The sequence below is a fragment of the Acanthaster planci genome, linkage group LG06, assembly GCF_054643075.1.
Source record: "Acanthaster planci isolate LZ-2023a linkage group LG06, COTS_SCS, whole genome shotgun sequence".
NCBI classification, from domain to species: domain Eukaryota; kingdom Metazoa; phylum Echinodermata; class Asteroidea; order Valvatida; family Acanthasteridae; genus Acanthaster; species Acanthaster planci.
In genome coordinates, this window is record NC_141782.1 from 14,292,265 (window position 1) to 14,364,353 (window position 72,089).

General features: G+C 39.4%; 2 protein-coding genes across 5 annotated transcripts; one reads left to right on the top strand and one right to left on the bottom strand.

Annotated features, from left to right (window-relative positions):
• Positions 1-23,377: 23,377 nt before the first annotated feature.
• On the bottom strand, positions 23,378-45,004 carry LOC110990831 (ficolin-1-like). The gene is made up of 4 exons (XM_087137543.1): positions 44,896-45,004; positions 38,572-38,723; positions 32,295-32,601; positions 23,378-24,876 (listed from the first exon to the last, which is right to left on the bottom strand). Exons 1-4 carry the CDS (start codon positions 44,909-44,911, stop codon positions 24,596-24,598), a joined length of 756 nt encoding a protein of 251 aa, XP_086993669.1. The 5' UTR covers positions 44,912-45,004; the 3' UTR covers positions 23,378-24,595.
• Positions 40,914-44,175, top strand: LOC147798846 (uncharacterized). Of its 4 annotated transcripts, XM_087137532.1 has the most exons (5): positions 40,914-41,222; positions 41,395-41,487; positions 41,716-41,818; positions 41,951-42,032; positions 42,259-44,175. In XM_087137532.1, exon 5 carries the CDS (start codon positions 42,276-42,278, stop codon positions 43,737-43,739), a length of 1,464 nt encoding a protein of 487 aa, XP_086993658.1. In that variant the 5' UTR covers positions 40,914-41,222; positions 41,395-41,487; positions 41,716-41,818; positions 41,951-42,032; positions 42,259-42,275; the 3' UTR covers positions 43,740-44,175. The 4 variants fall into 4 exon arrangements, with proteins under 4 accessions (XP_086993658.1, XP_086993655.1, XP_086993659.1 ...); XM_087137529.1 differs by having other exon boundaries at positions 40,914-41,487; XM_087137533.1 differs by having other exon boundaries at positions 41,395-41,818.
• Positions 45,005-72,089: the final 27,085 nt, after the last annotated feature.

The following is a 72,089-nucleotide window of genomic DNA, read 5'->3' on the forward strand; positions in this document are numbered from 1 at the left end:
CCTAAATTAAAGATTATTTTGTCCCCGTTCTCATTTTGTTTAAATAGAAACTTCAATATTTATGAGCAAAATTGTCACTAAGTACCGGCGTTCATTTAGCACAGAGCGTTTTGAAATTTTGTTGTGCTTGACCTCCTTCTTTTTCATTTAGTTATTGATTAATGTGTAAGACAACAAGAAGTAACCCTTTGTCAAAAAAATAATAAGCAATCTAAGGTTTCTCGATGTCAAAATCAAACCATTGAAATCTGTACAGTGTTTTCCCAAAATACTATTCCAGCAGCGGGACCTTCAAAATGTCTGGTTTTAGATACCAGAAAGCATTCTTTTCTTTTAAATTTCAACTCACCTGTCGATCTTAGCATTTCGGTTGCTGAATCCGGTGTGTCGGTTCCATTACTCGACTGGTTGCTTGTCGTACTCGGTTGCTCACTTGTCGTTCTAGTTTCATCAGATGATGTAACTAGATGAGAAAGCATATCGATGTAGAAATAAATAAAAGTAAGCTATTCAATTTGAATCCAGGAAAAGGATGAGATTCTGTTAAATACAACATGACAACAACGTTAAGAAACGATCCCTTCTTTTCCTGCAGTGTTATCCGCTCACTGATATTTCCTCGCACGCGCGTTTCATTGAATCACATTTTTAATGTGAACCCCTATCAGGTCTAGATGGATAGCTGCTGCATTTTCAGTTCTTTTAATTCAACTATTCACGGTGCATTTCCACTGTTCTCGGTTGCAGTTGACCCAACGCCATCAAATTAATTTGGTCTTGGCCGTGGTGTTTATGTTTTTACGGGACTTGTAGTTTTAGAGTTAGAGTTCCTAGAGTTTGGAACGCGTTGGCCAATGACAATGCGAAAAATTTGTTGTGGTTGGCCAAGGCGTTGCAAACCCTTCAAGGCGCTCCACCCCCCCCCCTTTTCAATGTTGGGAGACAATCAGCATCATGCTGGCCTGTTTTTACCTTAACATTGAGGGGAGGGAATGGGATTTCTTGTCAACTGGAAGAAACATTAGCAAAAATTGGCAAATAGTTGACGGATTACAGAGATCTGAGGAGTGAAACTTCCTAAAGCATCCATGAACAAACATTGGCTTATGACATGTTTTGCAAATCATGCAGGTTTGCATTTTCCAATCTTGGTGCAGGTGCTTTCTCGAGATCAACTGGAACTATATCTGAGCATTGATCTTTAAAAACAACCCTAAACATGAACTTTCGCGTCATATTTTCAATTCCTTATTACCTAAATTAAAGATTATTTTGTCCCCGTTCTCATTTTGTTTAAATAGAAACTTCAATATTTATGAGCAAAATTGTCACTAAGTACCGGCGTTCATTTAGCACAGAGCGTTTTGAAATTTTGTTGTGCTTGACCTCCTTCTTTTTCATTTAGTTATTGATTAATGTGTAAGACAACAAGAAGTAACCCTTTGTCAAAAAAATAATAAGCAATCTAAGGTTTCTCGATGTCAAAATCAAACCATTGAAATCTGTACAGTGTTTTCCCAGAATACTATTCCAGCAGCGGGACCTTCAAAATGTCTGGTTTTAGATAGCAGAAAACATTCTTTTCTTTTAAATTTCAACTCACCTGTCGATCTTAGCATGTCGGTTGCTGAATCCGGTGTGTCGGTTCCATTACTCGACTGGTTGCTTGTCGTACTCGGTTGCTCACTTGTCGTTCTAGTTTCATCAGATGATGTAACTAGATGAGAAAGCATATCGATGTAGAAATAAATAAAAGTAAGCTATTCAATTTGAATCCAGAAAAAGGATGAGATTCTGTTAAATACAACATGACAACAACGTTAAGAAACGATCCCTTCTTTTCCTGCAGTGTTATCCGCTCACTGATATTTCCTCGCACGCGCGTTTCATTGAATCACATTTTTAATGTGAACCCCTATCAGGTCTAGATGGACAGCTGCTGCATTTTCAGTTCTTTTAATTCAACTATTCAAGGTGCATTTCCACTGTTCTCGGTTGCAGTTGACCCAACGCCATCAAATTAATTTGGTCTTGGCCGTGGTGTTTATGTTTTTACGGGACTTGTAGTTTTAGAGTTAGAGTTCCTAGAGTTTGGAACGCGTTGGCCAATGACAATGCGAAAAATTTGTTGTGGTTGGCCAAGGCGTTGCAAACCCTTCAAGGCGCTCCACCCCCCCCCCCTTTTCAATGTTGGGAGACAATCAGCATCATGCTGGCCTGTTTTTACCTTAACATTGAGGGGAGGGAATGGGATTTCTTGTCAACTGGAAGAAACATTAGCAAAAATTGGCAAATAGTTGACGGATTAAAGAGATCTGAGGAGTGAAACTTCCTAAAGCATCCATGAACAAACATTGGCTTATGACATGTTTTGCAAATCATGCAGGTTTGCATTTTCCAATCTTGGTGCAGGTGCTGTCTCGAGATCAACTGGAACTATATCTGAGCATTGATCTTTAAAAACAACCCTAAAAATGAACTTTCGCGTCATATTTTCAATTCCTTATTACCTAAATTAAAGATTATTTTGTCCCCGTTCTCATTTTGTTTAAATAGAAACTTCAATATTTATGAGCAAAATTGTCACTAAGAACCGGCGTTCATTTAGCACAGAGAGTTTTGAAATTTTGTTGTGCTTGACCTCCTTCTTTTTCATTTAGTTATTGATTAATGTGTAAGACAACAAGAAGTAACCCTTTGTCAAAAAATAATAAGCAATCTAAGGTTTCTCGATGTCAAAATCAAACCATTGAAATCTGTACAGTGTTTTCCCAGAATACTATTCCAGCAGCGGGACCTTCAAAATGTCTGGTTTTAGATAGCAGAAAACATTCTTTTCTTTTAAATTTCAACTCACCTGTCGATCTTAGCATGTCGGTTGCTGAATCCGGTGTGTCGGTTCCATTACTCGACTGGTTGCTTGTCGCACTCGGTTGCTCACTTGTCGTTCTAGTTTCATCAGATGATGTAACTAGATGAGAAAGCATATCGATGTAGAAATAAATAAAAGTAAGCTATTCAATTTGAATCCAGGAAAAGGATGAGATTCTGTTAAATACAACATGACAAAAACGTTAAGAAACGATCCCTTCTTTTCCTGCAGTGTTATCCGCTCACTGATATTTCCTCGCACGCGCGTTTCATTGAATCACATTTTTAATATGAACCCCTATCAGGTCTAGATGGACAGCTGCTGCATTTTCAGTTCTTTTAATTCAACTATTCACGGTGCATTTCCACTGTTCTCGGTTGCAGTTGTCCCAACACCATCAAATTAATTTGGTCTTGGCCGTGGTGTTTATGTTTTTACGGGACTTGTAGTTTTAGAGTTAGAGTTCCTAGAGTTTGGAACGCGTTGGCCAATCACTAGGCGAAAAATTTGTTGTGCTTGGCCAAGGCGTTGCAAATCCTTCGAGGCGCTCCACCCCCCCCCCCCCTTTTCAATGTTGGGAGACAATCAGCATCATGCTGGCCTGTTTTTACCTTAACATTGAGGGGAGGGAATGGGATTTCTTGTCAACTTGGAAGAAACATTAGCAAAAATTGGCAAATAGTTGACGGATTAAAGAGATCTGAGGAGTGAAACTTCCTAAAGCATCCATGAACAAACATTGGCTTATGACATGTCTTGCAAATCATGCAGGTTTGCATTTTCCAATCTTGGTGCAGGTGCTTTCTCGAGATCAACTGGAACTATATCTGAGCATTGATCTTTAAAAACAACCCTAAAAATGAACTTTCGCGTCATATTTTCAATTCCTTATTACCTAAATGAAAGATTATTTTGTCCCCGTTCTCATTTTGTTTAAATAGAAACTTCAATATTTATGAGCAAAATTGTCACTAAGTACCGGCGTTCATTTAGCACAGAGAGTTTTGAAATTTTGTTGTGCTTGACCTCCTTCTTTTTCATTTAGTTATTGATTAATGTGTAAGACAACAAGAAGTAACCCTTTGTCAAAAAAATAATAAGCAATCTAAGGTTTCTCGATGTCAAAATCAAACCATTGAAATCTGTACAGTGTTTTCCCAGAATACTATTCCAGCAGCGGGACCTTCAAAATGTCTGGTTTTAGATAGCAGAAAACATTCTTTTCTTTTAAATTTCAACTCACCTGTCGATCTTAGCATGCCGGTTGCTGAATCCGGTGTGTCGGTTCCATTACTCGACTGGTTGCTTGTCGTACTCGGTTGCTCACTTGTCGTTCTAGTTTCATCAGATGATGTAACTAGATGAGAAAGCATATCGATGTAGAAATAAATAAAAGTAAGCTATTCAATTTGAATCCAGGAAAAGGATCAGATTCTGTTAAATACAACATGACAACAACGTTAAGAAACGATCCCTTCTTTTCCTGCAGTGTTATCCGCTCACTGATATTTCCTCGCACGCGCGTTTCATTGAATCACATTTTTAATGTGAACCCCTATCAGGTCTAGATGGACAGCTGCTGCATTTTCAGTTCTTTTAATTCAACTATTCAAGGTGCATTTCCACTGTTCTCGGTTGCAGTTGACCCAACGCCATCAAATTAATTTGGTCTTGGCCGTGGTGTTTATGTTTTTACGGGACTTGTAGTTTTAGAGTTAGAGTTCCTAGAGTTTGGAACGCGTTGGCCAATGACAATGCGAAAAATTTGTTGTGGTTGGCCAAGGCGTTGCAAATCCTTCGAGGCGCTCCACCCCCCCCCCCTTTTCAATGTTGGGAGACAATCAGCATCATGCTGGCCTGTTTTTACCTTAACATTGAGGGGAGGGAATGGGATTTCTTGTCAACTTGGAAGAAACATTAGCAAAAATTGGCAAATAGTTGACGGATTAAAGAGATCTGAGGAGTGAAACTTCCTAAAGCATCCATGAACAAACATTGGCTTATGACATGTCTTGCAAATCATGCAGGTTTGCATTTTCCAATCTTGGTGCAGGTGCTTTCTCGAGATCAACTGGAACTATATCTGAGCATTGATCTTTAAAAACAACCCTAAAAATGAACTTTCGCGTCATATTTTCAATTCCTTATTACCTAAATGAAAGATTATTTTGTCCCCGTTCTCATTTTGTTTAAATAGAAACTTCAATATTTATGAGCAAAATTGTCACTAAGTACCGGCGTTCATTTAGCACAGAGAGTTTTGAAATTTTGTTGTGCTTGACCTCCTTCTTTTTCATTTAGTTATTGATTAATGTGTAAGACAACAAGAAGTAACCCTTTGTCAAAAAAATAATAAGCAATCTAAGGTTTCTCGATGTCAAAATCAAACCATTGAAATCTGTACAGTGTTTTCCCAGAATACTATTCCAGCAGCGGGACCTTCAAAATGTCTGGTTTTAGATAGCAGAAAACATTCTTTTCTTTTAAATTTCAACTCACCTGTCGATCTTAGCATGCCGGTTGCTGAATCCGGTGTGTCGGTTCCATTACTCGACTGGTTGCTTGTCGTACTCGGTTGCTCACTTGTCGTTCTAGTTTCATCAGATGATGTAACTAGATGAGAAAGCATATCGATGTAGAAATAAATAAAAGTAAGCTATTTAATTTGAATCCAGGAAAAGGATGAGATTCTGTTAAATACAACATGACAACAACGTTAAGAAACGATCCCTTCTTTTCCTGCAGTGTTATCCGCTCACTGATATTTCCTCGCACGCGCGTTTCATTGAATCACATTTTTAATGTGAACCCCTATCAGGTCTAGATGGACAGCTGCTGCATTTTCAGTTCTTTTAATTCAACTATTCACGGTGCATTTCCACTGTTCTCGGTTGCAGTTGACCCAACGCCATCAAATTGATTTGGTCTTGGCCGTGGTGTTTATGTTTTTACGGGACTTGTAGTTTTAGAGTTAGAGTTCCTAGAGTTTGGAACGCGTTGGCCAATGACAATGCGAAAAATTTGTTGTGGTTGGCCAAGGCGTTGCAAATCCTTCGAGGCGCTCCACCCCCCCCCTTTTCAATGTTGGGAGACAATCAGCATCATGCTGGCCTGTTTTTACCTTAACATTGAGGGGAGGGAATGGGATTTCTTGTCAACTGGAAGAAACATTAGCAAAAATTGGCAAATAGTTGACGGATTACAGAGATCTGAGGAGTGAAACTTCCTAAAGCATCCATGAACAAACATTGGCTTATGACATGTCTTGCAAATCATGCAGGTTTGCATTTTCCAATCTTGGTGCAGGTGCTTTCTCGAGATCAACTGGAACTATATCTGAGCATTTTCCTGTAGTGTTATCCGCTCATTGATATTTTCTCGCACGCACGTTTCATTGAATCACATTTTTAATACGAACCCATATCAGGTCTAGATGGACAGCTGCTGCATTTTCACCTTCACTCGGCAAAAAATATGCATGGGCGTCACGAGAATTTTTTTTTGGCTGGACGTAGGTCGAAAACCATCTAGTTAAAACAATAACATTCAGCTGCAGGAAGGGGGTCGATTTCTTTTTTTTTTCAAGCAACTAATTATCTTATATTTCATTTCTAGTTGTTATTCTTTAGCTGTTTTCTTTTTTCTTTTTTCCCAACTTCACGTTGCAGCAAGATCGTATAACTCGCTGCGGCCCTTTTTGCAAGTGGCCCTTATACGCTTCCTTACACCACCTTCAAAAAGGCTTTATTCATTACTATTGGCTGATGACTGCTGGTAAAACAGGGGTTATATGCTCGTGCAATACATTCAATACATTTTCAGAATTTTGGTTTTTCCGAGTGATCATAAATATACTGTACAACTCTGTCACGGGCCCCTTTGGATAAAAATTGTGAAAGCTCTCACAATATGACATGGGACTCCGACTCAGTGTGAATCAGTATTTACTTGATAACAGTGCTTGTATGTTGCCTTTTCAAGGACTATGCTTTCTTCTGCTTTAGAGTATAGGTTTAAAATCTGAGCCAGGAAGGGAAATGTGGTAGATTCAATGATGAATCTGGACATGGGCGTAAATCCAAGGGATGGGTATATATTCCCCCACGGTTTGATGTGGGGGTGGCTATTGAATCATCCCCAACTGAAGATTTTTTAGACTTCCAAGGAAAAAATGCATTCAATGTCATTGATAAAGGAAAAACAATTTTGAAATACACGTTATAGATGAACATCAATATATCATTAACATTGAAATTTATACACGTATAGAGTCGTATGATGTCAATTCCCCTCCTCGTTTTTCAAATTTTCATGGCCGGGCAAGTTATCCCTCTCACCCTTCCTCAACCCCCCTCCCCATTTCTGGATTTACGCCACTTAATATGGAGTTCCTTGGCAGAAGAATATAGGGGTAGATGGAATGATTCAGTACTTACCGTCATCTAAGACCATGCAGTCACTAGTACCATTCAGTGAGTATCGAGGCGTGTCTGCATCGTCATCCATGTACACACTTCCTTGGATTGCGCTAAAGTTTCCCGGATGCTCTCGTCTGTTAGCAAGGTTCAACTCGCACGTCTTGTTGCAGTCATTGAAGTTAATTGATTTGCATCGTTCATCTAAGCTGCAGATCTGTCTGCAAATGACATTAGAACGAACAGGTCTACGTGCATAGGTAAACCCACGCAGAGAGCGATTTTCCGCGACGTAAAGGGTTTTTCGGTGTGGATTACATTGGTACCCAAAGGCTAAAATAACCATCCCCATATACACAGTGTCAGCCTCAAAACTACAAATCCAGTGTCTGGTTTCGCCATTTTGAAATTTCCCGAAACGTTCTGTTCCGTATTCTAAAATGTAAGCTCAGGCAACAGAAGAGAAGGTTGTTTCTAACACAAACAAGGTGTTGACGATTCCAGGCAATTGCTGAACTGTTATGTGGAAGATCATGGTGAAATGGTAATGTGTAGCTCCGCCCATAATGATGTCAGATTCCATCACGACCAGGGATTGGTCACGACTTTTCACAGCTCCTCGTAACAGTTAAAATTCCGGAAAACTAAAGGCATCTACTTCATGACCTTTGACAACTAAACCGTGGTGTGTTAAAAGGACCATTAAAAGATGTCTTCCTGTTAGATTGACAGTGTGTGGCTATTTCAAAAACCAATAAATTTGTAGCATCTTTTAAGTTTCTGTTTCAAATCAGTTATACTTGTATTTTGTTTGCCCTCTCAATACACTTGTATTTCAAATTTTTCGTGAATGTGTTTACATCCTGTTTTGAGATTTATTTCCTTTCTATTGGTTCAAAGCATTTTGTTCACATTGATATTCTAATTTCCTTTAATTTGTCCTGTCTCTGCAGTGCGTGTTAAAAATGAGCAGTTGGGCACACAAGGACTCTGTAGCCTTTTAATGCTATGGTGAGCAGAAGGCGCGGTGGAGGCGGTGAAAAATTGAACACTGCCTGGCAAATAATGGCCGTTGTCGAATTGCCTTCGCAGCCATTAATAATGCATTGCACTGCTTGGCTGTGCTGGCTTTAAAAATTTATCTATTGTGCTTTTATACATTAATACTGCAAGAGGGTTTTAACAAATGAAAAGAGAATTTTGTACTGTAAAAAAAATTACAAAGCCCTTAAAAGGTCCTCCATATTGAGCCCCACCCTGTTGAAGTGAAGGTTTCAGCAGCTCGAGACCACGGCAACACGGAGGATTCCATTCTTCACTTTGGTATGATTCTACCTCTGACATAAACTCTCTGTCCGTTTTTACGAAGAGACGTACACGTAGATTTCGAAGAAATATAGTTCCGGCATTGTCACAACTCTCCCACGATTCAAGTAATAAATTTTGGGAATTAGTTATTCCTCCTGCAACTTCGTGGACACTTCAATAATTTATGTTCAAAGTCTTTCTCAAGCTACCGTGTTTACGTAATATGTAATATGTACAATTTCTTCTTGAATAATCACAGATAGTGTTTAATATTTACAAGATTAGGCCTATATATATTATTTACACAATGACCAACGTTAATTTAGAATAAATTATTTCGAAGTGGTTAAGTTTCACTGGCTGATTTAATTAAGAAACCAAATTGGTCTTTAGACCTGTTATAATCTATTTATTATATTATTATATTCAAATCGGACCGAGTCACTAATATAGTTATTCAATCGTTCAAATCATATCTCAACCCGAAGTAATATTCGTACCCTGGAAACGTATAAAATAATAATATAAAGGTCTCTTATTGGAATGTATAAGAAGCAAAGAAAGCAATCCTAATCTACGAGAAATTTATGAATGAATAAACCATAGTAATTAGTAAATGGATATACGGTAAATAATTCTAATCTAGCCGGCAAAATAAAATACAAATGGGTCCATCGTTGTCGTTGCTAAAGGCAGTTTCCGTTTAGTTTTGAGTGCTTGTGGTGAGGGCCTCCCTCTTGACTGTTCAGATGTCCCTATAACGCTACCTCCAGATAAGTAGGCTGGAATCAGGGCACTGTTTCTCTTCACGGGCCTGTCTGCCTTGCAAAATGGACAGTGCTTCCACAAGGCCTTGAAAGGTATGGACAACTCGGCCCAGCACGGCCTCTATCTAAGCAAAGTTCCCATCTGTAATTTTTGCAGCAAACAATAAGGATATATACACCCTATAAATAGCCACTTCTTCAAGGGGTTTGATCTCCTGCATTCGTTACAAGATGTCATAAATATTACATAGTAATTAATCAAGGCTGATCATAGCTTACCAAAATCAAACAAGTAGTTTTCACTGTCCAAGTATCATTATGATGCTTCATTAAGACGAGTGAGGATCTTCAGATAATAATAAAATTGCCATTCCGTGTTCAAAGTGACACAAACTGTACAAGAAAGTAATAACAGTAAGCTCAAACTTACGGTCTGCTGGCAGAGATATCGGTTATTGCTCCTGGAGCCCGCCACCGGCCCAAAACCTGGTCATCGGCGTTTTTAATCAATATCTGCAAGCTTGCGAAACCACAGTTTGCAAAGCTTCCGATCGCGATCGACGTTAGAGTGGCGTATATTTTTAATTTTAAAATCCGCGGGGTTTGATCACATGACTTCACGGTTCAGAAGACAATCCTTAGAACGATCAAATGATATAAAAGACCAGACCATGGCAATATAAATATTCATCAAGAATCATGTATTATGTATTAGTTTTTACCGTACACATTCTATCTGGGTATACAACGAACACGCACAATACACACACATGCAGCAGTCTACAAACACGGGACCCAAAAGTTACTTATTGAAGCATTGCAGGATTTGTTGCTCGGAAAAACGCTGACAGGCATACAAGAGCTGTTTCCCTTTTACATAAACTTCATAAACTATTACTTTTCAATAAAGTTTATGCAGAAAGGAAACCTTGATATAACTATATACTTGAAACCTCAAATTATAGGGGACGGAGTGGTTGATTAGCAAAAATTATTCCGAAAAATGCGCTTGCCTTGGTTAAACCGATTATCTGTATGGATTCCTATATTTATGCCTTTCTGTTCAATGTGTTCTTCAAAAAGAGAGGGGGTAAATACTCATTTACGTACGCAGATCTGTAAATGTAACACAGATATGCGTATTGTGTGAGATCAAATTTTCAGTCCACCTACATCAAGGCCTTGCTAGTTAGAAATGGTTTAGTGCATGTGATGTCTCACAGAGTCTCTGTGAGTCTCTGCTCAAAAATTAATAATAAAGGGATTATCAAACCAGTGTCAATACAATGCCCATATAAAGACTTAATAAAAATAAAAAACACATATGCAAGGAAGGGTTAATGAGAAAGCAGTGAATGAAATTGACATCGAAAATAAATATCGTTTCTGACATGACGAATTGTCAATGATAAAACGGTTGGGGGAAGGGTGCAACTGAATCTTTCATCAATTTTATTGACTGGTTCAGAACCACAAGTTCCCACAAAAGACGTGCTACGCAGTGTAACCGAAAACCACTTGCCTAGTGTATTCCACGATGCAAATCTTCACAACTTATTTGAAAAATCACTAAGTCTGTAAAAATCTCATCAAGCAGGCGTACAGGGAAACAACGAAAGCCCATTTGCTATCGCTTTTTAATATTTTCAATTGCATTTTTTTCCATTTTCGGAAGCAGTTATTTCTACTTACGGGAACTTGACAAAACAACGTTTTTATCACACGCCTTAGTTTATGGATAACAGCAATGACAGATATGATAGCAATTAATACTGCAAAGAGTTTATCAAAGCCGTTTATAAATGACACAGAGCGGATGCCCTCCAAATGAAAAAAGATGCTCTTGAAAATAAAAAGAAATAACTGCCCTGGAAAAAGGAATAAACTGTTTTGGAAAATAAGAATAGCAGTAACACTGACAGTTACTCAACTATATTGCATGTCACATGGAATTCATGAAACAGGGCTATGGATTTTGCTGCTTAGCCTTTCCACCTAGGTTCTGAAAATTTAATCCAACAATACAGATACCTGAATTCGTAAATTAAAAGTGCATTCTAAACTGAAATAGCGATGTGACTAACTGGTGTTTATATTAAACTGACTAGGCGCTGATGTGCTCATTATAATTTATAGATTACAAAGAAATTGACTGGAATGAGATTTAAAGTTGTTACCAGCGGAACAAGTAAATCATTATGGAAATGGACCTTTTTAAAACTAAATAATTTAGGATTAAAATTTTACTTCGCACAAACAACTTTGAATTACATGTGGCACTGGTTGTGCCGAACCTTGAGAAGTCAGAAATTTAACATTGAGAAAACTTTTGCCAGCTGTAGCAGACAGCGGCTGAAATTACGAGGCTCTGTACTCGATCGGTTACCATGGTGCCAACACAATTAAATAATGGTAGAAAGAGCAAAGTACCATGACTGACGTCTCCTCAAAAAATCAATTAACAATTAGTGAGAGGATGAGAGACACAAGTTAACGGCAGTGTTTCGCGCTTCATATTCGCTGCGTTTCACTGCATCCATTTATAATTCATTTTATGTGTGACACATGACTCGAAAGGGTCATATTCACGACAAGGTTTTAGTTGAAACAATCGGACTGACAATAAAATAGTAGTTCCATCAAGATTGTGACAAACTTGGAGGTATTGTAGTACACCGTCCAGAATACTGAGAGAAATACAACCGTTTGACCTGGTAGTGGCATTAGAAATCTTCTGATATGCCCCTCTAAGGATTTATCAATCGTTTATGCAGGCCCCCTAATTCAGTTGTACTGCCTCTATGCTGTGATGTTTTCTCTGCTAAAATCCCTTAAATTCTAAAACCGTAATTAAAATGATTTCACACAGGGAACTGCGACGTCCGTTGCCTTGAAATTTACACCACGTATTTACTGAAAACATTCAAGGAGCATTTGTTAAAAAATAACCTTTCTTTTTTTTCCCCTTAAAAGTCATGTACATGCACATATACTTTAGAGTGCTTGTTCTTGTTATGAGAAGTGTGAATTAACAACTATATTATTAAAAAGACCAGTGTCAACATGAAAATAAAAATCACCTGACATAAATGTTATACTTTGCAAATTGTTTTCTGTTTAAGCTTGTAAGAAACAAGTAGCACCTAAAATTTTGGGGCAAAATTCATCTCAGAAGATAAAATCTCCTCTCACTCTAATCTACCTTTGTTCTTGGCAAGTGACAATGTATGAGTTGTTACATGTAAGATTGTCAGAACGCTATGTCCATCGCAACTGTATGCACTTGATGCTTACGTACCGCCACTGCCTCACTGACACACAAATGGACTGGCACCTCACGGTTTGTGGCGTTTTCAATTTGTAGGCCTATCTCTACGTAAGGAGGACGTAACACCACTTTGTTGTCTGGTTCACAGATGTGGGCTTGGGTCCGAATCAATTGGCTACTGCCGGGAATTACACCGAGTATTTGGCAGCATGCACGGCCAGTTCCCATAAAATCATGCGCAATATCAAGCCGCAGCCAACTAATTTGGACACGGCCTTCCTGTAAACATACACGAATGAAGTGCCCGACTGAAGTGTATATAAGGAGACCTTTACCATACATATTACTCAACTCCACCCATCAAAAAAACGCTAAAATTACGCGGTTGCAGAACTCCTGCCGATCAAGTAAGTTTGGCGGCTTTTGGAAATCGTTTTATGCAAAATAAAAAAGTCTTTCTTTTGCCGATGCACAGGTCTACGGCGACGGGCGCGGAGACCGGAACCGAAGACTTTTTGGGAGACTAACCTGGGCTCTTCGCACGTCGAGAAAACTTTTGCCAGTTGTAACAGACAGCTGCTGAAATGGCTTATGGTTTACTTAAAAACATGACATCTTGCAGCTAAAAACTGCATTGCATGTCATTTACAACCAAAAGTAATTTACTAAAAAATAAAAAAATACAAAGTAAAAAGGGGATAAAGGGGGAGGCTTAACATTCACACCATTATAAAATAAGAGCAACAAAAATAATGAACAAAAATCCAAGAGAATTAAACACTTCTGAGGACACATATGGAAGAGCGGAATGTTGTTTATTGGGGTGTGAACATGCACTTCATTGGCTATAATTTGTGAAAAGACATTAACCGTTAAGCATGTATCCTTGTATCGTACCCATTTATCACTTTTGATTGAGCAAAGCTGTTAAATAAGGCAAAGGACTACCTTTGAACCGTTGAGTCTTGCATTTAAATTTTCCAAAGATATTTTGCTTACGCAAGGTCATTGAAGAGCCATATTCGGGGACCGGGTACCAACATGAGAATTCAGAAGACCAGCTAGATTTTTGGCAAATTCCCTGCAAATAAGCACTCTGCGATGTTCAAGAGTGTCACGTTGCAGAGTAGCCAGAGCCTCGTCATTTATAATCGTCGGTTTATAATCAGGGGAGAGGATGTAATGGCAAACTCTTTTCTGAATTTTCTCAATCTGTGACACCTGCCACCGGGTAAGGCCTCCATTCCATAAGCCAGCTACATACTCAACAACAGGACGAATGTACCCCTTATTAACAGTTAATAATTCTTGAGCACTAAATCCCGCTTCTTTGAGTTTTCTCAGCATAAATAATTTCCGGCTAGATTTGGTTGTTATGGAGTCCACTTGACAATTCCATTTCACTTTTTTTCAAGATGTATTTTTGTGTTGGGGAGATGTTAATTTATATAACGGGTTTGGCCTTACCCAGCGTATCTAACAAACACTGTATGCTCAGTGCTTGTCCGAGAGCTTGCGGATAAAGGTACAAGCTTACTCGGGTGGGACTCGAACCCACGACCTCCTGCTTACTAGTGCAGACGTCTTAACCACTCGACGTCTGCACTGTTTATTAATATATACGTTGAGTGAGGGCAAAACCCGTTATATAAATTCCATTTCAGATCATCTTGTATGATAACTCCAAGAAGTTTTACCTTTCCAACCACAGCCAACGTTTGGCTAGAGATGCGTAGATACAGTACATGTCTCTTGGCAAAGTAGATCTTCATGGCCTTCATTTTGAAGGGTTTCGTTTGAGTTTATTGTTCTCGTGAAAAGAATCTAGACTATTCTTGATCTGACTTATTTAATTTAATTTAATTATTTATTTATTCTGATAGCCAACATCGGACATCTGCCACTTACAAGTATCATGGAAAACAAAACAAACAACTACTAATAAAAACTGACTTACGGATAAAACAGGGACAAATCCAAATTACTTGTAAATAAATGCATTTATTATAGGTTGGCAATCAGGTTAAGTGTTCCGAGTGGCCAATTCAATTGACAATCAATTGACATTTGCTGAAAGGATGAGGCAGACAGATAATGACAGTATTTTTCTCTTTATATTCCCTGCGCGTGACTGCATATATTTATAATTCATTTTCACGGCGTTCATTTATAATTCATTTTCTACGACTCACATGATAGTTGTAATAGTCAATTAATGGAATTGACAGAAATTTCGACTTTATCAAGGTTTTAGGGTTACGTGAGACGAACGTAGGTCTGATGATCTGAGTCCAAGGTCTCGATAGTTCGCATGTGCGAACCTCAATTTGTCATGTTCAAACAAAGCTGTAGTTATAGCACTTGGACTAAGATAGTTACGACAAGATTGTGCCAAGCGTTGAAGATGCTGGAGCAGACTATCTGGAAAATCAAGACAAATAAAACCATGGGACCTGAAAGTGGCACAGAAGAGCTTCTGAAGCGCCCCAGCGGAGGGGAGGGACCTGTCAGCCTTTGTGGAGGCTGTTTCAGTGGTCCCTGTTAGTTGATATTTTCTGCAAATTGCTTAAATCACTTTAAGCTTAACACCGCCATTAAAAATGATTTCAGACTGGGAACTTAATGTCTGTTGCCCCGAAATTGATACCTGGTATGTACTAAAGACCATAAATTTGACTCTTGAATTGTGTGTCAATGACATTGGGTCAAGTGTCCAACAGCTCGACGCCTTCTATGTTTTTGTTGACACACTGGTGTGAAGCAATTGGTTGGCAGAGATAATATTCTGAGGCAAATTATTATGGAGACTTCTTTTTCTGCTGCAGGAAACGTACAAGTGATAAATGCACATGCAGTCAGGGAATGATTGACTGATAATAAATACTCAGTAGAAAATAATCTCCTAGGCTTTGCCTGCCAAGACCAAAGCTTTATAGCTGACCCATTTGAATTTGACTTTTTGCCCTAATCTTAATGTTGAAGATGCCGTTCTTAGAATGTTAAATACGCCGAGACACGACGAGACATTTAGCCAAGTCCTTAGCCAAATATCGTATTGAACATTTTTTGTCTGCTTTTAACTTCACTCAGCTTTTGTGCTTCGTTACAAGACAAAGCAGATAGTGTACAGCCAATTATATGATCACAAATATTATATGTCTTGAGCCATCGTAACCTCCCCTTCAATGAATAAGGTAGCCATTTTGTTTTAATGAAAACGTGGATGGTCATTTATGCGAACTCTTAAAGCGCAACCCCAACCGTGGAAGAAAATCAGAAATCTGACCGTAGTATGTTTACTTGGATCCCATTGTAGACATCTATGCCTCACAAACCCGGATTCAGCAATATTTTTGGTAAAAAAAATCACTTTTGAGACTTGTTTCTGCCGAGCGCCACGTCTAGCTTTTGAGAAAGAAGCGTGCCGTCATCGCTTCGTGCATATCTCATGAATACGGCTTTTCCAGACTTTTGCGTAAAAGGGTTCTGCGGCTGGTGCATGTACGCACTGAGCTGGCGTGGTCACGTCAATGCGCATACTGTAATTACACGTTATACTATTTGCATGTGTAGTTAGAGTTACATGTACATGTATATGCCCAAAGTCCGAGACGCAGAATTAGTCCATATTTTAATCGCACTATGACTATTTATTCAGAAGTCACAGTGCCACTTTACATATATAACTTATTACTTAGATACCACGTGAGTATATTAAACTGTATAGTATATTAATCGTATTCCGATTTTTTTCACCGCTGTTGGGGTTGCTCTTTAAAATTTGGCCATGTGTCGAAACAAAATAAAATGTCTTACATGCTTACACATTCACCAGAAAAATTCTGACGTGAAATTGTCAAAAGCTCATATTACAAAACCTGGTCCTGATTACGCCTAATGCAGCATAATAATACTACTTTTTACTAAAAGCCTCAAGCTTATCTTATTCTGTAAACAGGAACTCCCGGACCATTCACAAACTTCTCATACCAAAGTAATTGAATCACCTCCCAAAACCATTCCACATAAAAAAGAATAATTTGTAATGGTGCAATATGTTTCCTTACGTAGTCAGAAGCTGCAGTTCCCCTGGCACTGCTAACGGGGTCAAACAGTGGCTCAGTTGAGTTGGGGCTCATTTTGGTCATCGGGTCAGTACAAAATCCACAGTTTCTCGCCATCTACAGTGTGAACAATCGTCTTTCGTGGTGTATGTCCAAGGGTTGTGTTAGATGTATCTTCTTTGCAGTTGTCAAAAACAACCGAATGTCTTGATGAAATAGTTTTGTGGTCTCCACCCCATCAAATTAATTTGACCAGAAGAACTGATTTCAGCAGTTGCATATGATTCTTTTTCATATAAAACAAATGCATACGGGACAGAGAGAGTTATAAATTAATTTTGTAATGGCTCCTACAAGAAGTAGGCACAGTGCATAATTTAAGTTCTATGTGATGTTTGGTGAATTTGGTGAAGTTGGGAACAATATGCAGCCCCATCTCTTACAGGACATTATGGCTCTACATTTCAAATGTTCTCATTTAACGCCAGACTGTATAGGAGTTTGATTAATGAGTGGTACTCTATTTTCCCTCTTGGCATAATGAGTATTCCTTTTTTTACGAGCTGTCATCCAATCCCCAAAAGCACTAGTGTGACTTGAAACCATATCTATAAAACGGCTCATGTTTTTCTCCATACATGGTGGATTTGGAAAATTTAATGAGTTTGTGAAAAATTGTCATAATCGGCCCTTGTCAAGGTTGGCATATAAATACCACCCTCTGTTTTTAAATGGAATGTTTTATGAACATTAGTCTGATGTGTCACATAATGTGCTGCCTTGTTGGTGACCGAGGTGACTGCGTTGTTGCTGATGCTACATGATTGCAGGCTGCAATGTGCAATGGAATTGTGTTGTATCTTGAAATGTGAAAGGTCAGCGAAACACTCTGTTGGTTTTATGTATTTTTCTGGCATCTAAGCCCGGTTGGTCCACTCGTTGGCCGTGCGCTTGCCATCCAAGCTGTCATGTTTGAAAAAGTAAATTTCAACTGTGAGACACAAACCAATACATTGTTGATCAAGCTTTCCACAAATTTAAGGAAAACGCCTCTCCAGCGTTGACCGGGAGATATATATGGTCCATTTCCTAAAATGTATTGAAGTTCTGATCTGCGAAAGCGCTGCAAATGAAGCGACGTACAATCACGAAGCAGCTTGGCTATTAAATTACATGTACAATGTTTTTCCCTCGTTTAGATCGTAATGGTACAACCAGACGTGATAGTGCAAGTACCCTGCAATTGCTGGTTGTTGAAATAAAAGAATTGTACAACTTCAAATGAACTTGCACGTGCATAGGGTTTTTTCTGGAAACAAACATAAAAAAGTTACGAAATTTAAAAACAAAACGGTGCTCCAATTTTCCCTTTTTTCTGATTCTGATGCCATCTCAACTTTCAGAGCATTGTAACTACTAGTACATGTAATAGTATTGCGGTAACCCTAACAATAATTGGTTGTTTTACTTTGGAACGTGGTACGGGGAATTCGACTTTTCGACCAGGATGCGGTAGTTGTTCTCAAGAAGATCTAGTTTTCCATTTGGAGCCTTTTTAAATTTTATTTTAGCAATATTGTAATATCATTACGGGAAGATAACCTCAATCGCGCGTTGACTTTCACAAAAAAAACCTACTCGACGTCCTGATTTTTATCATAACCGCAATTTTCCTTTTCTGTTTGATTCATTGCTGGCTAGGAAACTCATGGCAATAAGCAAACAAGAAAGCTCAGGGACGTTATAAAAGCGCAGAGTTTTGGTTTTCTTGTTCAAATAGAAAAACCGAAAGATGTTCTCCTTGACGGACAACACAGCAACAACGCCCTCAGTAGTTCATAAGCTAGGATAAAAACCGAAAGATGTTGTCCTTGACGGACAACACAGCAACAACGCCCTCAGTAGTCCGTAAGCTAGGATAATTTTAACTCTAAAAGAACCCCTCCCCTCGACATTTTTCCGCAATACACTTTTGTTTCAGGTACTGGGCCTTTAGCAGTTTTTAAAGTAACAAAAATCGAACATACTATTTTCGGGCAGCGTGCATTGCTCCGAGACGGGTCAGCCAAACATGTACGCGAAACTTTTTCACGCATCGCTGCTCAATGCACGTACTACTAGCACATATATATCCATGAACTTCAAATGACCGTAACAATAAAACTGCATGTCTGATTGAATCAAACTTACATAATTGTAATGATAAGGATGCTCTGGCGGACACTTGTATTATTTTTTTCAAACAACACAGCAGTAAAGGAAGTTTTTTGGCCCCCTAATATTCAGATGTCAAGTGACCTGAGACCTCGTGATGAATTAGATTGCCAGCCATGTTAGCGCCCTCTGGTTGGTACATATAGGTCCAAAAATGACACAAGGTCGAGGAGCACAGCCTTGTCCAGTGCTGGTCGTTTACCGTGCGTACTGGAGTTCCCTCTGCAGCGCCGTGACAAAATGACAAAAATGACAAAACACATAAACCACATAATTGCTTCATTAAAACTCAAGTGAACTACAATATTTATTGCATGCCAATTTTCATTTCTAATTCGTATGGATGAGCTTAGTCATACGGTTGGGGAAATTGTGGCTTCCCATCGGAGTCTCCTCATTGCAACTATCGCCAATTCTAGACGTTGCATTTTGAGCTCAACACATTTCCACTAATTTGCAAATATACATGTAGCACTCTTGCTGGTTCTGACTACACTCCCCCCCCCTTGGATGACCTATGAGTATTGTACATTTGGGAAGAATTCCATATACGAAGTTCACTGTAATATCGCGTAATTACTACAAAAGTATCCTTACTATGATCGCTGAATGAAGACGATTCCAATAGGCATTGAAGAGCTGAACATCATAGGACAGAAATATGGAGTTTTGGGCACACTTTTGGAGCTACACATGGACCAGGTTTACATCGACAGGCGGCCATCTTTGCTTCTGAAGAACATGGCGAATGCGCACGACGTGTGCGCATGAACCGAATCATATCCGGAAGGGGTTGGGCTGCCACAAGCATTGAGGTAATTTTATGCATGAATCCGCAACACGAGGAGTGCAGAGGGCCGTCATCTGTACTGTCTGGATGGATCTACACAGTTCACGAGGTGCCGCGCAATGTGCCCTACTGTACATGTACAATTTTTACTTGGGGGAAAATAGTGCGTGTTTTGCGACAATTTTTAAGTTGGAGGATTTGGTTAGAAGGAAAAATGGGCCCAATTTCTTTTACAGACAGTTTGTAAGTTGGACAATTTGTTTAGAAGGAAAAAAGGGGCAAATTTCAGTCTTTTAGAGAGTGCTTGTCAGTTGGAGGAGTTTTTTTCTATATTTATAGAGAGGGAAGGGGAAAAGGGAGCTGAAACCTGTCTTTAGATTATTGTGTGGCTATCTGCGCTCTAAAATGTGAGGGTAGGCTTGTACAGGAGAAGAACATCCTTAAGGATTTGATTGAAGTGGTCTACTCCTGCATGTCGGCAGCGCCACATGTATTCGGCCAGGTAGAACCCAAACTGGTCGCTTCCACTGTATGGTGTGGATAGTCACCTCTCTCACCAATTGCGCGACTCCAATTCTCGCTCATAGTGCATGTATTGCTAATGGATGAAGCAACACTCCACCTAGCCTGAGTTCTTATACAGCATTGGACTGAAATTCCTTCTTTCGTACGGCCGACTGCATTTCTACTTGTTCTTTCTCTCTTGGTTTACATAATACGACGTACGGAGATAACTCACGTCATACAGTCAATTGTGCTCAGACATATGTACCTTACCTAGTTGATTTCTTTTGGCACAACCTACTTATATTAACAACGGATAGCCACATTTATTAATATTTAAATATTCTAATTTATACAAATATTCGTGAATAATTACATATTCAGTTTCATAAATATTTAATTTTTTTAAATATTCATCTTGACCTCATCTTGACCTCTCCTTAATTCAACCGTAACTTTATATGGAACATATCGACTTTCTCCGGCAACAAGCGCTCGTGTGGCGTGGTCAGTTAGACTGCTGTATTTCTATACCTAACAGTTCTCTTCATTGCAGGTTCGCTTCCCCTTTACGACACAATTTGGATTAAATGTCTCAAATGTGTATACTAACTGTAATAATCCTTGTACTAATGACAGGAAAACTGTGGAGAAATAAAAGGACGGGATAGTGAAGGAAAGAGGAAACGGTAGAGGATATAGTAGGGAAAAAAAGAACGGCAAAAGGACTCACTTTTTTGCCGTTTTATTGCGTGGGGCCCCTTCTTTTTAAACCTGTCCCCCTAAGTTACTGAACCCCCTTTCACATCTCTATCCCCCAAAAATAAATGTCGCCCCTTTTTAAATCTGTCCTGGAGCAAAAATTTCTCCTAAAAAGTGAACTTCGTATATGGAATTCTTTCTGTACATTTCATTCCGTGTATTGCGTTTCCCGTACTCTAGCTCTAACGACTCATACCATTTTCTACTTTATTTTACTTTTTTATAGCTCTTTTACACTTTTAGGAGAGTTAGTTTACTTTTAAACTTCTTAGATCAAGCATTAGATAATTACAAATACAGAACATAACACAATATACTGCACAGTACTTTTATACTGACTTTTCGTCTGAAGGTAGCCTACACCTCAATGTGGGGTGCAAATTTGCAGGGCAAAGTTGTGGGTGTGCACTCATATAAATCGGATCGTTTAGGGGTGACATCCTTTATGGAAAATGGAGGGGTGAACAAAATAAGCAAAAAAGGAAAGAAAGGGAGGAATGGGAAAAACAATTGTCAATTTGTTGAAAATACCTCAGAACTGACCTTGAATCTGCGATGGTTTGTCAGTTTGCTACAAATCCTGGCGAAGCCTGTTATTAGTGCTGGCTCCAAAGGGAGCCGATTAAGAAATTTTGATCTGTTCTTGCTTAATAGGACACGCGTTTCCCCTTTCATCACCACTCCGTTATGCAAGCAAAAGCTATCAACCTGGAGTTCGAAGAACACGCACTCGGATCGGTTGGGTTTCCCCCAGTCAGTTATAATTGCCAGTGTCACTGGGTTTTACACTGCGGTGGACTCCCATTATTAGAGTGAATTGACATTCGTCGTGCCATCTGGGTGCAGATTTCCAAGAAAATAAACGATGCAAGTCTCGCAAATGCAATTTCAATTTTTTGTATACCTATAGAGAATGTTTTATTAAGTTTAATTCCGTTCAAGCGGCTGCTGTGGGAGTGACACTAGGATGAAGATTTTCTTCTAAAGCACTTTGTATATGCAACACAGAAATCAGTACACCAGTTCATACATTAATGAAATCTGGAAGACGCATGCAAGGGCGTTGCGCTCTAAGGGTGGCGCAGCATTTGTGATCAGCAGACTGATAAACCATCACGTAGACCGTGTCAATTCTAAGGTATTTACATTGATATTGCCGATTTCCAGTACCTTTCTTTTATTTCTAATCTGATCACTAGATATATGGGTCATTTCCATGTCAAATCAACCCTTAGAATTGAAAACTTTACCCCCTCAAAATTGGTTCATTTTGGTGTAACTAAAATTTCAAGTTTTAGCCCTGTTGGACTAATATTTTCTGAGCGACAGACCACAACTTGCGATTGTGACCATATCTCCCTAATCACTTAGCCAAATTTTCTGAATGTTGGTGTGTTATTGGAAAGTAAATTGTGTAGGGAATCCAAATTTGTCATTTTGGGGATGATTTTTTACAATAATGTTGTCCATGAATTAGACTTTGTGTATCACACGACCTTGAGTTTAATTTGGATAAAAATATAACCCATATGTTTCCTCAAAATATTTAAAAATTGAGGTGTCATTTTTTTTGTTTTCCAGGTCCTCTCAGAGTTTGCATACTTGAAGCACAAATGTGATACTGCAATGAAATTTATACATACATTCATATTAAATGTACAAGTATATGGTAAAACATCTGCCATCACTGACTGAACAGATCACACTACAATCAGAGTTTTTGAGAGTGGTCATAGAACACCTTAAGGGCGAGTTTCCATCTGTAAAAAAAATTCACTACTTAACGCTTGGTTGTGCTGGGCAATACAAAACAAGAATGAAGAATACTTTATAAGCCCCTGTCAACATGAAGAGGATTTTGCGCTGCCTACAGAATGAAATTTCTTCTTTTACATCACACGGCAAGAATGCCTGTGATGGGATAGGAGGAGAATCGGATGTAGAGACTGGTCACGAGAGCTAGTCTGCAGCGCCTATAATAACCGCATTCTGACGGGGGGATGCTATCATTGATTTCTACAAGAATAATATCTCTAGTATCCACCTTTTTAATGTGACACCTTAAAACGTAAGTGAGGGCAAAGACTGTGAAAGGGACACTGCAGTATCGTACGTTTGTTCCTGTCTCCAATATCTGCGTTACATTTGTACAAGTAGAATGACCAAGTAATCACTCCGGATACAGTGCCAATTTAAGACAGTAATGAAGCATTGTCAGAACCTTAACCAACAGTGCAACTTGATAACAAGGAATACAGCCTTTTCTGCTGCCGTTATGATGGATCAACATGGATTAATGGCAAATGTGGATTCCTTTAATACACTTTTATTACATTACAAATATTAACAAACTTGACTTTTTTATTTAGGGAAATATAAGGGTCATTTGAAAATGGCGTTCAACCCCATGCTGGTCCATAGCATGGAAACCATTCGTCCGACAGGCTAAAAGTTAAAATTTCAGCTTTTTGCAACCAAAATTACCCCAACAACTAAAAATAAACCAGTCTGACCAGTGATTTGACATGTAATGAATGACCTGCACCTGAAGGGACGGAATACGAGTTTCACAGTTAGAATTCAAAGGAAATTTTGATAGCGGAATATTTTATGGAGTAACCTTTTCTTAACAGCAGCATGAAGTGATCTTTTAGTGCTTCAATGCATTTACAGGGATAAATCTCTGATTTACCAAAAGCAAGTCAGGTAAAATTAAAAAGAAATCTTCAATTCAGGTATTAAATTCCCTTAATTAATTGTAAGTAGGCACTATAAGTACTGCTAGTTGACCCGCTATTACGTCATTTACTTTTTCACCAGTGTTGTGAGGACACTCAAGTTGAAAAGTAAAAGCAACTCTGAAGCAACGCTTGGTGGCAGAGTGTATTGTGGATCACACCGCACGTTGGTCATCTTACTACAAAATTAATGTACATTACTCCATAAAGTGTTTCTTTTCTTCTTCTCACTAATGTTTCATCTTTTATAAGATTGATTTCTGGATTTTTTACACTACACTTTACACAACTCGATCTGAATTGATTTGAATTATCATAGACTCCCCTATTTCTTCCTGTTCCGCCCAGTGACGTAATAGGCTACTGCGTGCCAGGTAATTGTAAAGCTGCTAATCTATTTGTGTGTATTTACAGAAAAGTGATATCGTTGAGCAAAATTCCTATTTTGTGTTTCTTGTATTTAAAGTTACAAATCTGTATAAATTAAAGTATAAGATAATAGGGTCGCCAAAGCATATAGCAGACAGCGTGAACATGGAATGCGTTTTCATTTGCTCTAATTTCCTCAAAACTCTACATTTCCGTCTCTCCCAATTTTTTAAGTGCACACAAATAGGTTCATTAAGTGAAAAGGTAATGTTGTCATCTCCATATTGTTTCCTGACGGATCAGGGTAACTGGCTACCAGTGGGAATCTTAGTCACTCCATAAACTGCCGAGTCAATTTGCCTTGTTCTTCAGTGATTGATTGGGGAGCACGTTGCTTTATAAGATGTGGTAACTCTTACTACTCCCATTCCAAGAAGATTTCAATGCGTAGCCAAGTCCCTGCAATAATCGTTGCAATATCGAGAGTATTCTTTTGCACAGAATAAATGAAATCGAACAAGCATTTACCCTTTTCGCATTTTCATTTCACTTGTGTATATTGTTTCACACGGGGATACGTTCTTCCATCTTACATTAGCACGATTGCCAGACCCACCCGTAGCTGTGGAATATTCGCCATTGAGGTTACTTGTCACGTCTGGATTCCAAGCATAGTCGGGATGACATTTATTGAACCACCAGCCTCCTCCGTACTTCTCAGCGCAGTTCTTGCCAGCATCGTTGTCGTTGTCTCGGTCATAGGTTGAGAAGTTTTGGTTATTGTGCTTGGTCGTGAGAGAGTCACCTGGATGTACCAACAAGAACACATCATATACAAACTGGATAAGCATACATACAACCACACGTTCACAATGACATCTTCATTCGGCTGCTACAGGATCTTTACAATTAAATGTTTGCTACAAACATGTATCTCAATTGCAATTAATTATGTTATTTTCATTTTGTTTATATTGTTTGACGCCTTAGTACTTTTATGTTAATGGATATATTTATTGTCACGTCTTCCAAACACATGTAAAAAGTATACATAACGAATTTCCCAAGGGGTGAAAAGCTGTTAAAGTTTGTCTAAGAACAAAGCATTGCATTGACCCTTTAATAAGCCTCTGTAAGGAACAGAAACTAGGAGAAGATGACATTGTGAAATGTTAATAACATCAGGTACAGAAAAGCAGAGCAAACATACGAAAAACAAATTTGCAGAAAACAACATGACTTGCAGTAATTGTAAACTTGAGGGTGGAATATTCCTTGTAAATATCTACAACTACTGTCTACCCACTCCTGCAACCCTGCTGAAAGCTCGATTTGATTAGGAATGAAATTTGTGTCTCCTCTACGAAAAAAAATCACGTGAAGTTTCAGTACATCATTTTCATTCGGAAAGAATTTCAGCGCGATAGCTTAAGTTTTTGACAACAAATTGTCTCAGTTGCTTGTGCCAATGTACATGTATACCAGTATAGCGTAGTTTCAGGCATAAGCAGTTCTGTGAAGCTCCAATCTTTGGTATGTCAGGCTCAGATGGTGGAATAACACACCTTTTCTATTTCTCATATCACTTAAACAGAAATAAGAACAGGGACTTATCAGCATTAAAGCTAATTGCAACTTGAACTTGAATATTCCCGCTAACTTTATCGTGTATGTATAGGCCATGAAGTTAATTAGTTCTCGCTACTTGTTTTTGCGTCATCTGTATATGCATCGAAACAACAGCGAGGCTGTGACCACGAACTAACCTCAATTGACATTGAGCCATTGTTATCAATTTGCAAATGGAAATGATTCTTACAGTTCCTCAGTTTACTGTCAACGAACCGATGCGTAATCGTTCTTGCTGGATTGCATTGATGACTACATTTACCAATCACTGACTTCATAACTGTGTACTTGTACCACTGAGAGATGATCCAATTCGGCCTGAAACTAATCTAAACCCTTTTCACCTATTCGAGCAAAGCGACCAATCCCTTACCCATCCCTAAGCCCCACAGTGTATGAAGGTATTTAGACATCCGCAAGTTTCAATTTTTTAATTACAGCGTCCTGCTCCTAATTCAAATTGGAAGGCTGGCGGCGGGCAGTGTACGAATACGTTTTTGCGATTCTTGTTAATGAAAAATTATTTCAACAGTGTTCGGAATCTTTGGTTGTGCCTGTGTGTGTTTAAGGGACTGACAGGTGGGGACCACACATTTTAGAAAGAAAATGATTCTGAATTTAAACAAAACTGGTTTGAAAATGAACCCTTTCCAGAGAAATCTGGAGTGAAATCTCGATCTATTGGAGGGAAGAAATTTCACTCAAATTTATCTTGTCCTTGTTTTCAATATGAGGAAATGAATTTTCACGCGAATGAAGTGAATTTTTACCCTTTGGAATTTAAATCAGGACAGAAAATTTCAATGGCATCACGTTTCTATCCCAGCGGAATCTTTTTTTCAAAGTTAAAACGACCACTTGGAAAGAGACAACGAGCAAGGAATCAAACAGGCATGAATATTATGTAGAAGGACAAAGGAAAGGATGAGAAAGTTGCTGGTTGACTGCGTAAAAGGCATGCAAGATAGAAAATGATCAAAGAACGAATACAATGGAAGGCGCTGGGCCCTAAAAGGGGTGCATTATCTGCAAAAACACTAAAGAGGGAAAGGATTGTTAACTAGCTGTTCCCTTCTTCGATGTTCAGGCCCGTGAGGTTGCATGGTCTGGAGGCGTTTGATCCAAAGCCTTTCCCTGTTGAAGCAAATGACATCCATGCGATGTGCTGGTGATTCTGGACACCAGCATTATCAACCTAAGGCGAGGTTTCTTTTGACCTGTGACTTAAAAGTTAAATATTAATCCTGAAAACTTTTTTTTTTATCACTTCATTGTTTACTCTTAGTTAATTTTGCAACCAATTTCGCAACCTGGAATTTTTAGGAGGTGGCAAAATGTAATAGGAATCTGCAGGTTCATCAAATGTGACATCATATAATCAAGGGAAGTTACACTTTTTCGCCTTTTGTTCAGGTCATACCATTCCGCGAGGACACAACAACCTAGAACAAGCTATGCTGTGGTTACGATTTGTAAGTCTGTGGTACTGTTCGGCGGTTCCGCGGGGGGCACAATGGTGTAACTAGGAGTACATTCAGGATGGGCACCGGAGGTTGCACACATTTTCCAGGGGGGCACAACAAGGAAATAAGCTGTAGCTGCATAGCATTATGAACTCAACGGAGATTTCAAATTTGGGGTAACGGGGGGGGGCACAGGCATCTACTGGAGGGCACGCACCCCCCCCCGTAGTTACACGTGGAGGGGGCATAACGATTACATGCTCTGATGTTGTGATTTACATGTATAATTTGTGAAAGTGTTTGGGCGGGAAACGCGACGGCAGAGAACAAACTCAGATTTTTGTTCAACCTGACGATTAAACTGCTCTGTCTCTCACAAAGGACATTGTGCTGACCGCAGAGTACAGTCTCGAGTCAGTTTGTGACTGTTTAATCGCTACAGCGCCCTGCAGAAGTGCTGGGTTTTTTAGCACGAAGATCCTACTAACGAAACACGTCAGGATTTCTCTGAATAATCATCTGTTTTTTCTGCTTGGCAGCATTCGTTCCAAATCTTGATTCTTCTGATATAAATCACCTGGGTTTGTTTATCGTTTAATTGCCTCCAAGGTTTCACCACATTTTGATCTTCACTTGATAAGTCAATTGTTGGCAGCTTAGCTCAACTGCACTCTCCGAGGTTACGATTCTGTAAGTTTTTACCGTCCAACGATATTACACATGTATTTTAGTTCATTTAGAGCAAAGCAGTTTTCCTCTTCTCCAACCAAACGCCACGGCTGTTCAAGCAAAAGTGACAGGGAGTAATCTCCAGAGCTACTAACATTTTAAGGTCACGCCAGTAACTAGTTTGAGGCATTAAATCACCGTGCAAGCAACCGCGAGTGAACACTACTTACCCACAAAGGCCTCCAACGTCCCGCGGTGTTAAATTATTTGAAGCTGCAATTTATTTTGCCTCAAATTGATTAGCCCGCATACTGTTAACCACTTTTCGAGATCTTGTTTGCTTATTCTGTATAGATAATGTTGAGTTAACATATTTTGTATTCTCCTCCACTACATGTACACTGGTTGAGTGTATACACGCTCATATTCCTATTTTTTTCAATTGATTCATTCCTGGTCCATTTCTGTCACTGCTTTACACGCCAGTAGTCGAATTGTTGTTTTGCTGGATCCTTTCGTATGTTATTTTGTATAAGCCAATTTGTTTCCTGCGTTGCTTATCAGTGTCACATTTGACCTTTGTGCCACATTGGTTTTGTGGATGTTAATTATTTACTCATGGTTTTTATCCTGCTCATTTACAGTTTACCACATGCGAGACTATCATCAAATATAAAATTTCAAGATAGACCTGAATCTGATGTCTCGTGTGTTGGTTGTCTAACTGAATAAGGAGTCCCCGTTACTCACCGAGGTCAGATTAGACATTAAAGTACACATAACGAAATTCCCCAAGGGTTGTAAAGCTGTTGAAAAGATTGTCAATGGAAGAAGCATTGCATTGACCCTTTGATAAGCTTAAGGAACAGAAACTACGAGTAGATGACGTTGTGAAATGTTAATAGCATCAGGTAGAAAAGAAGAGCAAACATACAAAAAACAAATTTGCAAGAAAAACCATGAATTGCAGTAATTGTAAAATTATGGGTGGAATATTCCTCTTTAAGGATTAAACTCGAGTATATCTACAACTACTGTTTACCAACAATTGCTGGACGTTCCATTTGATTAAGAATGAAATTTGTGTCTCCTTGACGAAAAACAAAATCACGTAGAGGTTCTAGACATCCTTTTCAGTTGGAACAGTGCGATAGCTTTCGTGCCATCAATTTGTCTTTGCATGTACTTCAGCACCATTCTTGCCAATATGCATGTATAGCCTAACAGTGCAGCGTTGTTTCAGGCATAAGCAGCTCTGTGAAGCTCCAATCTTTGGTATGTCAGGCTCAGATGATGGAATGACACATTTTTTTCCATTTTCATATCACGTAAACAGAAATGAGAACAGGGAATTATCAGCATTAAAGCTAATTGCAACTTGAACTAACTTGAATATTCCCGCTAACTTTATTGTGTATGTAAAGGTCATGAAGTTAATTAGTTCTTGCTACTTGTTTTTGCGTCATCTGTATATGCATCGAAACAACAGCGAGGCCGTGACCACGAACTAACCTCAATTGACATTGAGTCATCGTTACCTTTTTGCAAATAGAAATGATTCTTAAAGTTTCTCAGTCTACTGTTAACAAACCGACGCGTAATTGCTCTTGCTGGATTGCATTGATGAATACATTTACCAATCACTGACTTCATAAATGTGTACTTGTACCACTGAGTGATGATCCCATTCGGCCTGAAACTAATCTAAACCCTTTTCATCTATTCCAGCAAACCGACCAATCCCTACCCATCCCTAAATTCCACACTGTATGAAGGTATTTAGACATCGGTAAGTTTCATTTTTTTTTAATTAGAGCAACCTGCTCCTAATTCAAATTGGAAGGCTGGTGGCAGGCAGTGTACGAAAACGTTTTTGCGATTCTAGTTAAAGAAAAATTATTTCAACAGTGTTTGGAATCTTTGGTTGTGCCTGTGTGTGTTTAAGGGACTGGCAGGTGGGGACCACACATTTTAGAAAGAATGATAATTCTGAATTTAAACAAAACTGGTTTGAAAATGAACCCTTTTTCAGAGGAATCTGGAGTGAAATCTCGATCTATTGGAGAGAAGAAATTTCTTTCAAATTTATCCTGTCCTTGTATTCAATCTGAGGGAATGAATTTTCACTCGAATGGAGTGAATTTTTACCCTTTGGAATTTTAATCAGGACAAAAAATTAAATTGCATCACTGTCTTAAGCCAGCAGAATCTGGTTTTCAAATTTAAAACAACCACTTAGACAGAGACAACGAGTTAGGAATCAAACAGGCATGAATATTAGGTAGAAGGACAAAGGAAAGGGTGAGAAAGTTGCTGGCTGACTGCGTAAAAGGCACGCAAGATAGAAAATGATCAAAGAACGAATACAATGGAAGGCGCTGGACCCTAAAAGGGGTGCATTATCTGCAAAAACACTAAGTTCCCTTCTTCGATGTTCAGGCCCGTGAGGTTTCCCTGTTGAAGCAAATGGCATCCGTGCGATGTGCTGGTGATTCAATGCTGTGCATGATCATATCGGAAATGGAATGTTCACAGGAAGGTTGAAGTAATGGCTGAAGACGTATCTATTTGCTTGATACGGACTGTGGATCTATAGCCATAGAGTCGTGAGAGTGTTCTAGGCCTTTCCAAAGGCACACCCTACAAGAGATAAGATATAAGACATTAGGAGAGCTACGAATTGTGATGCCTTTGGTTCTGTGGGTCGTACCGGTTGCTTGCTTCTTGTCTCTGTCCAGTTGCCTTTGAGGAATTATCTGCATGGTTCAAACGTCTGGCCCTTCACCTGTTTCGATTTGTATCTTAAGTCAATGTAGCAAGCAAGCAGTTTGTATCGGTGTTTGTATTCTTGCAAGCATGGAGGGACCACAAAAGCTTGCCCACCATAAGTTTGGAGATTGTCTGAAAGGAAATGACGAAAACAGAGCCCAGATATATACAGAAAACAAAGTAAGACAGTAGAGGAGCGCGTACAAACTCAAGTACATGTAATTCGGAGATTTAATCATTCCCCCCAGTTTCCCCAAACTGGCAATTTAAAGAGGGAAGTTTAAAGAGTGGAATCCAAATGCTACACGGGCACAATTATTATCGATTGGTCCCCAATATTTTTGAATAGAAAACGTGGCTTAAGTTAATTTATCAAATTGTGTTCTATTTTAAGGTTCAACTGAGTTATACTTGAAAAAGTTTTCTTGATGTTGATCGTTTAGGCCTTCAATTCCTTACAAACCCTTAATTACAAACCCTGTAATTCCACAAGAAAACCGTAGAATTTTTTTTATAGCACGTTTAACTGCAGTACCATCTATTGAGTGTCTTTATGTTTTAAATCCACCGTATCTCCATTACGTCTCAGGGCGCAGCAACGAGCCGAGGTCCCAACCTAACCTAATAATATACCTTCCTGTTTTGGGCAACAACTTATCATTGGAAATAATGATTTTTATCTCCAATTAGTGGTAATCTTGCAATTTCAGGGACAGTCTTGGATTTGCGATATGCTTCCCATTACTCTTGGGTGGCACCTGAAAGTATCGAAGCAGGATCAACCAGGAAGCCATTAACGCGACATATCTCCGGGACAGTATGTACGTCAGTTACGATTTTGCAACATGCAAATATAATTTGCTGCCTTCAAACCCTGTTTGGAAATCTATAGTTATTTTGTAAGCACTGAACAATAATTAGTTATTTGTGATTTTGGTACGAGTTTTCATATCGAATTAACACGACAGAAAAAGCCATAAGCAATATGCAACACTTCTCTGAGTCTGAGCTGCACTTCCGTAGATCCATTCTGTAATTCGTTTCTAGAGTGGTGGTTTCAGTTTCGTTGCATATACATTTTTAGTGGGACGCGAACATTTGGATTCAACGACAAGAAATAACTGCAGATTGTTTTCCGACCTGGCAATAAAACTGCACTGGCCACACGTAACCATACTGAGCATCGGGGTCATTGTCTGCAGCATTCATGCTGCCTTTGTATTTGTGACAAGAATTACACGTTGTAAAACTTGGTCTATTCCTGGTAACCCTTCCCAACTGTATCTAATCAAGAAGAATGGTTGAATTCAATTTCAGTCATACGCGTGACACATTTGCCTGTCCCTGTAAACCTGAGCTGTTTAATTTTAACTAGGGATATTGCCATTAATTTCAAACTGGTGATTTTATTTGTTTGGCTGGCATTATTGCAAATTTTGGAAAGTCATAAATTTGTTAGGAACTTACAAAATCATAGGTGATATGTAACGGTACATAAAAAATGGGTCCAACTTTATAAAAAGAATCGTTAAAGGTTCATGTGAATACAATGGATGTGTTGGCCGAGTAGGAATAGAGAGAGAAAAGTTGTCATTAATCCGCACAGACTGAGAACATCTATCAAAACTTCCCGTCGAAAAGTATGTTAACCTTCATTCACAACCGACGATGTTTCTTTTGTAATTTTACGTACCAGCTGGTCTACAGTGCGTGACATCACACACAGACTGTTGCAGGTATTCAGTGTAATCACCAACGTGCAGGGTGTATTGTTCACCAGTGATGTTGAATATCCGGTACCACGCCAGGTATCTCGCCAATGACGTGTCCAGCCTACGTACAAGCAGCTCCAACAGCAGCTCCCATCTGCCTTCCCCGGTGAGCTGGCGAAGATACTCGTTACCCAGCCAGAACTCCCCTGTCAGATTACCGAATCCATCGCAGTACTCGGCCCAGCTACGGGTGAAATTCACCGACCCGTCCTGGCGCCTCTGAAACACCTGCAGCGAACGAGAACCGAAGCTCTATATTGTTATGAGTACAGAGTATCCCAGGCGAATGTGGCGCCTGATTGTAGTGATGGTGGTGGATAACATCGTCGACGTACAGCAGATGGAATCATCTCAGAAAAAACGCAAAGCTACAACTTCCGTTTATTATTAGTGCTTAAACTACAAGAAAAACGCGTTACATAGGGCGGAAACAGAGAGAAAAACGATTTCCACGAACATCTAAATCGGCATCGGTCAGTTTATTCCCCCCAAGAGAGAGCCAGAAGTTTGACCGACATCAATGCGTATTTTTAACACAAGACCATTTACCGTAAATAGACAATTCCGTCTTTCTGAGGACAGCTTAATTTGTATCGGCACTCTCCTTGAAGGAACATCGGAAGTTTTACAGTACACGAATCATCAATTTTCGACGACAATTTCATACTGTTGTCAATCAATCCACTCACGCTGAAGGAAATTTGGGCCACGCTGCATGCAAACGGTTCATGAATTGGCATTTTTTTCAAAGGCAATCTTATTAGCATCTTACACTCTACAGCACTCTCGTGAAAGGAAAATAATTGGCCAGTGTTAAAATGCATAGACAGGTACGTTTATTTCTGAAGATCACTAATTAGACATTAGTCACTTGGTTCTATTACATTACCCAACGCATAGATGAACTGCACAAGCTGTTTAAAAATGTGACCCAGCACATCGAAATCAGGAATCGAAATCAGGAGTAAATCTTAAATTGACTTTTGAGATATGTACATGGTCAGAAATAGAATTTCTTAATCTTTCATATGACTTTTCATGCTCACCAGATCATAACTCCAGAGCCAAAGCAATACACTTGTTATGTGCCAATTGAAAGCTTATAAAAGTCTCTCTCTGACCATGTACATATCTCAAAATGTTAATTTGAGACTTATTCCTGATTTCGATGAGATGGGTGACTAGTTTCTGCATGCGCTCCGAGCACTCCGTCGTCCAATTCTTCACGTGTCTTATTCTAAGTTGATTATCATAATATATCTGAAATAATTATCACTCCACGGCTATCACTGGAACAAAAACTGTTATTCCCAGACTGAGCCCTTGATTTCCATACAATTAGTGATGTATTACTACTCCATTGTACACTTGTAACAAGCCAATGCAATGTGCTCTACGTGGTTTGTGTGTTTCTGCGACCGGGACTATTCCAAAATACCTGAGAATTATCAGAGTGGTAACGTGCTATATGGGGAAGTTGATTATTAATTATACCTTTAGAGACCTTTGGGAACATTTAGAATTAGAAAAGAAAGAAAATATACATTAGTAAAAATTGCTGTACATTTTCTGTCACTGATTAAGCATTACATTACCCATTTTGACTTCAGTGATTTGCTGCCCAATACAGACTCAGTGAATTTGATAACAAACTTCACTGTTTGATAAAGACTCCTCTGCTTCCAGTCGGTTGGCTTACTAATACGGGCGTTTCACAAGAGTGCGCCTCCAAGAGTTTGCAACGTGTTGACCAATCACAATGCGCAAAATTTGTGGACCCTTTTCAAACGCGCATTGGGTTGACAGATTTTGGGCATTGTGATTGGTCAATGGGTTGCAAACTCTCAGAGGCGCACTATTGTGAATTTCCCGAATTAATTCATTCTGAATTTCACTTTCAACTCTCGTATTCCTCTCAAACGTATTATGATGTCTTGATATTAAAACGATGAAAGTTGTGACTGTTGCATAATAGTAATGAGGGGTTACAAGGAGAAATCCTGCTAATTGTCTTAATTGGTTACATCTTGAAAATCCCCACAATGCGTACAAAGCGAGCAGCTATATAAAAATTAGTCATGTTTTTCGATGAGGCCAATAGTTACAAGTCCTGTTTGTAATTGGAACTGCAGATTTGTTTCAATTCATTGGTTTCAATCATTTTGGAGTGATAAAACCTAAAACAAATGTTGTAAAACATCGCAAACGACAGAAATCATTTCCAGTTCACCAAACCTCCTGGACAATTTCCAGGAAAGTTTACAAAATTTCGGAAATGTTCAACCAGGTTGCAACTCGATATGGGGAGATTACCTGCATTATAATTAGCTGCAATTTCAATTGGCATTGAAGAGTTCTTTGTGAAAACGTTCAAGGGACCATTGCTCTTAGATGACATTGACAGTAAAACTCATTATTTCTGACAATCAAACCACGATGTACCTAGTACGATTTTTCCATTCTTAAGTTTTCGCAACCACATTCTGTTTCTTACAGTGAATAATAGCAATGCGCTTCAAGAACAGGTCCACTGTCCTTGAGTTAGTTTTCTCAGACCAAGACAGTTTTCTGGACAGATCGAGAAATTCCTTCGTCTAGAAATGTAGCAATGTCTCAAACTATATACCAGTTCACTTGCAATTCTATAGCAACTTTCTCAATCATTCGTTGTTGAATAAAGTCACGGTGTATAACCTTTAATCAAAGTTTTTGTTTCGACTGCACTTACTTCAACAAATTGAAAACACGACTGTTTGATCAGTTCAATAGAATGTATAGAACCAAGATGAACGATTTAGGCTGGGTACATGGACACTTTGAGTATGCATGTAGCTCATATTAAGTGATACTGAGTAGCATCTGTCGTATTTAACGAGACTTGTCCAGAAGGAACTAATTAATGTACGCCAGCTGAGCTTTCTTCACTAAGCTGTTTAACTCAATTATCGATTTTTATTTTGATTATGTTTTTGCGTAATTTGCTCTTTGAAACTCTTATTCCATTTGTGGTTATTCACGTTTACCCTGCACTACAAAACGTTACTACAGCTGTGCCCTATTTTTTCCTCAAGTAGGTTTGCCCAGACAATTCAACATGTTTGCTACCTACATTGGTGACGATTCACTCGTTTTTGTTCACATTTATACTTTCAGAGTGATTTCCATTAATAAATGTGATGCTTAAAAGTTTATATGCAAATTGTGTGATTGCACTATTAGGTTTTGCAATTTATTAACAACCTAACATTACACATAAGGACTTTCAAATTTGCTGCATCTTTCAGCTGCATTTATAGAACGCAGGAATATAGTTTCAATGAGCCGTAGTCTTTTGTATGGTGTTCTTATAGCAGCCAAAATTGCGTCATGTTGCCCTGTCGCCCCGACGCGACGCTATGACGGCTTTGTCGCGTCGTACCGTCGCCTTCATTCTCATTACCTTTATGCTGCGTATCATGCATTACTTCATGGCGTCGCGTCGTGCGTTGCGTCCTGCCGTCGTGTAGTTACGTCGTATCCTGCCGTCGACCTGTCGCGTCTTGCCGTTGACCTGTTGCGTTGTGGCCTTTAGCCGTCGCGACGTGTCGTCACATCGTGCTCTTGCAGTTGCCTCATTACTATTGGGAATATGGGGCGTCCTTAGAGACGGATGATACCAATAGATACCATTTTTCATGATCCAATCTTGAAGGCCCTAAGGTTGCACTCCACCAAATTGTTAGATTTCTGGGCGCAAGCTCATTAATATTTTGTGATCCCTCGGGACTTTTACAATAAGATCTTGCCATCATCATAGAGATATTTCTATAAATCCCCAATTTGGGACTTGTAGTTTCCAGTTCCAGGTTATTTCATCCACAAAAAGCCCCAAATTGCGGGCATATTTTGGATAGAGGCGGGCGGCTACATTCAGAAATGAGCTCGTTACTACTATTAGGCCAACGGGGCTATCTTTGGGGAGAGGCAAATAAAAAAATCACGTGGCTAACCCCCATAAAATTGAAACGAAAAGCGATCTTCTGGCCATAATTTTGAATTTACGGTGAAAAAACGGAGGCCACCCTCTTCCCGAGAGTCCCAATCTGATTTTGCACTGTTTTCTATGGGAGCGAATTTGGGGTAGTGCAACCCTATGCACGCACGTTATTTTTCCCATACTTGTGACATACGTCTTCGATTGGTCTTAGTAATTACTAACCATTTGTAGAAACAGTATGGCACGACGGCACGACACGACGACACGACGCAACAGCACGACGACGGTGCGACGACACGACGCGACGGCAAGACATCAGGAGGCGACGTTCTAACCCACACTGTTTTAAAACCGTACAATTACAGGCGACGCAAGGCACAACGGCACAACGCAACGCTACGACGGCAAGACACGACGTTACGACGGCAGGATACGACGGCAAGACGGGAAAGTACGACGCTAAGGCATCAAAAAACCACGACGAGACGGCAAGACGGCACGACGCAATGCATTAAACACAGCATAAAAGTAATGAAAAAGGAGGCGACACAGCAACGTGACGTAACGGAGCTGTCGTAGCGTCGCGTCGGGGCAACGGGAGGACGTGACGCAGTTTGGGCGGCTATATAACACCATATTTGTGTGATTAATCTTACTTTTTTACAACTGTGTCTTTCGAGATTTTGCCGTTTCTCTGATACAATTGTTTTAAAGGAAAAAGGTGGGGAAGTACTGTCGCCATACAAATTTTGTTGCAAGAACAACAACATTTTGTTGAGTGAAAAAGACACTTTATTCTATGAAACAGACATGGAAATAACACAGTTGCAGGAAATACAGAGACTAGTCAGTTGTCAAAATGGAAGGAAAGGGAAGACTCCACTAAGTGGGCGTGTTCGACGCACCCAGCTGCATCTGTAATAAAGCGCGTAATCACTCGCTTACTATCCATCGCTTTTTCCTCAAATAAAGTGTTTTTCCCTCGTCAGAACTATCCGGCCCCCTCCAAAAAGTGCTGTTTCCTCTACAAAATTTTGTTTCCTTGACAAGTTTTTGCTTTTCCCTGAACAAATTTTGCGAAAACATTGCATTTTTACCGAGTCCTGTTATAAACACAATGAAAAGTACTGTGCCAATAAGGACGGTCCACAATGCAGTGCGCCACTGTTGTCATGGATAAGCCCTAGTCGACAAAGTCTCTTCGCCAATGCGCTGTGAGCAGGAGAGTTATAATATTTTGGAATTTTTGTTTCTTTTGGTTCAAAATTCGAAATTACTTATGGCGAATGGGTATCTGGTAGTCAAACTGATGTTTTTGTGTGGTGTAGGGAACTACTCAATCACTCCAAGTTACCAACTCCAAGTTACCAAAGTGCGCAATCTTGCTAGCGTGTCGACCACAAACTTGAAAAGTGACCTTTGCGGCAAAATCTTGCTAGCGCACTATATTATGAGTCGCCTGTATTGAGACTGAAGCTCAAGAGCATGGCGTGTTAGAAGCCGTGAACATATATATGAAAGTGCAAATTATTTTGATCGAACACAGCCTTCAAAGGCAACGTTTCTCTCAATCTCCAACTTACAGATGATTTGGGCAGAAACAAAGTGGCAGATCAAATAGCAACAATAGAGGGCGTGATAGACACAGGGATCTTTCCAGAATTTAGACACATACTCAACACAGCACGCTACTCAGTTGAAAGAGAATATTGCAAACACACTTCAGCCCTTGAAATAACTGGACAAATTATTATTTTCAGATTTTCTTTTAATTAAAATGTCAAACAACAAGTGCTTTAAAAATTGGTAAAACTTGAAATAAATGAATAAATCCCAAACAGAATACAGAGAACTCAATCAATTCATAATTTCTTGCCGTAATTTTCATTGTTTGAATACCAAACGAAATATAATTTTTCTTGAAGTAAAACCGTAACTACAAAACCGGATGGAAATTAGACTTCTCTAACGGACCGTTGATTTGAAAGATCATTAGAAACAAAGGACACTACTTCAACTGATGAGGATTAATTATACAAGTGTGCCGTCTGAGAACGGAATTGAATTTCTCTAATCTAACATATTAAGCACATGATGATCTAAAGCAGGGAGACAGTTTGCCTGTATTAGTTAATGCGTTTTTTTACGAATTTGACCTAGCAAATGTGACGTGATTGAGACGTGATCAATGGATAAATAGTTAATCTAAAAAAGATACTTACAATCCAACCTCCCTGTAGGCCCTTCCAACGTGATTCACTCTTCTTCATATCACAATAGACCTGCAAGCCATTTTGATACTGCATTGGGTAGATAGTGTACACGTCGCTGGTATCGTACCCTACATCTAACCACTCCTGGCAGTTAGTAATATCTATAGAGAAAGAAGTTGGTAAGAAACGTACTAGTTAAACCCTTTAATACATCGGGACCTTTGTTTTTTGGGGGGGTTGTCTTATAGGATGTGCGATTTGCAATACAGCTCCACTTGTGTGGCACCTAAACCAAGATTCATCAATTTTATTGTTTAAAAGGACAATCTCATCCAGCTAGCCATTGGAGTGAGGGCAAATGTTTTGTTTTATAGTCTATACGATTTGGACTTTCCATTTTGTACTTTTCCGTAATCTGAAAACCAGCTTTGACCCAGAAAGCCGAAAACGGAACTCTTGCTCTAGAAAAAAAAAACTAAACAAACAGAATTTAATGTCAGCTTTTGCAACACCCGTGTATTTCATCTTCCGGCGCAAAACATGTCTCACCAAGAGTAGGGAGCTTGAGTACAACAATTGAATTAACTCAATTTGGTACAATATCAAAAGGTTATACATACTTATACGAACAAATGAACAATAAGCAAGAAAGTACAATGTTAAAAATGACTGGATGAAGAATAAAAGAAACAGAGATGATGAAGGAAGATTGGATGCCAGACCACCGAAGGCCAAGACCTCAAACCAAAACCCATCCATTACACTGAAAAACGACGCAAGCAGACAGCAGGGCCAAGCCATGCGTACAGACAGACAGATAAGACCAGAATTGGAGAGGAGGGAAGACTACAAAGACACCCAAAATGGGATGAAGCGAACGATGACATGAGCAGAAATGACCAGACCGAACTGCCAGAAAACAACCAAATAGAGAGTAGGAGAGCAACTTGTTAAGAAACAGCTAGAAACACTACTGCCAGAAAGCCGAATCGGAAAAGGGGGAAAAAGCAGACCAAACCGAACCGTAGCCTTCGCACGTGTTCACAAAATTTAGCGTGTTTTTGTTTTTGTTTTGTTTTGTTTTGTGTGTGCGTGTTTTTTTTTTCTGTGTGTGTGTCTGAAATAAGCCGGGAAAACCTATGCATTTAAAATTAAAAATGGAAAGTAATACAGTTTCACATGCCCATGTAAAGACTCTTTTTCTTCCAGATTTTGATGCATGAAATTGTTAAAGCGCTAAATGGATGTGTAGATATGTCATTCGGATATTCCCTCTCCAGGCTCTTTGTTTATTGGGGGCACATGGACTATTCCCAGTGAAAACACTCCTAAAACGTCGATGTGAGTGAATATGCGCTTCATTTATTCTGTGTGAGTAATGTTCACATGCGATTCCTTTATTTTGCGTGAGTAGTGTTAACCCTTTAAGCTCCAGTCGCTCTCTGTGCTATCCCCTTTCAATACCAACGCACAAAAAGACAAACTACCAGCTCAATACCACAACCTAATAATGGTCAATATGCTTGCATACTGCCCTCAATAGATTGTATGGGCATAACGTGGCTTTGAAATGCAATGAGTGACAAACCAATATTGACAAAGCGGACTACTTGTTGAGACCAACCTAATCACTTAGTTTCAAAAAGTGAATATTCTTAGTGGTTATCACGAACAGAAAAAGAACGTAAATAGTAAACTCCAAATGATATCAGAGGTCTATATCAACACAACAGACGCAATACGGTTGTTTCACAATAGTGCACCTCCTAGAGTTTGGAACGCTTTGGCCAATCACAATGCGCAAAATTTGTTGTGGTTGGCCAAGGCGTTGCAAATCCTTCGAGGCGCTCCACCCCCCCCCCTTTTCAATGTTGGGAGACAATCAGCATCATGCTGGCCTGTTTTTACCTTAACATTGAGGGGAGGGAATGGGATTTCTTGTCAACTGGAAGAAATATTAGCAAAAATTGGCAAATAGTTGACGGATTACAGAGATCTGAGGAGTGAAACTTCCTAAAGCATCCAAGGACATAGTCAAGGAGCAAAGTCCAGAAAACCCTCTAATTTAGGAGTTAGCTCAACACCCCCAACATCTAAGGTTTGACTTCATAAAGTGGTAGTTTATACGTTACACATCTTCACTAGGTAGTATGTGGTGTCAAATTGTGGTATCACTTTTGAGAAAATCGTGATTTTTTGAAGAGTCAAGCCTTCTTTCAGTGGGGATTTCTGTAAAGACCAAACACTGTTTACATATTAGGCTTATAACACAATGTATTTTTTAGTGCAAGTTTTATCGCATTTGTTTTGGTACTTATATCATATAAAACTATAATAAAATATTTACTACAAAGATTTTCTTTTTTAATGGTTATTTGTTATAAAAAACACTTTAATATTAGTATTTTAAATTATTAATAATAAAACTTTTGGTTTTTGCATATAGTCTGGTGCCTCACATGAAAAAGAGCTATTCGTTTTTCATGCAACGGGTCTGGGTTTCAGATCAGGTTACACATGGCAAGCATAGCTTAGTCACGTTAGTTGCAGATCATCCATAGTTTTCGACTTGCAAATGTCTCTGAAGTTTGACAAAAGCCTAAGGCATTTGTTGCAGCATTCGACAGACTTATGACTGAAGAGGACAATCAAGCTTATTGGTAGGTTCCAGAAGTGTTTTGCATAACTTTTTTCAACACGATTTGTCATGTTTGTTCATGACCATGGTCATGGGGATTGTGAATTTGGGGAAACCCATGTCAGATCACGGTTCGATACTCTTTTGATATTTCTTCCAGACATTTACAAGACCTTTTGTTCTTATTTTAACAGATACATCACTTCTTTGCCATGTCACTTCATCTTATAGTGTCTTCTGATGATTATTTCTGACTACCAACGGACCAAGAAGGGTTAATAATGCAGGTGTGTTTTTCATTCTCAGCGCTCTTTCTTGGGTGTAACCCTTTCTTCTACGTGTTTTATACTTTGTATTAAACATGTGGGCCTTGATTAAGATTTCTGATAACAGGCTCTGTCTTACTGGCACCATTGTAAGGGTAGTATCCATATTTAGCACTTAAATTAAATTGCTACTTGAGACAACATCATTCATGTGAAAAAATACAAAATCATTTCTTTCATATGATACAGCACCGAGACGTCTTTTCTCTATGAGAGCTTTGTCATGATCGTCCCATCTTCATCAGCGGGCCAACAGCAAATGGAGTTCACTGTCATGGACTAAAAAGAACGAGTATGTGTTTCACAAATTGATGTTGCTGTTGCTTTTTTGAATAGGGGATTTGTTTTTAAAAAGTTAGATGGTCTTTTGATATTTCTTCCAGACCAGACATTTACTGAAACCTTTTCGTTCTTATTTTAACAGATACGTCACTTCTTTGCCAAGTCGCTTCATCCCATGTTGTCTTCTGGCGATTATTTCTAACTACCAAGAAGGGTTGTTGCAGGTGTGTGTTTCACTCCCATTGCTGTTTCTTTTATGGTTTACGTTGGACATGTGGGCCTAACAGTATACTAAAAAGAAATAGATTTTGATTCATAAATAAATATACATAATTTCAAAAAGATTTATCCATACTGTTATTTGTGTTGTTAAGAGTAGTGGTTAATTCTCAAGACACTTTCAAACATTAATTTTATTTGGTTGCTGTTATGTTTGTTTCAATGTTATAGTGCCCATCCTCACAAGCATGGACAGCCAAGATGATGAGGGGTCATTTGTCCTTCTACCTGCAAAGAGAAAAAGACGAACAAATTTTGACAAGTGTGTAATCTGCCAGATAGATACAGATGAGTCCCTAAGAACACCACTGCCGTCCTCTATACCCAAACTGATTTCTGCATTAGAAATCCGTGAAGACGATGTGTATGAACGTCTGAAGCCTGACATTGGACATCTGCCAGAACTTTCATTTCTTTGGCATTCCAAATGCTATGAGGCCTTCACAAGCAAGGAAAATCTGCGTCACTTTCTGAAACGGAGACGTGCCATTTCCCCGACTCCATCAGAGATTTCCACAGTCAGTAGTGCGGGTTCCAATACAAGTAGTGGAACACCACGCGTGTCCAGATCCAAATCTACTCCCACTGACTGGTCGAAGTGCCTGTTCTGCAAACAGCTAACCCACAAAAAAGTGAAATCGATGGTAGCGGCCAGCACATTTCAAGTCTGTGAAACTATTTATCATGCTGCTGAGTGTAGAGGAGATGAAGAGCTGCTGCGGGTGCTGCGTGGTGTCAATAATGACCTTGTGGCAGCTGAAGGAAAGTATCACAAAGCCTGCTTTTCCACATATGTGAGCAAGTCAAATCTCAAGCGCCAAGTTGCCATCGAAAGCAAACAGGAGAGCACATTTGACATTGCAATGAGAGAGTTGGTTGCAGATATTTCACCTGACATTGTAGCCGGTAAAGCTTTCAACATGACAACACTGCTGAAAAAGTACAAAGATTGTTTGAAAGATCATGGAGAATCTGCTGACTCATACACCAATCAGCGGCTAAAAAACAGATTGCAAAACCACTTTGGTGATGGAATTGTTTTCCACCAGACATTTGGGCCATCAAGGTCTGAGCTTGTGTACTCAAGCTCAGTATGCTTGCAAGATGTCATCAATGCTGCACATCAGAGGTCAACATTGGATGCACAGAGTGTTAATCCAAAGCAAGGGGTTCCATCCGGTGAGAATGCAAGTGACGACCAGCAGAAAATAATACATCAGGCAGCGACATTGATCAAAGCAGACATCAGTGAATGCAGCGGCATTTCTATTAGACCTCCAAATATTAGTGACCTCACGCAAGCTTCGTCGAGATCACTCATTCCTGACAGTTTGTACTGGTTACTACGATGGATAATTACAAACCCAGAAATGGAGGAAGGTGAGCAGTTCACAGATGCTGCTTGTAAAAATGATACAGACGAGCGACGCGTAATTATGCTGGCCCAAGATATTGTCTACTGTTCCTCCCATGCTCGCACAAAGATGCCGAAGCACGCACGCCTTGGGATGGCTATCCGTCACCTCACTGGATCAAAACAGCTTGTAACAATGCTTAGTCGAATGGGCCATTGCCTTTCCTACGATGATGTGGAGTCAATGGACACAAGCCTAGCCAAGGAAATTGTTGCGCGGTCAGAACTGTTCATATGAGGAGACATTAGTTAGCCCCACTTGTGTGGCTGCAGATATGCTACACTGTGTGGTGTAGCATATCCGCAGCCACAATTAGTCAGTTCAAATTAAAGTATGAGTTTAATTAAATCTGATAGGATAAGCCTCAAATGAGGAATTTGCATTTTTCTGTAAATGAAAAATGGACTTGGTAGTGCTGCCTTGACCACCTAAAACACTGAAATGTTCAAGAAATGGGAATCCATTTACACAAATCCGCTAAATTTGATGAGCCACTAGAACATGAGTTACACGTTCCCGCCCTACAACCGAAAAATGGGCGTGGCAGCATTGTTTGGACCTCCCAAGTCCTTGACATGTACATTTGTGACAGATTAAGGGATTATAATGTTTCATTATCCATTTCTTGGGAAATGAAATAAAAACAGAAGCTAGAAGTTGCAGCTTAAAGCAAGACTTCGAATTTTCTTTTGTGTTTTATTATTTATCGCATTTTCAAAATATTGTAATATTTTTACGTATAGCGCAAAAGTGCTACCACAATTTGAGGCCACATACTACCTAGAAATGTTCTCTAAGGTCTATTCCACCAAGTTATGCTGTCAGACCTTAGATGTTATGAGGGTTGAGAACTTTCATTTTTTCAGGGTCCGTGCTCCTTGACTAACACACATTGGCTTATGACATGTTTTGAAAATCATGCAGGTTTGCATTTTCCAATCTTGGTGCAGGTGCTTTCTCGAGATCAACTGGAACTATATCTGAGCATTGATCTTTAAAAACTACCCTTAAAATGAACTTTCGTGTCATATTTTCAATTCTTCATTGCCTAAATTAAAGATTATTTTGTCCCCGTTCTCATTTTGTTTGAAAAGAAACTTCAATATTTATGTGCAAAATTGTCACTAAGTACCAGCGTTCATTTAGCACAGAGAGTTTTGAAATTTTGTTGTGCTTGACCTCCTTCTTTTTCATTTAGTTATTGATTAATGTGTAAGGCAACAAGAAGTACCCTTTGTCAAAAAATAATAAGCGATCTAAGGTTACACGATGTCAAAATCAAGCCATTGAATCTGTACAGTGTTTTCCCAGAATATTATTCCAGCAGCGGAACCTTCAAAATGTCTGGTTTTAGATACTAGAAAACATTCTTTTCTTTTAAATTTCAACTCACCTGTCGATCTTAGCATGTCGGTTGCTGAATCCGGTGTGTCGGTTCCATTACTCGACTGGTTGCTTGTCGCGCTCGGTTGCTCACTTGTCGTTCTAGTTTCATCAGATGATGTAACTAGATAAGAAAGCATATCGATGTAGACATAAATAAAAGTAAGCTATTCAATTTGAATCCAGGAAAAGGATGAGATTCTGTTAAATACAACATGACAACAACGTTAAGAAACGATCCCTTCTTTTCCTGCAGTGTTATCCGCTCATTGATATTTCCTCGCACGCACGTTTCATTGAATCACATTTTTAATACGAACCCATATCAGGTCTAGATGGACAGCTACTGCATTTTCATTTCTTTTAATTAAACTATTCAGGGTGCATTTCCACTGTTCTCGGTTGCAGTTGACCCAACGCCATCAAATTAATTTGGTCTTGGCCGTGGTGTTTATGTTTTTACGGGACTTGTAGTTTTAGAGTTAGAGTTCCTAGAGTTTGGAACACGTTGACCAATCACAATGCGAAAAATTTGTTGTGGTTGGCCAAGGCGTTGCAAATCCTTCGAGGCGCTCCACCCCCCCCTTTTCAATGTTGGGAGACAATCAGCATCATGCTGGCCTGTTTTTACCTTAACATTGAGGGGAGGGAATGGCATTTCTTGTCAACTGGAAGAAACATCAGCAAAAACTGGCAAACAGTTGCCGGATTAAAGAGAACTGAGGAATGAAACTTCCCAAAGTATCCATGAACAAACATTGGCTTATCAAGTAGTAGGCATTGGACAGTTCTGGAGCACCTCCCCCTTTCAACCCGTTTCTTCCTCTTTCACCCTCTACCTACTCGACCCGTTTTTCCACTAAAAAAAAAACCCAAAACGCGTTTTCAGGTTTTTGTAATTTTACCTGGGTACCTCATCGACTATTTTATCAACTCGAAAAAAAAGTCACAAAAGGGGTTAAAAAAGGCACGAATAACTTCCTTTCACCCTTCTTTCACCTTCTTTCCGCCGCCCACCAACCGCGCCGGGGATTCCCACTTCTCTGACCTTGACCGTTTGACCCCGGGCACTTTTTCCTGTAAACAACTCGTGACGTGCGCCGATCGCACAAACAATCACTCTCAAACATAAAAAGGGACTTCCCGTCGCTTGCTCGATAGAAAAAATGATAAAAAGTTTAGAAACCTATATATATAGAGAGACCTGAACAACCCACAACGCAGGCCTAAATTATCGACCTTTAATGATTTAAGAAGGCGTTTTTAGAAGATTTTGTCAAGCGGTACAATATTCCATTACCGGCACCCAAGTGTAAATCTCACACCAAACCCGGGCTCATTGAAGCCATACGGGCAGATCAAAAACAATTTTAATTACCTCCAGTGTCAGTTATATCGGCAGCTGTTGAAAACGGTTTAAAAATACAATATTCCTTTTGCACACAGAGACAGATATGTTAAACAAGACTTTAGTGAAGCGATTAAAGCTTACACTCAGCCCGAGGAAATTGCAGAAGTCGACATTAGAAACGTCAGACGCTTTAAAGGTAACTACTGCAATTGGGAATTGATACCCCGTTTCTTTGAATACGACCTCCTGCACTTTTTTGAGTTTTACAAAACATTCATCGAGAAGAAAGCGTTGGAAGAGTTAAAAGAAGTGGCTTCTTACAAATTGCAAACGGCCCTAAAAGTGCAGTTATGATTGGAAAAACCTGAAAAAACTGAATTTGGCACATTTACCTTTTCTAACCAAAACAACGTCGTGAACACCCAAGCCGACGTGAAAAATGCACTCGCTGAACAGAGGGAAAAACAGATTGAAGACATGGAAACTCATACAAAAAAGGTTCTGGCTGGGTGTTGGATAAAGTAAAAGCTTTTTGCATCAACGTGATTAAATATAATCCTGTGGGCGCCACGTATATTCTGCCACCAAAGTATTTGAGGGACAAAAAAGCGATCATGAACATCCAAAACAAAGATCAACAGTGTATCCGATGGGCACTGAGAGCGGCTTTAAAGTTATATTCTGACAACGTTAAAAGTCAGTTAGAAACAAATTCAAATTACAAAATAAATAACGAGCTAACATCGACTTACACAAAAGCAGACGGTCTAAATTTTACAAACATAAGCTTTCCGACACCCCTATCTCAGATCCTGGGTATCGAATCGCAAAACAACTTAGCAATCAATGTGTTTGGTTACAACAAAACAGACGGTCTTTTCATTCTTTACAAAAGCAAAAAAAAATGTCTGAACCTATAAATTTACTTTATTTTACCGAGGTGAAAAAAAGTCACTACTGCTGGATTAAAAACTTTTCTCGGTTGACGGGTGATATCGATCAACACGACGGTCAAAAACACTGGTGTTTTAACTGCATGTCACATTTTCAAGAGGCAGAAAAACTTGCTCGGCACAAAGAAGATTGTAACGGAATTGACACTCCGGCTTCTAAAGTAGAATTACCTAAAGAAGGCGAAAATATTCTCAAGTTTAAAAATTATAAAAACAAACAAGCCGCCCCTTTAGTCATTTACGCTGATTTTGAGTCGGTTTCAGAATAATTACCGCCAACTGATACAAACACGGTCAAAACACAAATCCTTAAGCCTTGCGGCTACTCATACGCGGCCGTCAGATGCGATGGTAAATGCACTTCACGCGAGATTTATAGACGTAAAGACGCGGCTACCAAATTTGTACAATCGCTTTCTGAGGAAACAGACAAGATCAATGAAACGTTTGAAAGTAAAGAGCCGCTGATCTGGTCACCCGAGTTACAAAAAATACACGAAAATTTTCATCGCTGCTGGATCTGTGAAAAGCTTATCGGCAAGACAAAAGAATCTCAGTGTCAGTGCCCATTTCCAAATGAATCAAAGAAAGGTGCTGAGTTGATTTGTTAAACTTGCGAAAAGCCCATTAACAAATTTAAAAAGGTAAGAGATCATTGTCACGTGACGGTGAAGTACCGAGGTCCCACGCACGCCAGTTGTAATCTCAAGTTAAAAGTCGTCCCGTATCAAACGCCCATTCCGGTGATTTTACACAATCTCGAGAAATATGACGCTCATCTGATTATGCAGGGCGCTCACGAGTATAACGGGGAAAAAATAAAATTAACTGCTAAAATACTGAGAACTACATTTCGTTCTCCTTTGGCCAGCTCAGGTTTTTAGACTCCTTTCATTTTATGGCGACCTCGCCAGATCGGTTGGTTAAAAACTATTCACCCGATGATCTTAACTTACTTTGCGAAATGTTTCCAGAAAATAGAAATTTATTGTTGGAAAAGGGAATTTACCCTTACGAATATATCGATTCCTTTGATTGGTTCCAAGAGGTGAGCTTACCACCAGTAGGCGCTTTTCATAAGCAGCAGTCCACGGTGACCGAGCAAGAACATTTAAGAGCACAAAAAGTATGGCAAGCCTTTGATTGTGAAAACCTAGGTGACTACCACAACCTATACGTGGAAACGGACGTGTTATTGCAAGCGGATGTTTTTGAGAACTTCCGTAAAGTCTGCACATCACAGAACTACGTCCTTGACCCAGCTAACTATTACACATCACTGGGCCTGTCGTGGGACGCTTTGTTGAAACTCTCGGGTGTAAAACTGGACTTACTAACCAACATAGACAAGCACTTGTTCTTTAAAAGGGCAAAAAGAGGTGGTATCTCTAGTGTGGGTGCAAAGCGATGTGCAAAGGCAAACAACCCAGACCTACCTGACTACGACCCAAATCAACCGGAGTCTCATATCATGTACCTAGACGCAAATAATTTATACGGTTGGGCCATGAGTCAGTATCTGCCCGTGAGTTAGTTTCAGCGGCTAAAAAACTTAGACAAATTTTCTCCCGAGTTTATTTCCAAGTTACGACCTGAGGACACGCACGGTTACATGTTTGAAGTGACTTTAGACTATTCGCAGCACTTACACGATTTACACAACGATTTCCCGCTCGCCCCTGAAAATATGTCAATTCCCAATGAATGGTTTTCAGGCTACCAACAAAATTTAATTAACAACGGAGAGCAAGTGACCTCGGTAGACAAACTCGTGGTCAAATTTGGGTACTAAACGAAAATATGTGGTTCACTACCGAACTTTACAGAAATATTTAGAGCTAGGCTTAGAATTAAAAGAGGTACACCGCGTCGTTTAAACAATGGCCTTGGATGAAAAGCTACATCGACCAAAATACCGAGTTACGCAGATTGGCTAAATCTGACTTTGAGAAGGATTTTTTCAAATTGATGAACAACTCGGTTTTTGGCAAGACGATGGAAAACGGTCATTTATTGAGGGACTTACAGGATGCAGATAAGTATAAAAAATTAACTTTTAAACCAAACTACAAATCCACAGTATCATTTAAAGAGTGTGATCTTTCATTTGTGGAAATGTATCGCATAAAGACCAAGCTAAATAAGCCGATCTATCGCGGAGTAAGCGTGCTCGACCTATCTAAAACTTTAATGTACCATTTTTATTACAACGAACTAAAATTAACTTTTGTTGAAAAGCAAATTTACTTCACACGGATACTGATTCTCTGTTAGTTCAGATCCGAACTGACAATTTAAATGGCTACCTGAGTAAAAAGCGTACATTATTTGACTTTGGTAATTACCCTCCCGATCATCGACTTCACGATTAAAAAAATAAAAAAGTCATAGGCAAAATGAAAGACGAATTTGGTGGCCAAATAATTTCAGATGTCGTTTGCATACGTCCAAAAATGTATTCGATCTTAACTACCGATCAAAATTTAAAGAAGGCGAAAGGGGTAACAAAAGTGGTCACCGAGAAACAGCTAACTCACGAGATGTATAAAAGCTGCCTATTTGAACGAAAGCAGCATTTAAATAAACAGCAGCTATTTAGATCAGATAAACATCAGATGTTCACGGTGTCGCAAAATAAAATAAGCCTCTCGCCGTTAGACAAAAAGCGTTAAATATTATCAAACGGGGTTGATACGTTAGCTTACAGACATGATCAATCGAGGTCAGTTTTTGCGCAGTTAAGACTGGGGTGGTAATTCTGTATTCTCGGGTACGACTTGAAGTTCCTCTTTGACGAAACTCCTATTTGGCCCGTTTAACAGACAATACAAAGTGGGACCCGTTTTTACCCTCCTACCTTTCACTCGTTTAAATTGACGGTGCGCTTGTCCACTTGATAAACGTCCACTGACCAGACCAGATCTGTAGCCCTTCTTACGGTGCCGCCCTCTAGCTCATCCGGGTAATATAAATATCTAACGACCACGTCTGGAGGAAGTTCTCTTTGGGTCGCTCTTGGAGGCGCACTCGGTGCTTGTTTCACTCGGTCTAATTTGACGGCTTCTGCAGGAACGGCATCGATTAATCGCGTTTTTTCCTCATTTAACGATTTCACGACTTGGGGCAAGTGATACGCTAAGAAACTGACCAAAGCCGTCCCACCTATAATCCAAACAAACTTGCAAATTTTGTGATCCTAGGAGGGCTTGTAAAAATCGGACAATTTAGGTTCTGGCAGTAATGGTGTGATCTTTTTACCCAATAGTTCGCTGTAAGCTCGTAATGCTTCGACCACGTTTGCTGACTCGAGCGTTCTTGTCGCATTCGTTCGTTTAAAAAGTCTAACATATGTACGCAGTTTTGTTCCCAAGATTCCTTGGTTTGAGAGATCCAACCCGAAACGTTTAGAAAGAAATGCGACGATCTTTTTTTCGTAGCTGGTTTAACGTTAATTGCGTTTTCTTTTCTTTTTAAAATATTTCAGTAAAATAAAAATCGCATAATATAAAAGTAATATCTCGCATCAATATACTAAAAAACTGAACCCGAGTCGGTGTCTAAAAATTCCTCGCGCGAGCAAAAGCGAAAGACGGGAAGTAACCATTACTCATAACCCGAGTACGATAACTGCGGGTCACACGTTAAATGTAAAATTTCCGGCTTTAGGCACGGACGACGTGAGTGTACCCGGTACCGCCAAACTGGCTTTTAAACTCGATCTTGACGGAGCTTCGGACGATAACCGGACGGTGTATAACAACGTGGCGAGAAACTTGGTTTCAGAAATAAACGTCAGCTTACAAGGCAACAAGATCGTAAGTTACCGAGATGCAGACGTGTTTCATAATTTTAAGGACAACTGGCTACCTCTGTCGCAAACTAAAAATAATGCGTACTTTGGTTTGGAAAAAGAAAATGCCGCCAAGTTGCGTTTAGGTGCAGGCGATAAAAGACACGCCGATGTTGACGGATCATTCCCCCTTTTATCCGTCGGGGCTCAAAGAGCCACTGACGCATCAATTGACTGTTAACGGCCACGATAAAGTGGTCAACTCGTCAGACACAGCCGCAGAATATGCAATTTCGGATTTGACGTTTGGAATACGAAGTCGTCACCGATCGAGATCTGGCCCAAGCTTTGAGGAATAAAAAAATCTTTTACCTATTCGACCGGATACACTCGTAGAAAAACAGGCCGTCAATAAGTCTGACACGCTATGGAACATTAGCGTCGATCAAACGATCAAGAGCTTGAAATGTGTTTTGATTTTGTTTAGAGACCCAGCTATTAAAGAAGGCAAACCAAATCAATTGTACTCGCAGGGGTTGTTTGAGAATCAACATTGGAATGAGGTGACTAAGTACTTTGGAGATTCAGATACTGAGTCGGCGAGAGCGATGGTAAAAGATTTAAACTTAACCGGATTAGATATGGCCAAATATTTAAAAGATAAGTACGGGTTTTGGCTAGATTTCAGAAGTCCCGTCGACAATATCTCGATTCAAATTGAATGACAGGCAGAAACTGCGGGACCTTTGCCGATGTATGTATTCTTGGTGATGGACGCGCAATTGACGGTGGAAGACGGGAATTTCAAGAGTTTAGTTTATTAAATAAAATGAGTCAGATGTACAAGAACCCTCACCGTGCTTTAATCGTGGGTAAGACGGGTAGCGGAAAAACAAATTGGATATTGAATTTATTATAGAATGAATACCGATTCACGTTTGAAGCGATCGTGATCATCTGTCCGACTTTATTTAAGAATAAAACGTATTTAAAACGACTGTGGATTTACACAAATGACAATGTTTACCTCTGTGACTTGGATCGAGAAAAGTTGGAACTAAACGAAGCGAACAAACTTTACCAAAAATTATTTGATGGAATAAATACGCTTTTATAATCGACGACTGTGCAGCCGATCAATTTATTAAATATCGCAAAAAGTTGAATAGCACTTGCTCTCTTAGTAAGATGGCTTTCTCGGGCCGTCATTACCTTCATAGCTGTTGGTTACTTAGTCAAAAGTATAACTCGGTGCTCAAAGACTTCCGGCAGAACACCAACTGGACCGCTTTATTCCATTGCAAAGATCGTAATTCAATTGACCAGTGTTTATCTGAAAACGATGTAAACCCAGACAAGAAACTAGAGAAGATTAAAAAGCACTTCAGGGATGTAAGGTTTAGCAAGCTGGTGTTAAATACTGAACTGCCGGTCAATTATCTGTTGTTGTAAATAAAAATTAATTAATCAAAACAGATGCACTAAGTGCTTATATGAGAAAGGTAGATCTAATTTCAGAACTCAAAAAAACGGGTAAAATTAACTCGACTTGCGACGAGTGTATCGAGAAAGTAAGAGTTTATCAAGAGTTAAATAAATGCCTCCACGGGAGACACAAAAAATATGCAAAGAGTGCGCTGGTTTATTCATTTGCGAACACTGGCGAATAAGATACACTTGTAAAGACTGTAAACCAAACCTAGCAAAAAGACAGACTTTGCTCGATCATCACTTCTGGCGAATCTAAGAAATATTTAGGAAAAGAATTTACGATTAAAGAATCGAGTCGCTTACTCCAAAGAACAAGAAAAATTATTTTATTTCTACGAAGTCAAATTCGGTAAAGAGATCGTTAATACCCTTGGTCATGCGATTTTAAGCTTGTACTCGCGTTTACTCGGTATAGCCACCCCGGTCGAATTACTCGGAATTAATATAAATTTAAAATCAGAAGAAGCGCTGACAAAAGACTTACTCACCGAAATTTGTTATAACTACGGGGTATATTTATCACCATTGACAGCTATGCTAATTACAACAAAGCATCTGCAGTTTAACAAAAGTTCTATTTTTATAAAAGACGATGTCAACAAACGAAGGGACCCCAACCCCAGCGAACAGCCCGGTAAAGACCTAAATCCAAACGGTGACTTAAGCTAAAAATCCGAGACGAGTAGAACAAGGTACGAAATTAGCCGAGCATAACAAAAAGATGAAGCAGCAGCTCGCTAAGATGAAATTAGCTAGCGAAGTCATAATACCGAAGAAATAAAATTTCATGAAATATTTTATAGTATATTTTATAAATACTTTTTTAAATAAAACGACCATAGAGAACAGAAATTTAATATTTGCGGTCCACTTAATCTGGAAAAATATGTTAACGGCTTTAAAAGTTGAACCGACTCAACCAAAGCCGACTGTTAACCAACCTGAAATTTTAGATATAGAATAAATTTGGAATAAATTTAAAAACTCCTTATTATTAAATATGAGTAACGCTAAATCAATCGACGAAATGGACTCGCAAATACGGTTTACCACGGTGCCGGTGTTTCAGCTATTTCTATAGGTTACGCCATGCTATCGAGTAAGCTATTTAAAATTAAACCGCAAGACTTAAAAAAATTATCTATCGAAGACGCGTTAAAATTGACCGCGCTGTCAAGCGGGACATTGGCGACCCAGGGTTGGCCAGTGGTGCAAGGTATATTACCCGCAAGTTTGGCCACCGCTTAAAGTTTCTTTATTTTACAGTTAAAGTAAAATGGCCGAAGGAGGATTTGATCCGGATCGACAAGACGACGGACAAAATGTTAGAAGAAGGTCGAACAATGTTTATCGGTAATCCCAGAGTAAACAATTTTTACAATTTGTACAAAGATAAAGGTCAATCAGATATACCAAAGCCGCTTTCGCCAGACCAAAGCCCGACAAATGTAATAAACTCAAAAGAAGGTCTATATTATGAAAATGTACAGGGACCCAGTGAGATATTACTTACAGACGAACATAACCCGAGAAAATTTGTATCGCTAGATACCATAGCAAAGCGCGCTAAAAAAGTGGATTTAAAAGCGAGTCAAAATTTATTCGCGAAGAACTCGGTTTTTGGGATAACCAGAAAAAGACTAAACAAGCACAATCAAAATTAAATGCCATTCAAACCGAAAACATCGAAATGCTTCCCCAACATCAGACCAGCATTGTGGCCTCCCTTACCGAAAAATCAAACGGTGCAAACTGAGGGTTTAAATTATAGAGAGTGACCTTGTAGGTACTCGCGTGACCGGAGCTTTCCCAGCCAAAGCCCATGTAAGTAGACCCCGCGTATTTACCGTTGGTCACGTGTAAATCGTGCGCGTCGTAGTTTTTTATTAGGGACAGGTAAGTAACCGTTGTCGTAATAATAAGCGGTACCTAATCCGTTTGACAAAGTGTTGCGAGTTTGTTTATAGGATTTATTCGGATCGACTCCGTATAAAATGCACGTGTCAGAAAAACTGCCAATGATCGTAATTATTATGTAACGCGTCAAATACGTCGTCGCTCGGGATGGGCATCACGCAGTCGTAAAATATTTACGTGAAAGTAAAACAAAGCCGACACGTATGGATTGGGGTCGGACAGTATATCAAAACCTACCCCGCAGGCCGTCGTCGCGCAATCTGCCGCGAAATTAAATTGATTTTGGTAAAATGATATTGGCTCGGTCACCCAGCGATTGACAGTGGTTACTTGCGGTAATTTATACGCGTTCGTTAAATTGGGAAATTCGGCTGAAAACCAGTTATTTTTGTCGACTACGATTATTAAGCTACTAAAGTTGGCTCCCATTTATTTTATAAGTCTTTATTTTTATTTTAAAGGAGGTGCCGTAGGTTGGGTCGGTCGATAAGGACGTGGTAGGTCTTCGAACTTAACCGACTTTGTAAAACTTATTCGCCAAGTTTTTTTATAAAATCTTTTTTTAAAACGGCTTTCCGTTCGTTGGCTGGCGCTTCTGCTCTCTCGTTTACTTGACGTTCGAATTCTTCTTTAGAGGTTTCTTTAGTTTCTTCCAATTTGTGTTGGACCTAACGATGGTGTTTAATTTAGCGTCTGCCAACATTCGGTCGTGTTTTTTAGTTTTGTGGGTGAGTCTACGGGAGGCGTACTTTAGAACCGCGTAAGCGCCAAACGCACTGATACCGATGCCTTCCATCACTAGTCCCACGGGCCCAGGTTACGATGCCTAAAATAGTAGAAAATCCCGACAGCTGCCGAGGTTGCGCCTAATGCTTATATACCGTTGTTTTCATTTTGCAACATTACCCCACTTTCTGATTTGAGGTAAAAAGTTAACTCGTCTATATTTACCCGTTGCAATTTTCTGGGCGTTTCAAAATCGCTACGAACACATTGATATGTTGAAATTACTTGTAACAGGTCAAACGATTTCCGTTGTAAAAATTATAGTTAGTGTCTAATTGAGGACAACAAATAAACGCGAGTGAACCGATTCCAATGTATTACCTCTTTCAAATGAAATGTTTTTAACTATGATTACCTTATCACCCTTTTAATTATCGATGACGTTTTTCAATTTAAACGTCTGAGGTTTAATTTGTCAAAGGCGTTTTCCCATTGCTTATCCGAAACTTGAAATAAATCTTTTACTTTAGATTCGGTTTCACCAGTTACCTCTTGATAACATACTGCGATTAAAGCCTTCAACGGTTTACCTCGAGAAAAAACCCGACCAAAAATTAGACCGCAATGTTTACACGTGTATCTTTCGTCTATTTCAAGTATTTGGTGCTCACACGTGTTTTGGGTCTTGGAGGGGGAGTTGAGCATTTAGGTAATGAGCCAGTTAGGTGGTAGATTTCTGCGTTTGTCATTTTTTAATAATAATCCATTTATTTAAGGAACAAGCGACGTGAAAACAACCTCAATTATTCCGAGGAATAACGGAGGTTTAAGTTAATCGTTCAAATTTAATCGACTTCTAGTTCCACGGGGATTCAGATTCAGATTCAAATTCGCTAAACGCTTGCAACATCGACTTATTTGAAATTAATCCGTCGTTTCTAATTTTCAATATTGCCGCTGTCGCTCTATACCGAGGCTAGCACCGCAAGACAGTGAACCGTAGGTAACGTAGTATACGTCATTTGCATAAATAAATAATTGCGCGTCGCATCTCTTATTGATAAATTTATCGATATTTGACGAGTCGATGGATCTTTTTCGGTGATCAAATAGAGAGGCATAGGGATTTATTTTAACGTACATTTGGTTTTTAGCCGTATAAGGTGGTTTAACTACTTACTCTATTTTATTAAGGTCATCGATATCGCGACTGGCTTTATAGGCGTTTACGGTGTCAGGTGGGAGATTAGACCCTTGAGATTCGGTAAATTTATAAACGGCCAAATTTATGTGATCGAGTATGTTTGTCGTAGGTTGTTGTATTTCATAGCAAATTTTGCGGTCTTTGACGTTTTCGGGGGTTTTTATCTGGAGTGCCGTATTTGTAAAGCGGGTTTATACCGTAACATGGTTCTATCGTCATAATTAACAGGCGCTTATTTTGCCGTTGTGATGGTACAAAATGGGCGAAGTGCATTGGCTCACTTGGGTCCCTTCTTTAAAAACAAGTTTTGAAATAATTAATTTACTCAGGTCAAAGGGACGGTAGGTGACATTGGGGTCGCAGTTGTCGGCATTGAGACGCTCGTGGTCGTCTGAAACGATATACACTTGGTTTGACATGGCTCTGATTTTCCCCCGCTCTGTCGTAACTTTTTGTCATTTTTATTCAGGAAAGCCAAGAAGGAAAATCCCTTTTTTCTTTTAAAGTGATTAATTGTGCGATCGGCGCACGTCACGAGTTGTTTAGAGGCTAAAGTGCGCCGGGATCAAAAGGTCAAGGTCAGTGAAGTGGGAATCACCGGTGCGGATAGCGGGCGGCGGAAAGAAGGTGAAAGTGGAATGAAAGGAAGTTAATCGTGCTTTTTTTAACCCCTCTTGCGACCTTTTTTGAGTTGATAAGATAGTCGATGAGGTACCCAGGTAAAACTACAAAAACCTGGAAACGCGTTTGGGGTTTTTTTGAGTGGAAAAAAAGGTCAAATAGGTATAGGGTGAACGAGGGAGAAACGGGTTGAAAGGGGGAGGTGCTCCAGACCTGTCCAATGCCTACTACTTGTCATATGTCTTGCCAATTATGCAGGTTTGCTTATTCCGATCTTGGTGCAGGTGCTTTTTCGAGATCAACTGGAACTTTATCTGAGCATTGATCTTTAAAAACTACCCTTAAAATGAACTTTCGTGTCATATTTTCAATTCTTCATTGCCTAAATTAAAGATTATTTTGTCCCCGTTCTCATTTTGTTTGAAAAGAAACTTCAATATTTATGTGCAAAATTGTCACTAAGTACCAGCGTTCATTTAGCACAGAGAGTTTTGAAATTTTGTTGTGCTTGACCTCCTTCTTTTTCATTTAGTTATTGATTAATGTGTAAGGCAACAAGAAGGTACCCTTTGTCAAAAAATAATAAGCGATCTAAGGTTTCACGATGTCAAAATCAAACCATTGAAATCTGTACAGTGTTTTCCTAGAATACTATTCCAGCAGCGGAACCTTCAAAATGTCTGGTTTTAGATACCAGAAAACATTCTTTTCTTTTAAATTTCAACTCACCTGTCGATCTTAGCATGTCGGTTGCTGAATCCGGTGTGTCGGTTCCATTACTCGACTGGTTGCTTGTCGCACTCGGTTGCTCACTTGTCGTTCTAGTTTCATCAGATGATGTAACTAGATGAGAAAGCATATCGATGTAGACATAAATAAAGGTAAGCTATTCAATTTGAATCCAGGAAAAGGATGAGATTCTGTTAAATACAACATGACAACAACGTTAAGAAACGATCCCTTCTTTTCCTGCAGTGTTATCCGCTCATTGATATTTCCTCGCACGCACGTTTCATTGAATCACATTTTTAATACGAACCCATATCAGGTCTAGATGGACAGCTACTGCATTATCATTTCTTTTAATTAAACTATTCACGGTGCATTTCCACTGTTCTCGGTTGCAGTTGACCCAACGCCATCAAATTAATTTGGTCTTGGCCGTGGTGTTTATGTTTTCACGGGACTTGTAGTTTTAGAGTTGAAGTTCCTAGAGTTTGGAACGCGTTGGCCAATCACAATGCGCAAAATTTGTTGTGGTTGGCCAAGGCGTTGCAAATCCTTCGAGGCGCTCCACCCCCCCCCCCTTTTCAATGTTGGGAGACAATCAGCATCATGCTGGCCTGTTTTTACCTTAACACTGAAGGGAGGGAATGGGATTTCTTGTCAACTGGAAGAAACATTAGCAAAAATTGGCAAATAGTTGACGGATTACAGAGATCTGAGGAGTGAAACTTCCTAAAGCATCCAAGGACACACATTGGCTTATGACATGTCTTGAAAATCATGCAGGTTTGCATTTTCCAATCTTGGTGCAGGTGCTTTCTCGAGATCAACTGGAACTTTATCTGAGCATTGATCTTTAAAAACTACCCTTAAAATGAACTTTCGTGTCATATTTTCAATTCTTCATTGCCTAAATTAAAGATTATTTTGTCCCCGTTCTCATTTTGTTTGAAAAGAAACTTCAATATTTATGTGCAAAATTGTCACTAAGTACCAGCGTTCATTTAGCACAGAGAGTTTTGAAATTTTGTTGTGCTTGACCTCCTTCTTTTTCATTTAGTTATTGATTAATGTGTAAGGCAACAAGAAGTACCCTTGTCAAAAAATAATAAGCGATCTAAGGTTACACGATGTCAAATTCAAGCCATTGAATCTGTACACTGTTTTCCAGGAATATTATTCCAGCAGCGGAACCTTCAAAATGTCTGGTTTTAGATACTAGAAAACATTCTTTTCTTTTAAATTTCAACTCACCTGTCGATCTTAGCATGTCGGTTGCTGAATCCGGTGTGTCGGTTCCATTACTCGACTGGTTGCTTGTCGCACTCGGTTGCTCACTTGTCGTTCTAGTTTCATCAGATGATGTAACTAGATAAGAAAACATATCGATGTAGACATAAATAAAAGTAAGCTATTCAATTTGAATCCAGGAAAAGGATGAGATTCTGTTAAATACAACATGACAACAACGTTAAGAAACGATCCCTTATTTTTCTGCAGTGTTATCCGCTCATTGATATTTCTTCGCACGCGCGTTTCATTGAATCACATTTTTAATACGAACCCATATCAGGTCTAGATGGACAGCTACTGCATTTTCATTTCTTTTAATTAAACTATTCAGGGTGCATTTCCACTGTTCTCGGTTGCAGTTGACCCAACGCCATCAAATTAATTTGGTCTTGGCCGTGGTGTTTATGTTTTTACGGGACTTGTAGTTTTAGAGTTAGAGTTCCTAGAGTTTGGAACACGTTGGCCAATCACAATGCGAAAAATTTGTTGTGGTTGGCCAAGGCGTTGCAAATCCTTCGAGGCGCTCCACCCCCCCCTCTTTTCAATGTTGGGAGACAATCAGCATCATGCTGGCCTGTTTTTACCTTAACACTGAGGGGAGGGAATGGCATTTTCTTGTCAACTGGAAGAAACATCAGCAAAAACTGGCAAACAGTTGCCGGATTAAAGAGAACTGAGGAATGAAACTTCCCAAAGTATCCATGAACAAACATTGGCTTTTCAAGTAGTAGGCATTGGACAGTTCTGGAGCACCTCCCCCTTTCAACCCGTTTCTTCCTCTTTCACCCTCTACCTACTCGACCCGTTTTTCCACTAAAAAAAAAACCCAAAACGCGTTTTCAGGTTTTTGTAATTTTACCTGGGTACCTCATCGACTATTTTATCAACTCGAAAAAAAGTCACAAAAGGGGTTAAAAAAGGCACGAATAACTTCCTTTCACCCTTCTTTCACCTTCTTTCCGCCGCCCACCAACCGCGCCGGGGATTCCCACTTTTCTGACCTTGACTGTTTGACCCCGGGCACTTTTTCCTGTAAACAACTCGTGACGTGCGCCGATCGCACAAACAATCACTCTCAAACATAAAAAGGGACTTCCCGTCGCTTGCTCGATAGAAAAAATGATAAAAAGTTTAGAAACCTATATATATAGAGAGACCTGAACAACCCACAACGCAGGCCTAAATTATCGACCTTTAATGATTTAAGAAGGCGTTTTTAGAAGATTTTGTCAAGCGGTACAATATTCCATTACCGGCACCTAAGTGTAAATCTCACACCAAACCCGGGCTCATTAAAGCCATACGGGCAGATCAAAAACAATTTTAATTACCTCCAGTGTCAGTTATATCGGCAGCTGTTGAAAACGGATTAAAAATACAATATTCCTTTTGCACACAGAGACAGATATGTTAAACAAGACTTTAGTGAAGCGATTAAAGCTTACACTCAGCCCGAGGAAATTGCAGAAGTCGACATTAGAAACGTCAGACGCTTTAAAGGTAACTACTGCAATTGGGAATTGATACCCCGTTTCTTTGAATACGACCTCCTGCACTTTTTTGAGTTTTACAAAACATTCATCGAGAAGAAAGCGTTGGAAGAGTTAAAAGAAGTGGCTTCTTACAAATTGCAAACGGCCCTAAAAGTGCAGTTATGATTGGAAAAACCTGAAAAAACTGAATTTGGCACATTTACCTTTTCTAACCAAAACAACGTCGTGAACACCCAAGCCGACGTGAAAAATGCACTCGCTGAACAGAGGGAAAAACAGATTGAAGACGTGGAAACTCATACAAAAAAGGTTCTGGCTGGGTGTTTGATAAAGTAAAAGCTTTTTGCATCAACGTGATTAAATATAATCCGGTGGGCGCCACGTATATTCTGCCACCAAAGTATTTGAGGGACAAAAAATCGATCATGAACATCCAAAACAAGGATCAACAGTGTATCCGATGGGCACTGAGAGCGGCTTTAAAGTTATATTCTGACAACGTTAAAAGTCAGTTAGAAACAAATTCAAATTACAAAATAAATAACGAGCTAACATCGACTTACACAAAAGCAGACGGTCTAAATTTTACAAACATAAGCTTTCCGACACCCCTATCTCAGATCCTGGGTATCGAATCGCAAAACAACTTAGCAATCAATGTGTTTGGTTACAACAAAACAGACGGTCTTTTCATTCTTTATAAAAGCAAAAAAAAATGTCTGAACCTATAAATTTACTTTATTTTACCGAGGTGAAAAAAGTCACTACTGCTGGATTAAAAACTTTTCTCGGTTGACGGGTGATATCGATCAACACGACGGTCAAAAACACTGGTGTTTTAACTGCATGTCACATTTTCAAGAGGCAGAAAAACTTGCTCGGCACAAAGAAGATTGTAACGGAATTGACACTCCGGCTTCTAAAGTAGAATTACCTAAAGAAGGCGAAAATATTCTCAAGTTTAAAAATTATAAAAACAAACAAGCCGCCCCTTTAGTCATTTACGCTGATTTTGAGTCGGTTTCAGAATAATTACCGCCAACTGATACAAACACGGTCAAAACACAAATCCTTAAGCCTTGCGGCTACTCATACGCGGCCGTCAGATGCGATGGTAAATGCAAAAAGAGCCGCTGATCTGGTCACCCGAGTTACAAAAAATACACGAAAATTTTCATCGCTGCTGGATCTGTGAAAAGCTTATCGGCAAGACAAAAGAATCTCAGTGTCAGTGCCCATTTCCAAATGAATCAAAGAAAGGTGCTGAGTTGATTTGTTAAACTTGCAAAAGCCCATCAACAAATTTAAAAAGGTAAGAGATCATTGTCACGTGACGGTGAAGTACCGAGGTCCCACGCACGCCAGTTGTAATCTCAAGTTAAAAGTCGTCCCGTATCAAACGCCCATTCCGGTGATTTTACACAATCTCGAGAAATATGACGCTCATCTGATTATGCAGGGCGCTCACGAGTATAACGGGGAAAAAATAAAATTAACTGCTAAAATACTGAGAACTACATTTCGTTCTCCTTTGGCCAGCTCAGGTTTTTAGACTCCTTTCATTTTATGGCGACCTCGCCAGATCGGTTGGTTAAAAACTATTCACCCGATGATCTTAACTTACTTTGCGAAATGTTTCCAGAAAATAGAAATTTATTTTTGGAAAAGGGAATTTACCCTTACGAATATATCGATTCCTTTGATTGGTTCCAAGAGATGAGCTTACCACCAGTAGGCGCTTTTCATAAGCAGCAGTCCACGGTGACCGAGCAAGAACATTTAAGAGCACAAAAAGTATGGCAAGCCTTTGGTTGTGAAAACCTAGGTGACTACCACAACCTATACGTGGAAACGGACGTGTTATTGCAAACGGATGTTTTTGAGAACTTCCGTAAAGTCTGCACATCACAGAACTACGTCCTTGACCCAGCTAACTATTACACATCACTGGGCCTGTCGTGGGACGCTTTGTTGAAACTCTCGGGTGTAAAACTGGACTCACTAACCAACATAGACAAGCACTTGTTCTTTAAAAGGGCAAAAAGAGGTGGTATCTCTAGTGTGGGTGCAAAGCGATGTGCAAAGGCAAACAACCCAGACCTACCTGACTACGACCCAAATCAACCGGAGTCTCATATCATGTACCTAGACGCAAATAATTTATACGGTTGGGCCATGAGTCAGTATCTGCCCGTGAGTTAGTTTCAGCGGCTAACAAACTCCAAGTTACGACCTGAGGACACGTACAGTTACATGTTTGAAGTGACTTTAGACTATTCGCAGCACTTACACGATTTACACAACGATTTCCCGCTCGCCCCTGAAAATATGTCAATTCCCAATGAATGGTTTTCAGGCTACCAACAAAATTTAATTAACAACGGAGAGCAAGTGACCTCGGTAGACAAACTCGTGGTCAAATTTGGGTACTAAACGAAAATATGTGGTTCACTACCGAACTTTACAGGAATATTTAGAGCTAGGCTTAGAATTAAAAGAGGTACACCGCGTCGTTTAAACAATGGCCTTGGATGAAAAGCTACATCGACCAAAATACCGAGTTACGCAAATTGGCTAAATCTGACTTTGAGAAGGATTTTTTCAAATTGATGAACAACTCGGTTTTTGGCAAGACGATGGAAAACAGTCATTTATTGAGGGACTTACAGGATGCAGATAAGTATAAAAAATTAACTTTTAAACCAAACTACAAATCCACAGTATCATTTAAAGAGTGTGATCTTTCATTTGTGGAAATGTATCGCATAAAGACCAAGCTAAATAAGCCGATCTATCGCGGAGTAAGCGTGCTCGACCTATCTAAAACTTTAATGTACCATTTTTATTACAACGAACTAAAATTAACTTTTGGTGAAAAGCAAATTTACTTCACACGGATACTGATTCTCTGTTAGTTCAGATCCAAACTGACAATTTAAATGGCTACCTGAGTAAAAAGCGTACATTATTTGACTTTGGTAATTACCCTCCCGATCATCGACTTCACGATTAAAAAAATAAAAAAGTCATAGGCAAAATGAAAGACGAATTTGGTGGCCAAATAATTTCAGATGTCGTTTGCATACGTCCAAAAATGTATTCGATCTTAACTACCGATCAAAATTTAAAGAAGGCGAAAGGGGTAACAAAAGTGGTCACCGAGAAACAGCTAACTCACGAGATGTATAAAAGCTGCCTATTTGAACGAAAGCAGCATTTAAATAAACAGCAGCTATTTAGATCAGATAAACATCAGATGTTCACGGTGTCGCAAAATAAAATAAGCCTCTCGCCGTTAGACAAAAAGCGTTAAATATTATCAAACGGGGTTGATACGTTAGCTTACAGACATGATCAATCGAGGTCAGTTTTTGCGCAGTTAAGACTGGGGTGGTAATTCTGTATTCTCGGGTACGACTTGAAGTTCCTCTTTGACGAAACTCCTATTTGGCCCGTTTAACAGACAATACAAAGTGGGACCCGTTTTTACCCTCCTACCTTTCACTCGTTTAAATTGACGGTGCGCTTGTCCACTTGATAAACGTCCACTGACCAGACCAGATCTGTAGCCCTTCTTACGGTGCCGCCCTCTAGCTCATCCGGGTAATATAAATATCTAACGACCACGTCTGGAGGAAGTTCTCTTTGGGTCGCTCTTGGAGGCGCACTCGGTGCTTGTTTCACTCGGTCTAATTTGACGGCTTCTGCAGGAACGGCATCGATTAATCGCGTTTTTTCCTCATTTAACGATTTCACGACTTGGGGCAAGTGATACGCTAAGAAACTGACCAAAGCCGTCCCACCTATAATCCAAACAAACTTGCAAATTTTGTGATCCTAGGAGGGCTTGTAAAAATCGGACAATTTAGGTTCTGGCAGTAATGGTGTGATCTTTTTACCCAATAGTTCGCTGTAAGCTCGTAATGCTTCGACCACGTTTGCTGACTCGAGCGTTCTTGTCGCATTCGTTCGTTTAAAAAGTCTAACATATGTACGCAGTTTTGTTCCCAGGATTCCTTGGTTTGAGAGATCCAACCCGAAACGTTTAGAAAGAAATGCGACGATCTTTTTTTTGTAGCTGGTTTAACGTTAATTGCGTTTTCTTTTTAAAATATTTCAGTAAAATAAAAATCGTATAATATAAAAGTAATATCTCGCATCAATATACTAAAAAACTGAACCCGAGTCGGTGTCTAAAAATTCCTCGCGCGATCAAAGGCGAAAGACGGGAAGTAACCATTACTCATAACCCGAGTACGATAACTGCGGGTCACACGTTAAATGTAATATTTCCGGCTTTAGGCACGGACGACGTGAGTGTACCCGGTACCGCCAAACTGGCTTTTAAACTCGATCTTGACGGAGCTTCGGACGATAACCGGACGGTGTATAACAACGTGGCGAGAAACTTGGTTTCAGAAATAAACGTCAGCTTACAAGGCAACAAGATCGTAAGTTACCGAGATGCAGACGTGTTTCATAATTTTAAGGACAACTGGCTACCTCTGTCGCAAACTAAAAATAATGCGTACTTTGGTTTGGAAAAAGAAAATGCCGCCAAGTTGCGTTTAGGTGCAGGCGATAAAAGACACGCCGATGCTGACGGATCATTCCCCCTTTTATCCGTCGGGGCTCAAAGAGCCACTGACGCATCAATTGACTTTTAACGGCCACGATAAAGTGGTTAACTCGTCAGACACAGCCGCAGAATATGCAATTTCGGATTTGACGTTTGGAATACGAAGTCGTCACCGATCGAGATCTGGCCCAAGCTTTGAGGAATAAAAAAATCTTTTACCTATTCGACCGGATACACTCGTAGAAAAACAGGCCGTCAATAAGTCTGACACGCTATGGAACATTAGCGTCGATCAAACGATCAAGAGCTTGAAATGTGTTTTGATTTTGTTTAGAGACCCAGCTATTAAAGAAGGCAAACCAAATCAATTGTACTCGCAGGGGTTGTTTGAGAATCAACATTGGAATGAGGTGACTAAGTACTTTGGAGATTCAGATACTGAGTCGGCGAGAGCGATGGTAAAAGATTTAAACTTAACCGGATTAGATATGGCCAAATATTTAAAAGATAAGTACGGGCTTTGGCTAAATTTCAGAAGTCCCGACGACAATATCTCGATTCAAATGGAATGACAGGCAGAAACTGCGGGACCTTTGCCGATGTATGTATTCTTGGTGATGGACGCGCAATTGACGGTGGAAGACGGGAATTTCAAGAGTTTAGTTTATTAAATAAAATGAGTCAGATGTACAAGAACCCTCACCGTGCTTTAATCGTGGGTAAGACGGGTAGCGGAAAAACAAATTGGATATTGAATTTATTATAGAATGAATACCGATTCACGTTTGAAGCGATCGTGATCATCTGTCCGACTTTATTTAAGAATAAAACGTATTTAGAACGACTGTGGATTTACACAAATGACAATGTTTACCTTTGTGACTTGGATCGAGAAAAGTTGGAACTAAACGAAGCGAACAAACTTTACCAAAAATTATTTGTTGGAATAAATACGCTTTTATAATCGACGACTGTGCAGCCGATCAATTTATTAAATATCGCAAAAAGTTGAATAGCACTTGCTCTCTTAGTAAGATGGCTTTCTCGGGCCGTCATTACCTTCATAGCTGTTGGTTACTTAGTCAAAAGTATAACTCGGTGCTCAAAGACTTCCGGCAGAACACCAACTGGACCGCTTTACTCCATTGCAAAGATCGTAATTCGTTTGACCAGTGTTTATCAGAAAACGATGTAATCCCAGACAAGAAACTAGAGAAGATTAAAAAGCACTTCAGGGATGTTAGGTTTAGCAAGCTGGTGTTAAATACTGAACTGCCGGTCAATTATCTGTTGTTGTAAATAAAAATTAATTAATCAAAACAGATGCACTAAGTGCTTATATGAGAAAGGTAGATCTAATTTCAGAACTCAAAAAAACGGGTAAAATCAACTCGACTTGCGACGAGTGTATCGAGAAAGTAAGAGTTTATCAAGAGTTAAATAAATGCCTCCACGGGAGACACAAAACATATGCAAAGAGTGCGCTGGTTTATTCATTTGCGAACACTGGCGAAAAAGATACACTTGTAAAGACTGTAAACCAAACCTAGCAAAAAGACAGACTTTGCTCGATCATCGCTTCTGGCGAATCTAAGAAATATTTAGGAAAAGAATTTACGATTAAAGAATCGAGTCGCTTACTCCAAAGAACAAGAAAAATTATTTTATTTCTACGAAGTCAAATTCGGTAAAGAGATCGTTAATACCCTCGGTCACGCGATTTCAAGCTTGTACTCGCGTTTACTCGGTATAGCCACCCCGGTCGAATTACTCGGAATTAATATAAATTTAAAATCAGAAGAAGCGCTGACAAAAGACTTACTCACCGAAATTTGTTATAACTACGGGGAATATCTATCACCATTGACAGCTATGCTAATTACAACAAAGCATCTGCAGTTTAACAAAAGTTCTATTTTTATAAAAGACGATGTCAACAAACGAAGGGACCCCAACCCCAGCGAACAGCCCGGTAAAGACCTAAATCCAAACGGTGACTTAAGCTAAAAATCCGAGACGAGTAGAACAAGGTACGAAATTAGCCGAGCATAACAAAAAGATGAAGCAGCAGCTCGCTAAGATGAAATTAGCTAGCGAAGTCATAATACCGAAGAAATAAAATTTCATGAAATATTTTATAGTATATTTTATAAATACTTTTTTAAATAAAACGACCATAGAGAACAGAAATTTAATATTTGCGGTCCATTTAATCTGGAAAAATATGTTAACGGCTTTAAAAGTTGAACCGACTCAACCAAAGCCGACTGTTAACCAACCTGAAATTTTAGATATAGAATAAATTTGGAATAAATTTAAAAACTCCTTATTATTAAATATGAGTAACGCTAAATCAATCGACGAAATGGACTCGCAAATACGGTTTACCACGGTGCCGGTGTTTCAGCTATTTCTATAGGTTACGCCATGCTATCGAGTAAGCTATTTAAAATTAAACCGCCAGACAAAAAAATTATCTATCGAAGACGCGTTAAAATTGACCGCGCTGTCAAGCGGGGCATTGGCGACCCAGGGTTGGCCAGTGGTGCAAGGTATATTACCCGCAAGTTTGGCCACCGCTTAAAGTTTCTTTATTTTACAGTTAAAGTAAAATGGCCGAAGGAGGATTTGATCCGGATCGACAAGACGACGGACAAAATTTTAGAAGAAGGTCGAACAATGTTTATCGGTAATCCCAGAGTAAACAATTTTTACAATTTTTACAAAGATAAAGGTCAATCAGATATACCAAAGCCGCTTTCGCCAGACCAAAGCCCGACAAATGTAATAAACTCAAAAGAAGGTCTATATTATGAAAATGTACAGGGACCCAGTGAGATATTACTTACAGACGAACATAACCCGAGAAAATTTGTATCGCTAGATACCATAGCAAAGCGTGCTAAAAAAGTGGATTTAAAAGCGAGTCAAAATTTATTCGCGAAGAACTCGGTTTTTGGGATAACCAGAAAAAGACTAAACAAGCACAATCAAAACTAAATGCCATTCAAACCGAAAACCTCGAAATGCTTCCCCAACATCAGACCAACATTGTGGCCTCCCTTACCGAAAAATCAAACGGTGCAAACCGAGGGTTTAAATTATAGAGAGTGACCTTGTAAGTACTCGCGTGACCGGAGCTTTCCCAGCCAAAGCCCCTGTAAGTAGACCCCGCGTATTTACCGTTGGTCACGTGTAAATCGTGCGCGTCGTAGTTTTTTATTAGGGACAGGTAAGTAACCGTTGTCGTAATAATAAGCGGTACCTAATCCGTTTGACAAAGTGTTGCGAGTTTGTTTATAGGATTTATTCGGATCGACTCCGTATAAAATGCACGTGTCAGAAAAACTGCCAATGATCGTAATTATTATGTAACGCGTCAAATACGTCGTCGCTCGGGATGGGCATCACGCAGTCGTAAAATATTTACGTGAAAGTAAAACAAAGCCGACACGTATGGATTGGGGTCGGACAGTATATCAAAACCTACCCCGCAGGCCGTCGTCGCGCAATCTGCCGCGAAATTAAATTGATTTTGGTAAAATGATATTGGCTCGGTCACCCAGCGATTGACAGCGGTTACTTGCGGTAATTTATACGCGTTCGTTAAATTTGGAAATTCGGCTGAAAACCAGTTATTTTTGTCGACTACGATTATTAAGCTACTAAAGTTGGCTCCCATTTATTTTATAAGTCTTTATTTTTATTTTAAAGGAGGTGCCGTCGGTTGGGTCGGTCGATAAGGACGTGGTAGGTCTTCGAACTTAACCGACTTTGTAAAACTTATTCGCCAAGTTTTTTTATAAAATCTTTTTTTAAAACGGCTTTCCGTTCGTTGGCTGGCGCTTCTGCTCTCTCGTTTACTTGACGTTCGAATTCTTCTTTAGAGGTTTCTTTAGTTTCTTCCAATTTGTGTTGGACCTAACGATGGTGTTTAATTTAGCGTCTGCCAACATTCGGTCGTGTTTTTTAGTTTTGTGGGTGAGTCTACGGGAGGCGTACTTTAGAACCGCGTAAGCGCCAAACGCACTGATAGCGATGCCTTCCATCACTAGTCCCACAGGCCCAGTTACGATGCCTAAAATAGCAGAAAATCGCAACAGCTGCCGAGGTTGCGCCTAATGCTTCTAGACCGTTGTTTTCATTTTGTAACATTACCCCACTTTCTGATTTGAGGTAAAAAGTTAACTCGTCTATATTTACCCGTTGCAATTTTCTGGGCGTTTCAAAATCGCTACGAACACATTGATATGTTGAAATTACTTGTAACAGGTCAAACGATTTCCGTTGTAAAAATTATAGTTAGTGTCTAATTGAGGACAACAAATAAACGCGAGTGAACCGATTCCAATGTATTACCTCTTTCAAATGAAATGTTTTTAACTATGATTACCTTATCACCCTTTTAATTATCGATGACGTTTTTCAATTTAAACGTCTGAGGTTTAATTTGTCAAAGGCGTTTTCCCACTGCTTATCCGAAACTTGAAATAAATCTTTCACTTTAGATTCGGTTTCTCCAGTTACCTCTTGATAACATACTGCGATTAAAGCCTTCAACGGTTTACCTCGAGAAAAAACCCAACCAAAAATTAGACCGCAATGTTTACACGCGTATCTTTCGTCTATTTCAAGTATTTGGTGCTCACACGTGTTTTGGGTCTTGGAGGGGGAGTTGAGCATTTAGGTAATGAGCCGGTTAGGTGGTAGATTTCTGCGTTTGTCATTTTTTAATAATAATCCATTTATTTAAGGAACAAGCGACGTGAAAACAACCTCAATTATTCCGAGGAATAACGGAGGTTTAAGTTAATCGTTCAAATTTAATCGACTTCTAGTTCCACGGGGATTCAGATTCAGATTCAAATTCGCTAAACGCTTGCAACATCGACTTATTTGAAATTAATCCGTCGTTTCTAATTTTCAATATTGCCGCTGTCGCTCTATACCGAGGCTAGCACCGCAAGACAGTGAACCGTAGGTAACGTAGTATACGTCATTTGCATAAATAAATAATTGCGCGTCGCATCTCTTATTGATAAATTTATCGATATTTGACGAGTCGATGGATCTTTTTCGGTGATCAAATAGAGAGGCATAGGGATTTATTTTAACGTACATTTGGTTTTTAGCCCTATAAGGTGGTTTAACTACGTACTCTATTTTATTAAGGTCATCGATATCGCAACTGGCTTTGTAGGCGTTTACGGTGTCAGGTGGGAGATTAGACCCTTGAGATTCGGTAAATTTATAAACGGCCAAATTTATGTGATCGAGTATGTTTGTCGTAGGTTGTTGTATTTCATAGCAAATTTTGCGGTCTTTGACGTTTTCGGGGGTTTTTATCTGGAGTGCCGTATTTGTAAAGCGGGTTTATACCGTAACATGGTTCTATCGTCATAATTAACAGGCGCTTATTTTGCCGTTGTGATGGTACAAAATGGGCGAAGTGCATTGGCTCACTTGGGTCCCTTCTTTAACAACAAGATTTGAAATAATTAATTTACTCAGGTCAAAGGGACGGTAGGTGACATTGGGGTCGCAGTTGTCGGCATTGAGACGCTCGTGGTTGTCTGAAACGATATACACTTGGTTTGACATGGCTCTGATTTTCCCCCGCTCTGTCGTAACTTTTTGTCATTTTTATTCAGGAAAGCCAAGAAGGAAAGTCCCTTTTTTCTTTTAAAGTGATTAATTGTGCGATCGGCGCACGTCACGAGTTGTTTAGAGGCTAAAGTGCGCCGGGATCAAAAGGTCAAGGTCAGTGAAGTGGGAATCACCGGTGCGGATGGCGGGCGGCGGAAAGAAGGTGAAAGTGGAATGAAAGGAAGTTAATCGTGCTTTTTTAACCCCTCTTGCAACCTTTTTTGAGTTGATAAGATAGTCGATGAGGTACCCAGGTAAAACTACAAAAACCTGGAAACGCGTTTGGGGTTTTTTTGAGTGGAAAAAAAGATCGAATAGGTATAGGGTGAACGAGGGAGAAACGGGTTGAAAGGGGGAGGTGCTCCAGACCTGTCCAATGCCTACTACTTGTCACATGTCTTGCCAATTATGCAGGTTTGCTTATTCCGATCTTGGTGCAGGTGCTTTCTTGAGATCAACTGGAACTATATCTGAGCATTGATCTTTAAAAACAACCCTTAAAATGAACTTTCATGTCATATTTTCAATTCTTCATTACCTAAATTAAAGATTATATTTTGTCCCCGTTCTCCTTTTGTTTAAATAGAAAATTCAATATTTATGAGCAAAATTGTCACTAAGTACCAGCGTTCATTTAGCACAGAGAGTTTTAAAATTTTGTTGTGCTTGACCTCCTTCTTTTTCATTTAGTTATTGATTAATGTGTAAGGCAACAAGAAGGTACCCTTTGTCAAAAAATAATAAGCCATCTAAGGTTTCACGATGTCAAAATCAAACCATTGAAATCTGTACAGTGTTTTCCTAGAATACTATTCCAGCAGCGGAACCTTCAAAATGTCTGGTTTTAGATACCAGAAAACATTCTTTTCTTTTAAATTTCAACTCACCTGTCGATCTTAGCATGTCGGTTGCTGAATCCGGTGTGTCGGTTCCTTTACTTGACTGGTTGCTTGTCGCACTCGGTTGCTCACTTGTCGTTCTAGTTTCATCAGATGATGTAACTAGATGAGAAAGCATATCGATGTAGACATAAATAAAGGTAAGCTATTCAATTTGAATCCAGGAAAAGGATGAGATTCTGTTAAATACAACATGAAAACAACGTTAAGAAACGATCCCTTCTTTTCCTGCAGTGTTATCCGCTCATTGATATTTCCTCGCACGCACGTTTCATTGAATCACATTTTTAATACGAACCCATATCAGGTCTAGATGGACAGCTGCTGCATTTTCACCTTCACTCGGCAAAAAATATGCATGGGCGTCACGAGAATTTTTTTTTGGCTGGACGTAGGTCGAAAACCATCTAGTTAAAACAATAACATTCAGCTGCAAGAAGGGGGTCGATTTCTTTTTTTTTTCAAGCAACTAATTATCTTATATTTCATTTCTAGTTATTCTTTAGCTGTTTTCT

Coding starts and splice junctions, on each gene's coding strand:
- LOC147798846 (XM_087137531.1), top strand. CDS start 42,276: ATGGACAGCCAAGATGATGAGGGGTCATTTGTCCTTCTACCTGCAAAG.
- LOC110990831 (XM_087137543.1), bottom strand. Junction 32,602..38,571: donor GCCTACAGGGAGGTTGGATT/GTAAGTATCTTT, acceptor CGTTCGCTGCAG/GTGTTTCAGAGGCGCCAGGA. Junction 24,877..32,294: donor CACGCACTGTAGACCAGCTG/GTACGTAAAATT, acceptor TGGTACATCCAG/GTGACTCTCTCACGACCAAG.